Source organism: Benincasa hispida, chromosome 12 (assembly GCF_009727055.1).
Source record: "Benincasa hispida cultivar B227 chromosome 12, ASM972705v1, whole genome shotgun sequence".
NCBI lineage: Eukaryota > Viridiplantae > Streptophyta > Magnoliopsida > Cucurbitales > Cucurbitaceae > Benincasa > Benincasa hispida.
In genome coordinates this window covers 3,795,269-3,867,357 of record NC_052360.1, presented here as the reverse complement: position 1 = coordinate 3,867,357, position 72,089 = coordinate 3,795,269, and the positions used below count along the sequence as shown (strand labels likewise).

General features: G+C 34.5%; 4 protein-coding genes across 5 annotated transcripts; 1 reads left to right on the top strand and 3 right to left on the bottom strand.

Moving 5' to 3' along the window:
- The first annotated feature begins 3,539 nt into the window (after nucleotides 1-3,539).
- Nucleotides 3,540-7,784, top strand: LOC120093005 (DCD domain-containing protein NRP-B-like). Its single transcript, XM_039051297.1, has 4 exons — nucleotides 3,540-3,919; nucleotides 4,431-5,254; nucleotides 6,307-6,390; nucleotides 7,438-7,784. Exons 1-4 carry the CDS (start codon nucleotides 3,697-3,699, stop codon nucleotides 7,588-7,590), a joined length of 1,284 nt encoding a protein of 427 aa, XP_038907225.1. The 5' UTR covers nucleotides 3,540-3,696; the 3' UTR covers nucleotides 7,591-7,784.
- A 538-nt stretch (nucleotides 7,785-8,322) lies between these two features.
- On the bottom strand, nucleotides 8,323-10,674 carry LOC120093006. The gene is made up of 2 exons (XM_039051298.1): nucleotides 9,721-10,674; nucleotides 8,323-8,850 (listed from the first exon to the last, which is right to left on the bottom strand). Exons 1-2 carry the CDS (start codon nucleotides 10,551-10,553, stop codon nucleotides 8,610-8,612), a joined length of 1,074 nt encoding a protein of 357 aa, XP_038907226.1. The 5' UTR covers nucleotides 10,554-10,674; the 3' UTR covers nucleotides 8,323-8,609.
- A 3,144-nt stretch (nucleotides 10,675-13,818) lies between these two features.
- Nucleotides 13,819-17,615, bottom strand: LOC120068365 (SUN domain-containing protein 5). The gene is made up of 4 exons (XM_039020103.1): nucleotides 17,173-17,615; nucleotides 15,360-16,711; nucleotides 15,182-15,267; nucleotides 13,819-14,320 (listed from the first exon to the last, which is right to left on the bottom strand). The coding sequence occupies exons 1-4, from the start codon at nucleotides 17,384-17,386 to the stop codon at nucleotides 14,086-14,088; spliced, it is 1,887 nt and encodes a 628-aa protein (XP_038876031.1). The 5' UTR covers nucleotides 17,387-17,615; the 3' UTR covers nucleotides 13,819-14,085.
- Nucleotides 17,616-24,586: 6,971 nt separating this feature from the next.
- Nucleotides 24,587-54,979, bottom strand: LOC120067924 (uncharacterized protein At4g10930). 2 transcript variants are annotated; one of them, XM_039019565.1, is made up of 15 exons: nucleotides 54,482-54,979; nucleotides 54,203-54,285; nucleotides 53,912-53,981; nucleotides 49,518-49,608; nucleotides 49,264-49,313; nucleotides 36,359-36,425; nucleotides 34,560-34,669; nucleotides 32,668-32,733; nucleotides 31,586-32,172; nucleotides 31,416-31,496; nucleotides 31,193-31,268; nucleotides 27,393-28,593; nucleotides 27,224-27,298; nucleotides 25,293-26,342; nucleotides 24,587-25,177 (listed from the first exon to the last, which is right to left on the bottom strand). In XM_039019565.1, coding segments are annotated over exons 1-15 (3,825 nt in total). In that variant the 5' UTR covers nucleotides 54,484-54,979; the 3' UTR covers nucleotides 24,587-24,961. The 2 variants fall into 2 exon arrangements, with proteins under 2 accessions (XP_038875493.1, XP_038875492.1); XM_039019564.1 differs by lacking the exon at nucleotides 53,912-53,981.
- Nucleotides 54,980-72,089: the final 17,110 nt, after the last annotated feature.

Here is a 72,089-nt window from a genome sequence, read left to right as displayed (position 1 = left end):
TGATTTTTTTTTTTCAAAAAACGATTCATTTCACATTTTTTGTCTAATTTTTAGGTCATCCATCCAATGGATCCAAGATTCCACAACATGAGATTTTTATTTTCGGTTTTACTCCCAACCCGAAAAGAATTTTTCAAGTAGTTGAGATCTCCACTATGTTAGAGGGTGATGGAAATAACACATTCTGCACTTAATCTCTAAGGGGGCATTTGAGGCAAGGAGTTGATTATTATAGTCATGAGTTATTATAGTTAGGTTATAATAGTTTGTGTTTGGGGTATAGATTATTTTAGTTTGAGTTATAATAATATGTGTTTGAGGTGTAAACTGTTTTAGTTTGAGAATGAAATAGAAAATACTGTAGCAAGGAATAAAAAAATGAAAAATGAAAAATAGTTAATATCGTAGGAAATAGTTAATACTGTAGCAAATAAGAGTTTTGAAATAGTGTTTACTACAACTAATTGAGAACTACAAAATAGTATTTACTGTAGCACAGAGTGGTTATTATAGTGTTAGAATAGTCATTGTCCAAACGGCCCCCAAGTGATAGACACGCTTGACAACAAACATCTTTTTTTTTTTACTCGACACTCCAAAACACCTCATCATCAATGAACCTTTGGCCTAGACGGAAATAAAAAATGTTATTGGAATCTTGAGAGAAGAACAACTTATTGATCACAAGTGGATTTTTGGCTACATCAATAACTATTTATGAATAGAGTTGGCAACGGGGCCGGGGCGGGGCGTGGGAGGGTTCCCCGTTCCCGTCCTAAATGGGGGATTTTATCCCCATCCCCGCCATTTCAAGGCCGGGACGGGGACGGGGATTTCCCGTCGGGAAAACGGGTCTTCGTGGGGACCCATTCCCTGTTTTCCCTTTTATTTCTTTATGGGATTTTTTTTTTTGTGTAAAATTATCTTTGATTTGGGCTTGGACGCTTTAGTTGGGCTTAGATTAGACTAAATTAAAAATTAAGCTAAATGTAAAATGTTAAGTATCTAATAGAGAGAGAATATTTAAAAATCTAATTATATATATAGAAAAAATATTTAAAAACCTAGTCGGGTCGGGGCCAGGGTCAGGGACGGGGCGGGGACACCCTCCCCATCCCCGCCCCGTTCCCGATCTGGAGACCCCAAAGATGTCCCCAATTTGACCCCATACCCAGTCGAACCGAGGATTCCCCGCGGGGAATTTTGCCAATCCTATTTATGAACCATTTCTAAAATTTTAGAGTCCATTTAATAATTATTTGATTTTTCATTTTTAATTTTTAAAAATTAAGTTTATAAACATTAAATATTCATTTCATCTTTAAGGCTCTGTTTGATAACTATTTTCGTTTTTTATTTTTGATTTTTGAAACTTAAGCCTATTTCCTCCCTATTTCTTATAATGATTTCCATATTTTTTAAGTACAATACTTGAATTCTTAGTCAAGTTCTAATAACGAAACAAATTTTTAAAAGCTACTTGTTTTAGTTTTCAAAATTTGACTTGATTTTTTAAATCATCAGTAAAAATATAGATGACAAAAGAAGAAATTTGGACGTAGAAGTAATGTATCTATACACTTAATTTTAAAAAACAAATAGTTAACAAATAGGTTTTGTTTGTTATTTACATTCTACTAATATTTTCAAAAACTACTTCAAGATTTTAACAAATTAAAAGAATTAAATATATATATATTTTTTAAAATTTGATTAAGAAATCAATCCATTGACTTAAAAAAAGATGAAAACTATTACAATAAAAAGAAATAGAATTAATTTTAAAAAAATAAAATGATTACGAAACAAAATCTTAATTAAATCGTCTCAATCACATTCAAACTTAAAAAAATAAAATAAAATGAAGTTCAAAGTATTTGAACTGAACTAAAGCTTCGAAAACCACAATAGTTTAATTAAAATAAATTAATCAAACTATTACGATAATTTTTTCGTTAAAAAAATAGAAATTATTTTTAAATATAAGGTTGTGAATTAAAATATGAAAATACTTAAACTCTAACCGGAAAAAGCAAACAAACAAACAAACAAATTTCATTTAGAAAAGAATAATAACGACGTAAAAAAAATAGAGAGAAAAAAAAAGTGAAGGTGTCACAGCCCCCTAAAAAAACGCGTTTTTTTCTGCCGTCACTCACATCAGCATTGAAGTATTAGTTCAACGAACAACAATAATAACTTAAATTTCAAAGAATAAATAATCAACCAAATAAATTAATTGAACTAAAAACAAAAAAAGTCACAACTCTATTCTCTTAGGCTACATATTCAAATTTACCTATCTCTCGCCCGAAAAGAATCACAATTGAATTACAACTTTGTTTTTATTTTTTAGATTTTAAAAATTAAACTTATATTTTTCTATTTCTTATAATAATTTATATCTTTTTTTAGTATTATTGTTGAATCCTTAACTAAATTAAAAAAAAAAAAGTTGAAAACCATTTTTTTAGTTTTCAAAATTTAGATTGATTTTTTAAACTATTGATAGGAAGTAGATAAAAAGGGAGAAATTTAAAGATGCACATGAGTTTATAAGCTTGATTTTAAAAAAAAAAAAAAAAAAAAAAAAACAAATGTTTTGTATTTAATAGGTCATTAGTTATTGAACAAAAAAACATTAGTTATTGAACTTTCAATTTTGTATTAAATAGTTCTTTTAGACCTTCAATTTTGTGTCTAATAAATTTTTAAATTTAAACATTTGATTCTATATCTCATGAGAAACAAAATTTTCAATTTTGTGTTTAATAGGTCATTGACCTATTCAATATATATATTTTTTATTTTACGATGCTAGTAAACGCATTATAAAAAATTCAATGTCTTATTAGATACACAATCTAATTTCATGTCTTATAGGTTCATTAATCTTTTTTAAAAAAGTTGAAAATACTTGATATCTATTAAATACAAAATTGAAAATCTCATGACTTATTAGGCATATTGTGTAAAGTCCAATAATCTATTTAGATACAAGATGTAGAACTTATTTAATACAGTTTGAAATTACATAATTTTATGGTCAGATCGTGATTTTTCATATATAAATGTAACTAAGGTATCTCCTTCGTAAAGGATTTCGCCATAATGGCGAAGTATGAGAATAGTTGCAATTATACATTCAAACTTCAATTATAAAAATGAGTTCTCAAATTTATACGAATACTAAATTAAACCTTCAAACTTACAATAGTGGAAGAAATTAAACCCAAAATGAGAAAAAAAAAAAACAGTTCCATTTTTATCATTTATGAATATAATTTTAACAATTGTATGAATTTGAAAGCTCACTCTTAAAATTGAAAAGATACGATTGCAACTATTATCAAATTATAAGAGTAATTTTTTTTAAATTCTTTTTAAATTTCTAAATACTTTAAAAAATCAAATAGACACAAATCTAAAACTCGGACTAAATTTGTAGCTTAGCCTAATAATTAAAGAGGAAAAATTTTCCACTATATTGACAAATCTCTACGGCATCCTTCATTTCCTCGAAACTTCCCTTTTCCCCTCTCATCTTTTCCTTATTTATCACTCCATTTCTCCACCAACTTTCTCTTCATACACCAACTCTCTTTTTTAACTCTCAAACTCCCTTTTTTTTTGTTTAATTTTGCTTCTTTATTTGTTCTTCTTTTTCGACGATTCCGAGGTGAAAGAAATTCAATTATGGATCAAAATTACAACAATCAGCACTCGTTCTGGCAATTCAGCGACCAGCTTCGGCTTCAGACTGCTAATCTTGCCAATTTGTCCACCAATGATTCCATTTGGAGCAACTCCTTTGTCTCTAAGATGAACCACAACAACTTCGATGTTCGGGTCGGAGCCGAGCTTGGTTCTTCTAACTCTAACCCCAAACTTGCCTCCGACCTCAATACTTTTAATAACGGTACGTTTGCTTAAGTTTATAGATTACGATAAATATGATCTTTTATCCGTTATTTTAAACGATGCATTCAAGTATGTAATTATGAATTGATATAAGCATAACAATCTATATATTTATTTTTAAAATTGTCGATTTAGAATTTCCAATCTTTTATTATAGTCTATTAACATTCTTTTTTAAGGTTTTAATTTTAAGAATTTCTAAATTTTAAATTTTTAATTAGATATCTGATAATTTTCAAAATTATCGAATAAGTCAAAAAATTATCCAATTAAAATGTTGGAAATCTATTATTTTTTCTTTTAATTTCAGAACCCCATGATTTAATGACCGTATAGTTACTCTACTTCTTGTTTGGCCTAAAAAATTTATGATCCATTAAAAAACATCAATTTAATATTTTATTAATTCTTTACACAAAATTGATAGGACTAAACAACTAAGTTGTAATTTAATAGTAATAATTATTATTTGAATAAAGCTTTCTAGCTAATGTGGTGTCTTTTCACAGACGGTTGGAACAGTTTCAAAACGGACGGGTCGGATCTTCTAAATCTGAACCCGAAGCCAATTGGGTCGGGTTACAAAATCAAGGAGCCGGCGAACGATTACCAAATGTGGAAGAGTTTCAAGCCGGGATCCGGGTCCGATCTTATAGGCACCAGTCCGAACGCGAAACATATCGGGTCGGGTAACACTAACCTCAACGATCAAGCGAACGATTTCGGATCATGGAACAGTTTTAAGTCAGGAATCGGGTCAAATTTTATGACTCCGAAACCGAATCTCATCGGGTCAGGCACAACCCAAAAGGATCCAGTGAACGGATACGGATTATGGAACAATTTCAAGCCAAAAACCACCGCCGATTACAACGGATTCAACGACGGGTGGAAAATCAACAACGGAGGACCAACAATACCGGTGAAAAACCAAAACCCTAAGGAAATCGGAATTAACAACAAGGGATTGTCCTACAAATTGGGGGTTCCGGCGAACACTAACGGGAATTTCAATTGGAAGAACAGCAGAGGGAACGGCGGGGAGGAGGCGGAGCAGGGCGGAGGGAAAGGGGGGAAGAAGGGGAATAAGGGGAAAAACGAGGCGGAGAAGGAGAAGAGGTTCAAGACGTTGCCGGCGGCGGAGGCACTGCCGCGGAACGAGAGAATAGGCGGATATATATTTGTGTGCAATAACGATACGATGGCGGAGAATTTGAAACGGCAGCTTTTTGGGCTGCCGCCGCGATACAGGGATTCGGTTAGGGCAATAACTCCGGGGTTGCCGCTTTTTCTGTACAATTACTCTACACACCAACTTCATGGAGTTTTTGAGGTGAGGATTTTTTTTTTAATATTATCATTATTATTTAATATTTCAATTTCTAATAAAATTTTAATCGAGATTAAAATTTGTTTGTTATTCTTCAACTTTTATGGAGGTAACCATATCTCTTAATTTTAATTTATAACTTCAACTTTGTAATAACTTAGGCATAATCATTTCATTTTTGTTTTTGTTTTTTAAAAATTAAGTCTATAAACATCTTTTCTAATCTCTTGCTTTAAAATCTATCTTTTATCTATGTTTTAAAAAATAAAGTCAAAATTTGAAAAGAAATAAAAAGTAATTTTTAAAAATTTGTTTTTTGTCTTAGAATTTGATTTAGAATGCAACTCTTCTATAAATCATAGTAAAAAAAGTAAAGAAAATAGCCTTAATTTTTTTTAAAAAAACAAAAAATAAAATAGTTACAAAATGAGGCTTTAATTATTAAGTTTTGACACCTAAGCATAAATTTTAACATTAGTTCTATCTATAAATTTCTATGTTTTGTTATAGGGTTAGTGTTTTTAAAAACCTATATAAATTTTTTATAACTAGAAAAATATTAGTTAAAAAAATTTCGTTTTTATTTTTAGAATTCAGTTAGGAGTTTAAATTTTCTTTTTAGGAAATATGAAAAATATAATTGAAAAAATTGAGAGGAAACAAGTATAAAATTAAAAAATAAAATCATTTCTAAATGGGACATCAACTTCTATATTTTCGAATTTATAACAATTTAATTTCTATATTGAAAATACTTATTACACACAAAATATGAATATATTGCTAAAAATGTTTTGACATACTACTTACAAACTTTAATATAATGTTTTTGAAAATTCTGAGAACTAGTTGGGATAACATAACCTTTTCCTAAGAAATTAGTTTTGATATTTAAGAAGAAAAGAAATCAATAATTTGAGTTTATTTTGAACTTCTAAAACCCATTTAGAAGGTAACATGCATAGTATCTTCTTGACTATTGTTGAAATATTTTGTGATTATTAAATGAAAGTTTAATAGTGAATTAATAAAAGTAAAAAATAAAATAATGTCAGGCTGCAAGCTTTGGAGGGACAAATATTGATCCGACGGCTTGGGAGGACAAGAAATGCCCTGGAGAATCCCGTTTCCCTGCTCAGGTATAATTTTTTTAATTTTATTTAATTTAATTTTTTATCATCTTAATATAATGTTCAAAATTAAATATATTACCAAATTTATTTCTCAATCCAGATTAAAGTAAAAGATTAATAAATGATTTTATTAGATATAAAATTAAAATTTAAGTTTGATTTTATTTTAAAGACTCTAAATTTGAAGGACAAAGTATGGCCAAAATATGAAAGTTAAGAAGTTAAAGTTGCAATTTTGATCCTTATTAAATGGTCAAATTACAAATTTAGTCTCTAAATATTGAATTTTGTGTCTATCTAATCGTTGAAATTTTAAAAGAGTCTAATAAGTTCTTAAAGTCCCATTTAATAACAATTTGATTTTGAAAAATTAAGTTTATAAATTCTATTTCGATATATAATACTTTTGTTTTGTTATTCACTTTCCATTAATATTTGTAAAACCTAAATTAAATTTTGAATTTTTTTTTTTTGAAATCTTGTTTTAAAGGAAAATGAGCGAAGTTATTTATAATTATAGCAAAATATTCAGTGGAAGTCTATCATAGTCTATCGCGGTCTATCATTGATAGAAAATGACATTTTGCTATACTTGAAAATATTTTCAATAGTTTTACCATTTAAAACAATTATCAATATCACTATCCCTAAGTGATAAAACTCGATAGATATCTATTAGTATCAGTAATAGATATTTATCGTAATCTATTGTTGATAGATAGTAACATTTTGCTATACTTGAGAATATTTTAAGCAATTTTACCATTTTTAATAATTACTCTTTATTTATCCAAATTGTTATATAAAATCTCTCTCTATATGTATCTTTAAAGATTATACATTTTACTTTGCAATTCATAAAGTTATCAATCCAAACTTAAATTTTAAAAATAGAAATCTAAAAATAAATCATTACCAAACGAGACTTTAACTTTTACTTTGTATTTTAAAAAGTTTAGAAATTAAATTTATAATTTAACCTCGATAAAAAAGAAAAAAGAAAAAAAGAAAAAAAGAAAAAATGACTAAAGATATTTATGAAATATGGTATAGGTGAGAGTGATAAGAAGGCAAATATGTGAGCCATTGGAAGAGGACTCATTTAGGCCAATTCTTCACCACTATGATGGCCCTAAATTCCGCCTTGAGCTTAGCATTCCGGAGGCCATTTCTCTCCTTGATGTTCTTTCCAACCAAGATTCTTAACTTTTGAACACTTATTTAACTCTAGCTAGCTACAATATATCTTCATGTAAATACTTATAAGTCTTCTCTCTATCATATGATATCATATATGTAATATTGTTCAGGATGGGGAGCAAAAATTTTACTGTATACTACATATAAATAATGGTACGTGCAATTGAGATATTTTTATACTACCTTCAATTTTAAATTTTGGTCTAGTAGCAAAAATACATTTTAGATTCTTAAGTTTATCCATGATGTTAAATTTCTGTCGAGATGTTGACATTTTCATATTTCTATGGAATCGACTTTGACATGAAGGATAAATTGATATTTCCTATGAAACATAAAAAGATAAACAACAAAAAATCACTAATGTAAATATGATATAAATAATAATTATATTAACTTATTTAGAAAGCATGAAATGTTTATTTATCAATTTGAATTTTTTGATTTTATAATTTTTTTCATAAATATTCATCAATATAGCCGTTTTATCTGACCATTTTGAGACGTTAACATTTTAAACTTTGAGTTTATCTAGATGAATATGTTTAGCATAGCTTTAGTTGATGAAACACAGATTACCAAATTTTGATAGTAAATGGTTTGATTCCTCACCACGTGAACTTCAAATAATGATGATAATAATAATTTATATCAATTAAATCAAATACACTCGCACTCACTTATAACTAAAATCAACTCGCCCGATCAAATTGAAAATTTAAAATTGGGATATCTAGAGAAAGTGAATTCGAATTATAAACATATATTGAAGCCATATAAACAAGTGTAGAAATTTTTTACAATAATCTAACCAAAAGATCACATGATCCCATTACTTAAAATTGATCATTATATATCCCCTCCATCCTCTTATTTCACAACTTTCTCTTTCAATTTTCCCTTCATCCAAACACCCAAATTCCACAAGCATTTTTAAGTATAAATGACATTGAAGAAACACAAGTATAAAAATGCAGTTCATATTCATCATCTTCCTCCATTATTCTTTGCCATCAAGGATTGTTTTAATAACAGGCAGGGCAATGAGCCAAACCATTCTCATTACAAGCTCCACATCTCTCCTTTGTCTCCCCTTTTATCACTTTGCAGCTCCCTCCACACTCCAGACATGGCACAAATCTCGCTCCGCCGCACCCTTCGCACCCCTGACGACCTGCTCCCGTCTCCACCGCTGCTCGTCGTAGTATTCTCCGAAGCTTCCCCACTTCATTTAGTGCTACAACCTCTTCTGCCCCTCCGATATACCTGTTCAAAATAATTAAAGCGATCTTATTCTTCGGTTTAAACTTTCGAGTTTGGTTCGTGATGTAACATAGTATCAAAGCACTAGTTAAAATCATGCAATGTCGTTTCCTTTTCAACTAATATTGGTAATCACTTGTTAGAGCTTGTATTAATTTTGAAGCCCAAAAGTGAGTGAGGAACAAAATATATATATAAATAATAGAATATGTGAAACAATAGTAAGAATACAAATAAATAAATAAATGCTTGAATCTTTTCTCAGTTTAGTCTTGATCTTTAATAGGTTCGATTTAGGTTCGATTTAGTCTTTTACATTTCAAAGATTTTTCAATAATATCCTATTTAATAAAAACTACTAGAATCCATCAATAATCAAACTTACATAGCAAACTCGAAAAATGAAAACTTATAATTCTCAATTTTTTTTTTTTAAGAGATTCTTTTAGAATCAAATAACAAGTTCATCATTTGAATTTAGTTTTTAAAATTAAGCTTATAAGCACTAATTTCATTTTTTTTTTAAAAAAAAAATTGCTATTAACTTTCTACAAATATTTTTAGAAATCAAGTCAAATTATGAAAATTGGAAAAGATGGTTAAAAAAAGTTATTTTTATCTTCAGAATTAGGCTTATTTAAAAATCATATTTAAACCACTTAAAAAAACAAAAAAAAACAAAATTTTTACAAACCATACTTAAGATCGTAAGTAAACTTATCATCAACTAATTTCAATTTTAAAAGCCACTGATGAAAAAAATAACCATAATTAAACATGTAAGCAACGAAATTAAATATTTTTAACATAAAAAAATTAGTGACTAAAATATATATTTAGTTCAAAAGAGTTTAGTAGTTAGTTAATAACTACCTTCCCTTCACAAACATCCTCGGCACCGTCGCCTCGTCTCCGAGCAACTCCTTGAGCTCCTTCAAAAACTCGCCGTGCAACGCCACGTCACGCTCGTCGACGACCACCTGCTGCAACTCCAGTACCGACTTCACTCTGTTACAGTCCTCAAACGTCCGCCGTACGCCCCTCAACGACGTCGTATATAGAACCACCGTCTCCGCCCCTCCCGGCGGGCATCTCTCTGGAAACTCGCTCAGCGGGTCGAACCGGACCGGTTTCTGCCCCTCTCTTTCTCTCTCCTCTCTGTCCCTCACTAGAAATATGTTCTCCTTAACCGACTTGAACCGGTCTGGGTCTCCGGTTCTTGGCTCGGGTTTTTCCGGTCCGGGTCTAAGAGACGCCGCTTTCCTCAACCCAGAAGGTTTAGACTCGGCGGCCGGCTTGGCGGAGGGCGACAACTTAGCGTCGAGCTCCGCCACTGTGTGGAAACTCGAGCTCTTACGTGGAGGTTGTTTAGCGACGACGACGGCGGGGACGGCAGGGGGTTTCGTCGGCGGTGGTCCTGTAACAGGGCGGAGAGCAGGTTTGAGGTCTTCAAGGGCTTTACTAACCTCATCCCACGAATGAGGAGCTTCAGACTCGAAACTACTGAGCTTCTCCAGAATCGGAACCGGAACAATCGGCGGTTTCTCCTCCTTTACCGAGTCCGCCGCGGGCGATGGCGGCAGCTCATCCATGACTTTAACCCAAGGCTCCTCTATGGCGTTTATGTCAAAAACCGCAAAGCTCGCGGGCGCTGGACGGTATACATCGACGGTGGCCTCGATTCGCTTCGAAGAGGAGCACCCCATTGCCGTCGATGAACTTTCCGGCGTCTGGGTATGGGATTTTTTAAAGTTATTTTTTAACTAATTTTTTTCTGGGTGTTTGAGTTTATGGTTTATAGAAGGGTGGAATTGGAAATGTGGTGGGAAATTAGAAGGGGACAAATTGGGGATTTTTTGTGTGGTTGAAATGTGAAAGAAACGAGGCTTATCGGATTTTGAAGTTCTTGTGTAATTCTCTACAACGCCTCAGGATGAGAAGTGGTGGATGAGTGAACACGTGGATTAGGTGGTGTTTGCCACGTTGGCTTTTTGGGCGGGAAGATTGGGAATTAGTGTTTTATTTGGATTTTTGGTGGGTGGCTTGCAAAGTTGGCCCATCTCTCAATCACTATAGGTTTTGGAATGTTGGAGTTGAATTATTAAATCAAGAAAATTAATTAATTTGTAGAGTTACATATTTTGTGAGTCAAAATATCATTATTTAATACGAGTTTAGAAAATTTGCATGGAATGCTTATGGTTTTAAAATTTAGAGTTAAGAAGTATGTGTTTGGAATATAGAATTATTTAGTTGAAGCGAGAGAGAGAAATGATTGAATATGAAATTCCTGGATAAATGTATAAACTTCAACGGTAAGAAATATTAAAATTGATGAAGTTGAATTATTTAACACAAATTTGTAACGTTGGTGATTCAAACATCATCTTTATGTTTAGAAAATAAAGTTGTTTAACTTGAAGTTTTGAAGTTTGTAGGTTAATTTCTTTTGTGCTACTTTTTTATATCAATTAATATATTAACACTTTTTTATGTGACAATAAGATTAGGTTTACTATTTGGCTAATTGTATTGTTTTTCATATTTGATCTTAAGATTGAGTAAAGAATAGGTCATGTAAAAAATTTTCAAATCAAAGAAAATTTAGAGATAATTTGTAAGATTTTTATTTAAACGACATTTACTTAATTTAAATTAGTAATTTAACCATATGCTCCCATTGATTTTTCAGATTATTTGTCTCCTCATCCAAATTTTATTTAAAAGATAAGTATGTTTAGGAATTTAAGAATATAATTAAATTTTTTTAAATTTTAAAAAATTAATTAGACACAATGAAATTTAAATATATATCTCAACTAGTTGATTACATGTGAAATGTTTAAATTTTCACTTCACATTCTTTAACTAAAATAAATGTTTAAAGAATAAGAACTGATGTTATAATTTAACAAGAAAAATAAAATCTTTGATTGTATCATAACATTTTTATTAAACATGGAAAAAAAAAACATTGACAAAATATCACAATTATGGATATATAAAAACAAATTAATTGTAATCCCCCCCCCCAAAAAAAAAAAAAAAAAACAAAGAGAAAAGAAAAGATCTACCTCCTTAGCCACACATTCAAGTTGTATCTAACAAGACTTTAATGAAAATTATTTTATTTTATTTTTTTGGTGCTTCCACTAACAAAAGGATAGAAGTATACATTTTTAAGACAAGAATGTGAATCAAGCTGATTTTAGATTAATTCTACGATTTCCCCCCCTTTTCCCCCCTCTTTTTTGGGTTTTTTTCTTTTTGCTAAATTATTATTTTTTTTTAAAAAAAAACCCTAAACTTTGTATTTTGTATAAAAAAATGCCCTGAACGTTCAAAAGTTAAAAAAAAAAAAAAAACCCTTAAACTTTCAAAAAGAATTAAAAAATGCCCTTGCCACTAATTTTTTTGGATAGAAACAATTAAATTTTTGTTTCAAAAATACCCTTAAACTTTTAAAAGTTTAAAAAATATCCTTAATTTAAAGAAAGTTAAAAAAAAATACCTTCACTATTAATATATGAACAAAAACCATTGATACATTGTTGCAAAAATAACTTTAAAATTAAAAGAAAGGTTTAAAAGTGCTTGTATGTTTAAAAGTGCTTGTACTATTAATATGATGATCAATTTGTTTGAAGTTTTCTTAAGTTAAAAAAATCCAATTTTAAAACAAATTATACAAATATCCTTAATTTTTTTTTTCGTATAGATAGTTTATTGTTCTATTAATTTTCCAATTCTTAGCTTACACAAATTTTCCCAGCAACCCAAATTTTAAATTAAATAATAAAATCCCACAAAATCTTGTAAAATTTCAAAGTCTTATTCTCTCCTTAAAACATACAAAAATGATAAATAGTCAAACAAAAAAATATATTAGGCTATTAATAGACACTCAACAACTAATATACATATTTGTTAGAACATTTAAGTCCTAAAATCCCTTGCTGCTTCCCTTATTCTCTTGTTTCTTATTATACTCCATATATCTGAACTGAAGTGTATAATTTTATTTATTTGTTTTTTTAAATAAATAAATATTAACAAAAAGAGGAGTAAGAGAGTTTTGAAGAAGGGATGAGAGAGAAAAGATGAAAAATAAAGAAGTAAGACGATATTAATAGTTTTTGTTCATATAGTAGTAAAGGTATTTTTGAACATCTTTTAAAGTTTAAGAGTATTTTAAAATTTTTGAAAGTTTTGGGATATTTTTGACATAAAACACTAGCAATTTTCATCCAAAACTAAAGGTAAAGACATTTTGGAAGTTTAAGGGTATGTTTGAAACTTTAAAAAATTTAAGGATATTTTTAATAAAAAAATACAAAGTTTAGAGGCATTTTTATAATTTAATTTTTTTTCAAAAGCTAATGACCTGTTTGGATTAACTAGAGAGAAAAATATTTTTCAAAAAAATCATTTTTATTTAAAATCTTTTGATAAAAACTATTTAAAATACACTTTGAATGTGTTTCAAAAGCTATTTTGAAGAGTTGCTAAACACTTCAATTTTTTTAAATAACTTATTTTCGAAATTAAACAATTAAACCAAATACACCATTACTTGAGAAGTTCAAAAAAATATTATGACAAATCAAGACTGAAAATCTAAACATAGTTAATAGATAAGATATCAATTACCAGAGGTCCATCCTTCGACCCCCAACCCATGATGGTTGAACCAAATGAATGGAAAAAAAAAGAAAAAGAAAGAAGAAAGGCAATATCCTTTCCACAGCGAGGTAATCAGAAATTCAATTGAGATTCAAGCTTTTGGATGTGATGTAAAAAAGTCTTAACCATTTGTTTACTGGAGCAACAAATTGTAACCTCCACAACTTCATTGAGAGGGAAGTTAATAAATTAAACAACTGCAGCTTTAGAAAGTTGCTATTACAGCATTCTTCCAAGTCTAGAAGATTACATGTAATTGCTATATATATGCACATATTTGTATGTATAGACACAGTCAAATAGTAAAGCTCAGCCAAATATATTCATATGACCTAAAAAAATTAGCCGTTTGAAGAATACATCAGAGTGAAAAAATTGTATCGTTAAAGAGGAAGAGGTTTCAGTTTACCTCATTTTCCTCCATTTTCAGGGACCCCCCCTTTTTTTTATTTGTTTGTGGGGTCAATCCTTAGAAAATGTAGCTTCTCCTCTGTATTCTTCCATAAAGGGTGAAGGGTATCCAAACTAGAACTACAAAAAGGAAAAGAACAGTTGCTAACTATATATGAAGGCGAGAATTACTGTCATCATGCTGCTAACCAGTATCCATACCCAACCCCCGCTGGTCGAGCACGTCTTCTCCGATTGACAGTCTCCAAAAAACATGAGAATTTTAGCTGCTAGTAGCCTCAGAGTTGCAATGCACATGAAAAGAAAACTCACTGCTAGTACGGCGAGTTCTTTACTTTCCAGCTTCGCTTGGTTGCTTAAAATTTTTTCAATATCTAAGCTGTAATGAGGGTTGGGAGTCAAATAAAAAAAAACCATATATGCAACAAAGTTATGAAAAGAAAAGAAGATTTATATGCAAAACGAACATTCAGATAAATATGTAAACAACAAATTAATGAACTCATCCCAACTGTCCATCAAAATGCTACCATGTTGTATTATGCAAACGTAGTCCATTAGATTCTTCTTACACTTATTTGCTCTTTTGTTTTTGAGAGTGGGTTTGGAAAATAGAGGTTGGCCAATGGTTTATGGTCCTCAATCTGGACAACTCCCTTAAAGTTAAAAAAATTCATACAATAACTAACATTTTAAGCCTTTTAATAAAATGTATAAATTCAATGATTCATCCAATCCTAGTAGAGATGTCACTTTTCTCCTGGTAACCCACCCCCTAATGGTCAGGGTTGGGAGGGGGTATTTTTCCCCATCACCTAAACGGGAATGGAGACAGAGAATATGTTCCCCATCCTCATCTCTGTGTCCCTTGTTGAAGAAGAGTTTAGCCATTTAAATGGGATACCGCGTGGAGAATTAACCATTAAATTAAAAATTTATTTTAAAAGTCATTTATATGAGGAGGATAATTACCTACAAGGAATCCATCCCCAGTCCCCACAAAATCTAACTGGAATTTCAAAGGGAAGGGGTAGGGGCAACAAAGCCATCCCCGTTGCTGCCCTGATAACACTCGTAATTCCGAGTGAAAAATGAAATAACTGATTCTACTGACATCATGACAGAAAACTAGTTTTGGCGAATATAAGACATACCATTAACTAAACAGACACAGCTAGTTAATTGCGAAAGAAAAATAAGTACATAAATCTTATGTATTAGGAGAATTTTTTTATCTAACCTGAGCATATTATTCTCTCTGACCAATTCATTCATTTGCGACGTAGCAGCAATCTTCCATGACTTGAAGTGAGCTATTTCCTTCTCCTAAAAAACAGTGAAGGTACACGTATTATTAGAACGATGGAAGCTGTTTATTGTAGTAACTAATCAGTAAAAGCAAGAAAGTAGTAACTCACAATCGTTTCCTTCCCAACCATGAGATCCTTGATAACTAACTTAGTATTCTCCAGAAGCAATGATATTCTAACTATCTCCTTTTCAAGATCCGGTAAAAGTTTTCCTTGGCGTCGGTTCAATTCTTTGATGTACTCCTCTAGCACAGACAAATTAGTCTCAAGTGACTTCACCTTTTGCATCAAGATCTTCAGGACAGTGTCACCAGGTATTCTACCGTTCAGCTGTTGTCTAGCTTCAATTACAGGGTCAGGAAATTTGTTAACATTCCCAGGATTTTTTGCAACCTCTAGAGCAAGACTTGTCGGATCATCCGTGCTTTCTGCCCCTGCACCAGCATTTGACAAGTTATTTTCATCATTTTCTATCTCATTAACTGAACCAACATCTGATTTTAAAGAAGGCGACGCAGTTGAATTAGGCTCTTCTAGTGAAATTTTCTTGGGAGCAGTTTCTGAAGAGGTGACAATGAGATCTTCAAGCATCCTCTCCATGACATCAACACCATAGACTTCTACTATACTCAATGTGCAGTAAAACTCTGATCCATAATGACTAAGCAGATCCAGCTTTAAGTACCTAGCCCATTTTGGTTCAGGCAGCTTGAAGACTTGAGCATGTTTTACATTAGCAGCAACAAAGTTTCCCAAGTTGGACCATATCTCAGTTGGATAGCTCAAACTGCCAGACAAATTGAATTCCTTGAAATTAGAAGAATAATGTTCAAAATTTGCAATTTTCACAGTATCAACTAAGGTCTCTTCTGAGAGCTCAATCACAACGTATTTCCCTCCCACAGAACAAGGATTCCTCAGGTACTTATCATGGTCTTTCTCCAATATATTAGATGCTCCTTTTGCTTCCTTGTTATGAGCAACCACCTTTGCACCCTTCGAAGCAGATGCATAGTTGTAATCCGACCCATCTGGTTCAAGCCGATGAGTGATGTTAACTAACTGATTAGGCACTTTTCCTTCTTTATCTTTCATGGTAATGTTGCGAAATTCATCCAAATTAAGATATGTGGGGCGAGAACTTCTGCCACTAGGACCTTCCTGATGTTCTGTTGAGCTTGGTTTCTTCTCTGGCTGTTGTACTTTACACATCAAAGATGAATACCCAAGTGCACTCAATATTGCTTCTTCAAATGCCTTTGTTTCTGGAAGTGAGTAATTGGAATTTGCATGGTTGTGATGAACATAGGATTCATTACAGTTCATTGATACATTAAGTTCAAAAGAGGATCCGGATGTCACACTATTGCTTCCATTTGCTATGGATGAACAATCGTGACCAAGCTTCTGATTTCCATGAGTGTGGCAAGAAGTGCTTCTGTTTACAGAAGAAGAATCTCCTAGAAAACATAACTGCAGTCATTCTAACCTAATTTAAGGTATAAGTAAAATGAAAAACCTTTCAAAAACATTACAGGGAGCCAAACTACTGCCATCCTCATCAAACAGAGAAAAGAAAATAAGGCACTCACATAAACCAATTCAAACCAATATAATAGATGCAGAATCAATTACTTTCTCCCCAATATACACAGATTTGCGTAATAATTGTGAAAAAAGTGACATTAATGATTAAACAGTGCCAATTAAACAGTATGCTATATTCTATTCCACATAATCTTAACACGCAATAGGAATCAGAACACAACCCAAATGAAGAAATGGGGAGTTGAGATAACCCAAAATTAGTTATAAATGATTAGGAACAAAATAAGAAGAAACCAAAAGAAAAAACCAGGAGACAAAAGACATTAAAATGGAAAGAAAATAAAAAAGGGGAAATGGGGTTGGAGGATTGTACCAGAGTCGCCATAGCCAAGGACGAGCTCGGAGTATAATAAGCAGACAAGACAAGAGAGGGAAAAGAGCAAAGACCAAAAGAAGTCATAGAAACTGGTTCTTTTGTTAATGCAGTTGTTTTGGTTTTGGTTGGTGTGATCTTTCTTGCCATTGTTTCTGGTCCTCTTCTTGCTCCGATATCTGATGCACAACAGATCATCTCGAGGATTCTGCATCTTCTTCAACTACAAAAAATGGCGGGAGAGGAAGAGAAAAGGGAAGAAGAAGAAGAAGGGGAAATTCAGTGAAAGGGAAGTCTGAAAATGGGAAATGGTAAATGGAAACGCCATGGAATTTTGGGTTTGTAAGTTTGTGGCTGATCCATTGCTCTCAACTCCACAGGTAGCGGAAACTACTTTCAGCCATTTGAAGAAGAGCGTTTAATTCGGGGGTTTCTTTCTTTCTTGTATTAATCAATGCCAAATGATTTGTTCTTAAATTTTTTTTTCGCTAATTTGTTTGCCTTTGCTGACGTGTAAAAAAATAGGATGAAAACAAATAAATTTTAAGATAAAAAAGGAAAAGTGTTTTTTTTTTTTTTTACAATTTGTAGGATAGAAGATAAATCTATGAGATCAAATTTTAAGATAAAATTGTTTTTTTAAAACCATACGTGGATAGAGGATCAAACTTCTAAAATTAAGATAAATAGTACATGGTTAAGACCACTCGAACTATTAAGTCATATATTTAGTAACAAAAAATTCCAGGTTTGTGCCTAGTTGGACACTTAAATTGTGTGTCTTATGGAACTTTAAATTTTTTTGGACAAATATCAATTTATACCCTTAAATTTTGGGATTGTATCAATTTAAAACAGGTTATTTAGATTGGTGGCTATTTTGAAAGTTAATTAGGAAAAGGGGGTTTTCAACTTATTTAGGGGAAAGAGGTAGTTTTTTTTGTCTCCATCCGAATGCGTCTCTTGAGTATTTTATTATTTTCCCTTGTATGCCGCATTAAAAAAAAAATTAAACCGATCAGAATGTATCTGTTGAACACGATCGTTTAGTAATCGTTTAGTAAATTACTATGCGATCGTTTAGTAATTTATACATGATCGCTTAGTAATTTGTACACGATCGCTTCGATTTTTCTGTACAACATCAATTATATTTTGTACAACACCAATTATTCTGTACAATTTACACTATACAATATATAATTTTAGCACCAATTATATTCTGTACAACACCAATTGTACTGTACAATATGTAATCTTAGCACAAATTTATTTAAATGATCGCTTAGTTATTTATTTGCTTAGTTAAATGTACAATACCAATTGTATTCTACAAATTTAGCACAAATTTATCTAAACGAAAACTAAACAATCGGGTAACAGTTAGCTAAACGATCGCTTAACAAAACCTAAACGATCGCTTAGTATTATCTAAACGACCGCATAACAAAACCTAAGCAATCACTTAGTATTAGCCAAACGATCGCTTTATAAATTAGTACTCGATCACGTAATGCATATTTAAACGATCGCGTAACAGTTAACTAAGCGGTCACTTAGTTTTAGATAAACAATCGCTTAGTATTATCTAAACTATCGCTTAGTATTCTCCAAACGATCATTTAATAAAAACTATAGTGGATAGTTAAACGGTCGTTTAGTATTCTCTACACGATCGCTTAATAAAAACTATAGTGGATAGTAAACGATCGCTTAGTAATATCTAAATGCTCGCTTAGTGAACTTTTCCAAATAAAATAATAAAATATTTTTGCTATTATTTTTTTCATTCTTTTAACAACCCGAAACCAACTCTTTCATTACTTATGTTTACTTACAGTTAATAATATTTTATTTGTTTAACTCTAAATCATTCTTACCTAAAATCAACTATCTCACTAATCTCGTTTTTTATTTTGATAGTAATATTACTAGTTTTTTAACATTATAAACAATAATGTCATTTTGAGATTATGAAATTGTTATTATTGATTTGATATACTTAATATTAATTTTAATTTTTAATTTTTTTTTGTTTAAATTTGTTAGAAACTTATGCAAAAATATAGATATTAACTTTCGACTATTGTAAATAATAGTCAAGGTTCTTTAAGATGTGATGTAGACTGCAAGTGCATTTTCGTAATTGAATCTCATTAATAAATTTAATCATATGTACAATGTTCTTTATTCACAACTGGAAAAAGATCCTCTATTACGCCTAGATCGATCATGTTGAGTGACATAGTGTCCATGATCGCCACACCCTCTTATACTTGGTGGTTGACTTTCCTCTAGAAAGTGTATACCCTCACTACGTTGTCCATATGTAACATACTGGTCATGGATATTTGGATGGACATGTGAAGTTTGTCCTTCTTCCATGCTTAGTGTACTAAGGGTTGTTAGAAAAAAAATCAAATATTGAGGGAGAGGACATCATGGACGTGTACTGATCGAGTGGCGTTGTTGGATATTCATTCCGAACATTAGGTTGAATAGGAACATCTTCATGTCTTGCTGGATCACTTTGTTCTTCTATTGGAATGTCACCATCAAAATATCGCACTCGATATATCGAGGTGAGTCTACGCAAGGCTCTTTGAGCAGATATTGACAAATTTGGAAGCTCGACCTGAAAAGAATTGAATAACAAGTTGATGACTTTAAAATTTATTTTGGTGTGCAATAAAGAAATAAAATCAAACAATCATAGTAAACAATAAACTCATACCAACAAGTGATAGGATGCTCCTACTTTAGTTATTTACCGCCTACTCACAGTGGAATACCATTCAATATATCCAAGCTTGGTACCTACACCGTTGTTAATAGGAGGTCCATTGACAACCAAACTGTGTCGATTTTTCCAGATTGTAATTTAGGAGCCAGATATGCAATCCAGTCTTGCTCATGCCTACCCCTTAGATCGTGTGAATGAAGTCGGACGTCCGTATTGCAAGATTGAGGAATTTATTGCAACATCTCAAATTGACGCATCACACAGTCTGGATGATGCCACTCCACAACGAAGAAGCATATGAGTCGACATCTGGATGTCCATATCTCATTGTCATTGAGACAGTATGACGGCAATAGTTGGATCAGATGATTATATGGCTCCCAAATAATCTGTATGCATATGTGTCAAAAAATGAATTAACCAGAAGATCGAAACATTATGAATATATGATATGTGAATGAATAAAATATTATCTGGTTAGGCATATGTGAATCGAATATGTGCCTATACTGTACTAGAACATGCATAGGTGCTCTAATTACAGAATAATTGTCATTCCATCTACAATAATCAGAAGTTAAATTTTAGCTATTTGTATTTTCATAATGAAAACAACAATAATGAGGTAAATATGCTTACCTTACTTTAAGTGGCTATTGCCTAAGTTATTCTCGTATCTATGGAGTTGTCGAGGCGCTAGAAGAGGAAATCGATCTCATGCCCAAATTTGTAGCAATAAAAGTGGGTCTGCAATGTCTTTTCCATCTATAACTGCACCCTTGCATAGTTGCCTATACAACCATGCAAGACATCCAACGTCCCAACTGTAAGTCCCGAAAACATCAAAATCCACCAAGAGAGGAGGATACATCAGGTGCACTCTACTGTTGGATTTGTCAGGAAATACCAATCTTTTAAACAACGTGAGAATATATGCTCGAGCATATTGTTGCAGGTCCTCTTCATCTACATGGTCTGGTAGATGGGCGAAGTTGTTAAGTTGATCAGCTAACCATGGCAGACTTAGATGGCCTCCCTTAAAAACAACGTCATTCGTGGTTACGCCTAAAAGAAGGGCACAAAGTTGTTCCCAGTCATAATTTAGAGACCCGATAAATGGTCTTCCATTAATCGGGAGTCCAAATTGGATGGCTACATCTTGAAGTGTAATTGTACACTTTGCATGCAATATGTGGAAAGTGTGTGTCTCTTGGCCCCCATCGTTCCACTAATACCGTTATCAGATGCTAGTCTAGTTGTATAAATTTTATACAAGAGACTCCGTAGAATCCGACAACTCATAGATAGTTCAATATGTGAGGGTCCGGGTTCTCGTGCCTGCGAATAACAACTTCTCTTAGCCGACAATACTTTGCATCAATATGTACCTCTTCCCAAACAGCCTCGAATCTATGGTTGCGTTGTAAGTACAAAATCGAGTCGTTGTATGGCCCTGTGGTAACATCCCGTCCATCTGATCCATTAAAAAAAATATTAAATTTAGTAAAATCAATGTGATTACAATCAACAAATATAATGTTAGTTAATAAAGAATACACCCTTCATTATAAATACAATCAATAAATACAATTAATAAAGAATACACTCTTCAGTCTATAAATACAATCAATTAAATATAGTGACAATTGTGTTAGATTATTTTTATTAAAAGTATGAAAAAAAAAACATTATTTTTACTATGTAATATTTTTTTTATTAATGACTTTTTTATGTGTTTAAACATAAATAATTGAACGTTTTAGTTTAAATCTAATACCGCTATTAACTTTAAATTCTTTCTTTAATTCGTTTTGGTTTTTTTTCTCGTCTCCACAAAATAAAGTAATCCACATATTCTTAATTTTACATTAAAAACTACTAATAAATTTTAAAATTTTAACAAAATGGAAAAAGATTTAAATATAAATTTTACATTTAAAAAAATTTATTTTTTTACATCGAGAACATATTTAAATACCTATTTTTAGGATTCGTTAAAATTTTCTTTCAACCTATTTTTAGATTTTTTTTCCATTAAGAACGTTAAATTTTTTTATTAATGATTTTTTATATATTTAAACATAAATAATTTGAGATTATGATGTAATATTTTAAAAATCATAGTTGAACATTCTAAACTATATTTTAAAAATAATTATCATAATTTGATATGCATAATAAGAAGACATACATTTTTTAAATAATTATCATAATTTGGTAATGAAGGGGAAGATGAAATGAAGGAGAAGATGAAATCGGTTGAGGAGGATGAAATCTGTGAAGGAGAAGATGAAATTGGTGAAGGAAATGAAATTTGTGAAAGGAGAAGATGAAAACGGTGAAATGAAGGAAAAAAGTGGGATTTTTTATGCTAAAACGCGAGGGATAACGCCAAATTTGATCAGAATGCGTCGGTTAATAGACACATTCTGATAGGTTTATTTTATTTAAATGTGGCGTATGGAAAAAAAAAAAAAAAATTCTCGAATGCGTTAGAGACGTCTCCACCCCCCCAAAAAAAAAATTTCAAAACAACCCCCTCCCCCAGTCTAAATAACTCAATTTAAACTCTAAATTTTGGGAGTTGTATTAATTTAAACACTGGACTTTCGTAAGTGTATCCAAATTAAACATAATAGAAGGTTTAAGTTATACAATTATGAAAGTTTAGTGTTTAAATTGATTCACCTATAAAAATTTAGGGTTTAAAATGATACAATTATTTGTTCGGGGTTAAATTGATACAACCTCCAAAGTTCAGGGTTTAAATCGATATAATTATTAGTTTAGAGTTTAAATTGATACAACCACCAAAATTCGAGGATATAAATTGATATTTGTCCAACTTTTTTTTAATTCAACCATTGTGAAAATAGAGGATGGATTTGTAAAGTGTCCATTTTTGTAAATGTTAATTGATGTTGTTATTGGTAAACTTGGATCTACAAAATAAGTGAAAAATTAGCAAAATACCCAAGAAACGGTCACTCTAGATTTAATACTAACTTAATTATATAAGGAAAAACTAACAAAAACTTCTAAATTCTTCTCGTTCTACCGTTCTCCATCTTTATCTTTGACACTTATAAAAAAAAATTATTTATTTTATAGGTCATTTCTTCATCAAATTACAAATTTACTATTGAATCATGGAAAAATTGGATGAGATATCCCTTTACTATATCTTTTGAATTAATAGATATTTTATCCAATGAACTGTAATTAGTGAGCAATAAAAATTCAAACTTGTAAGTTGTAACCGATAATGTGAAGCACTTGAACTACGAATAAATTAATTTTGATGGAAGTTTGTTTTTATTTTTAATTAAAATGCAACTTATGAAATGCATGATTCATCATGTTATATCCACAAAAGTTAATAGATATTTCATAAGACGAAAACGTTTTAACATAATTTTCTTTGAAGTTGGGGAAATGAGAGAACAACTTGTATGCAATGAAAGAAACACACCGTTGTTCTTAACAAACATTTTTTTTACAAGATTTTATTTTTTGAAGGAGAAATTTGCACTAAGAGTCACAAGAAAAATACAGCAAGTCCTATAGTGAGATCTTTGCTTCAATGATAAAATAAAGTTTTTATATACAAATCTTAATTTGACATGTGATATCCTAACTATTAAATTCAACCATTTATTTATTTTATAAAATGGCCAGTTGAATAAATGGAATTTTTTTGTACAATTGGGGTTGATAAATAAACTTATTTTTATGCTATTTTTTATTAGTTCCAAACTATATTTAGTTAGGTGCATTTAAACTGTACTTATCTTTATGTATTATATAGTAATCAAACACAAAAAATAAAATAATGATAATTATTAAATAATTAAATAATTTAAAAGAGCTATAAGAAAAATTAAAAGAATTTACACTGTGATAATTATTATTAGACAATCGAGTGGGATAAAAAATGATTTTTTTTAAATAGTTCAAAAAATAGACCATTTAAAAGACAATAGTGCATTAGTGAGTTTATCTTTTGATTTAAATATTAAAAATTAAAATACAAACTCGAACTCAGAATAGCTAAAAACATATATCTTTCACCAAAAAAGTCAAATCCCAGTCAATATGTTAAACACAAATAAATAAATTACAGATTTAAATCCTCAACTCAAACTTTTTGACGTGCTAAATTTTAGAAGGTTAAAAACTATTTTAGTGTAATATACATTGGTACATTTTAATCTATATACTCCCAAATATCCAATAAATCTTAAAATGAGTTTCTATAACTAATTTATGGCTGATTTTTATCCATCGAAATTGATTTTTAACTAATAATAATAGCAATAATAACTCTATTAGTAGTTCCTCTATTAATTGTGAAATTTAATCATATAATATATTTTCCAATATGAAAATAATTGTCATTACTTAACCAAGTATGATAAATTTTAAACTTTGAAATACAAAATTAAAATTTATTGAATGGACAGGTAAAATTGGAGAATCGAAAGAATAAAAATTAAAATAGAATAGAACTCAAAATACAAAAACTAGAAACTATAATAATAATTTAAGACGAATTCTAAATGTACAATATAACCATTAACACAATAATTCTTTTTTTTTTTTTTTAAGAAACATCATCTAAAAGATTGCCTTTGAGAAAATTATGTACTAGGGCGGATATTATATCTGCTCTCGTTTTAAAATAGCCAACAATCGCAATTGAAAAACAATGAAAAACAAAAATGCTTTTAGAAAATGTAGTCAACAATCATGGGAGATCAAATCAACCCTAATAAAGAGGCTACTCCCAGAAGTTTCTTGTTTGTGTTCAGATAGAAATTTACACTTTTTATTATATAGCTTTTGGGAAATTGGATTCTTGTGTCCAACTTACATGGTGCTTCAATTTGCAATGGTGAGGACAGAAATTATGCTCAATTAGAAACATAGTTGCTTACCAAATATGTAACTCCTATTCGTTGCAAGGATCGACCTACCTGTACCATACCATAGATCCTAATGAACACCCCTTCACTGACATATGCAGAGCTGAAATGTCGATCGATATTAATCAATGCCCTTCCGCTGTGCTGCCTCTACATACTGTTCTGCAAGCTTCTTCACCTTCTCCCCCTCTTTGATAAGAAAATTTGCATTCTTATCTTTGGAGTGGTACTTCATAACCTTCTCAGTGGTTTTCTGAACTGCCCATCTGTATTGTTCGGCTGTTATGACCCCGCTCTTGCACAGTGGTCTGACGTGCTCCTTGATGTATGTTTCGACCTACATTGAGTTATTCTCCAAAGATTATCATGTGTTTGTAGACTAATTCAAGCGGTTCAAGTTTAGGGCGAGAGAGCATTGGGGGTCGAGGATAAAATGATGAGAAAAATTCTACCTTCTTAGCTACAGAATTGTTGCTATCAGACTGCTTATTGTCATCGGTATTAGATTTCTCCTTCCTGTGGGGAGAACACTCTCCAGCAGGGGGATTTGCTCCTTTTACCACCTCACATTTTAAGTTCGATTCTTTTCCACCTTGAATTGGCATAGACGTTACATCAGTACAAGAATCTTTCTGCTCGGAACCAGATTCTGAAGTAAGTAAACAAGGCTTATCTGTTAATGCTTCCCCTGGAAGATTCTTTATTTGTGGATCTGTGTCTGGCCCATATAGTTCTTCATATTCTGCTAAGGAAGGTTCTTCAACTTCGTTACTATTCAGAGGAACAGCAGTAGACCCTTCCTTCTCACCCTCAGAAGGGGCGGTTCCAACCTCCAAATCAATTTTGTTTTTCGATGAACAAGAAGCATCCTTTGGAAGTTCAACACTATCCAACCTCTCAGACTTTTCAACATCTGATGCATGAATTGAACTTTCAGTGTTTGGAGTGGATAGAACAACTTTCAATTTGGATTCGCCTTCATCTAGTGGTTTCATAACCTTCGTAGCTTTGGTGGTGAAGCAGTTTTCTTCTTCTAGATCATACTCAAAATCACCATAGATATCCAAATCTGGATGGTCATCCATTTCTATTACGTTTTCAGGTTCCAACTCTTCCGGCGGTTCATCATCATCATCATTGACATCAGTTCTATGTGGCGGGCTATTCACAGGCGAATCAGATAAAAGACCAGCATTTCTAAGTGCTTCTTCAACTACAGGATCTGTTTCTGGATCAGTTGCCAGTTCGGATTCAGCAATTGGCTCATTTGCGCAGGATGGAGAATCCAAATCTGCTGCTGTATTTGATCTGCCAGTGTCTGTGCGATGCAATATCTCCTGGGAACATAGATTAAGATAAACGACTTTGGTATTTGACCTATCAGCAACCTCCTTTTCTATGTTAACGGCATCTGCAATTGCCAACTCTGTCTCTGCAGTTCTGCGCATCTCTATCAAATTTGTTTTTTTCAAAAACTGCTCTGTCAGATGATAAAGCTGTGCCTGTGCAAACGTTTCAATACAAGGAATGAAAATAAACGACTAACTTGAGGCATTCAATCAACTTTAAAACATGTACAACTGCTCGCTACCATCAGATGTATCAAATGGATAGACTATAAGATCAACGAGGAGAAGGTTCTTGAACCAAAGTGGTCACAGAAATTGCCGCAGAAATTTAATTTTAGACAATATTCAAGGACTATTAGCAATATAGCATGCGGAGATGTAGATTTATAATTAATGGCTTCAATACAAGGATCCAATCCAGTAACCACACACCGTAATCAAAATTAAAATCTTGGAAAGTTCTTTCACAGTTTTTGGAGCCTATCTTGAATGAAACAAGAACATAAAGGGAAGCTTTTTGACTGGAAACGGTTCCAGTGACTGCTTTATCATGGTGAAAATATTACTCTCCCACTAACAACTTTAGTTTCAATGACATTTTGGCCAATTAAATGAACTTTTTGTAATCTCCGTTGGCTTTGGTCAGCTTTCCTCCCCTTTTTGTAATAATAATAATAATAATAATTAAAAACAAACAAACAAACAAACAGAAACTAGCATGTTTGTTATATAACAGAGAATGTAGCATCCGTAGCAATGGTCAATATTCTCTCCCTCCTGATGTGACAAAGAAGATCTGTATGTATAAAAAATGAGCTTCCCCCTCCCTCTTTCCAGATATACACAAAGAGGGAGGAGGAAGCTCATTTTTAAACTTGCAAACGAAAACAATTGTTGAAGAGGATTTGAAATAAGAAAATTGTATTGTCAAAGCATTAAATCCAGCATACCTGCCTAACTTGCAAACGAAAACAATTGTTGAAGAGGATTTAAAATAAGAAAATTGTATTGTCAAAGCATTAAATCCAGCATACCTGCCTTACTGATATGGGAATTTTATTATGGCGACTGGGTGCCAATTTGGGTCTCATGTCTATTGGTAGCTGAGCCTGTTTACAGAAACAGAACAAGATCATAAGTTTCAAATTCAGACATACAAAATATAATATAAAATTCTGCACAAAAAACGGAAATATTACATACAAGCAAAGGATAATTTCCTTTAAGCACAGCCATGTCTTCCTCCTTTTTATTTGCTGCACTGCAGCCATCACCAGTTTTCCTAGCAAGAACTTCTAGCGCCCATTTTCTTTTATCAATTGCATTATTAAATGTAGAAGCCACTGTTTTCTGTGGTTTAGGTTTAGAACCAACTGATGCTTCTGAGTTCATGCTATGATTTCCTTTTCCAGAACCTACTGCACTTTTCAAGGCAGATACAGAACAATTATTCCCCACATTTCCTGCCAAAGGAATACCAACCTTTGATGAAACCTTGCTAATCCCTATGAGTGGATCTTTCTTCTGCTCCAAAGAAGAGGAAGATTTGAGAGCCGAGAGAGGCTTGATGTCATTATTCCTTGGGAAAACAGATGTATCTGCTACATATAATCGAGAAAGAATTGGATTTGCAGGCTGACCTTCAGAACCTTGTTTTGTATCTGGGCTCCGTGGGCCATTTCTTAAGAGGTCAAGGACAGATTTCAAAGTTGCAATCTTTTCAGGTTTTCTTACTCTTATGCACCGATGCTTCCAGAATTCAATTTCACAATCTCTGTCCCATGCACGCTTTCTTCTTCCATTGGTAGCCCCATATATTTTCTTTGTTAGACTCTCACGTATTTTCCCCTTTTGCAATAATGATTTTTTTGCCTTAACAGCCAAAGCTGTTAATCTTTTCTGGGATTCGGTTTTAGGGCCTGATACTGCAGCTCTAAAGGCATCAAGAAGCTTAGAATCCAGAAGGCTTTCCCCAAACTCTCTTGAACATTTGTTGCGGACTGCTTCTCTTATTTCATTTCTCAGTTTCTGAACTAGCATGGATGATTCCTGATCCTCACCGGCTCTTCTCATGATCTTTTTGACTCTCAAACCAGTCAAATTTTCTTGCTGATCTGACTCTTCGTTATTAGAATTTGAGCTTGCCTGGTTTTTGGGAGGAGGCCTGCGGTTTCGGCCCCTAACTATACTCATTATATCAGCACTGGCATCTTTCTTTCTTGGTATTCGTTTCAAGCTGGCTTCTGTAGGAACTAATGGCATAGCCAAACTCTTTGTAGTATCATCTTGCTTAGTGCGCTCCAAGTCGTTTTGAGAAGGAACTGGTTGGTTCTTCCCCTTGACAAGTTTTGTATCAGAATTGCCTTTATCATCTCGATTATCAGCCGTCTTCTGAATGTGGTCACTGAGGAATTTCAGGAACCAGTATGACAACAATTATAAGATTTTAATTCAATCTTAATGGAATTGTTAGGAAATGAGTCAAAGACGAATGTACATCCAAGTGATTTCAATTTAATCACCCAAAATAAGCATTGGTCAAAAACTGCAGTTGAACCACAATTCATCAACGATTGAGCTTCTGGAGTAAAACAAGAATACTCTGGAGATCAAATGCTTATTAAGACTGAGGTTCTCAATAGGCTGTAGAAACTTAATTTTTTTTTGGAAGGGTGGGCTTTTTAGTCATCCGGAGATGGAATGTTAAGAATGAAAAGTGAAATTCAACTCCTAGTGCAAAGGAAGCTAGACATAAAAAGTCAAAACTTTAGTGAGTATTTGAGTTTGTTCCATAGGACACCCAGTGACTGTAGAAGCAGTAAACTTCTCACATCTTTGTACATGGAGGATGGGAGGCTTGTTCAGACTTGGAGAATGAGAAAATAAAAAAGGAGATTGTTCATTCATTTTTTTCCCTCCTTGTATGCTCTGGCTAAGGAGCAGAAACCATTTCCAAAGGATCTCCACAAGTAGCTCAAAACGGGTAGGAATAGGGAAGATTTTTTTTTAGACGTTCAACGGTAATACAGTGGTGCGCACAGTGGTTTTTTTTATGATCCTCTATCAAAGCAACGGGAAGGTCCTGAAAGGAGATTTACTTGTTGTTTTCAAAGAATTCCCTGGCTTCTTTACATGTTTCTTTTTTATCTTTTTTTTCTTCCTCCTTTCCCTTTTTTTCGTATATTTTATTTATTGATTAAATTTCTTTTAGATTAAAAAAAGATGGTTCATTTTTAAAGAATTTTTTAACGAGAGTCCAAAGTGAGCTTAGCTCATGGTTATTGGCATGACCTTCCATTCTAGAGGTCGGAGGTTCAATTCCCACCCCCGCAATTGTTGTACTTAAGAAAAAAAACAAAGTTTCAAAAAAGAATTTTTGACAAGAGATAACTAATGCTAACATAATTGAGACATTCTTTTAACTACTCCCTAGGAAGTCTACCTTGGGCCATGAATATACGAAGAGTGTTAAAATAGAGCGGTAATCTACTCAACTCAAAATTACCGAGTTGAGTCTATGACCTGATACTACCAAACCATTATTGAATATAGGAGGCTCAAAGTACTCAACATTTCAGTGTCTCCCATGTGCATCAATGTTTTAAAGAATTTCTTGCTTTTTCACTTGCTTCTAGAAGCTAGAAAATGTACTTATAAATACCCTACCCTCGTGTTTGGTTGTCTTTCGGTACGCTTCTCCCCCACCTTTTTTTAAAAGTATTCTGCATATGGCTTCACCATGTTTTAGCTTCATTTGTCCCAGGCTGATCATCAGTTCAATTCCTTCAGTTTTGGCCCAACCGAGAATCGAACCAACCAATCGATTCCGTAAAAATAGGAATTGAACCGATGTCCAATAAGGGGCAGAACCAATCAGTTCGGTTCAGATCACGATTTTGCTAACTTGAGCTACCTATGAATGGCGTAGAGGTTAGTTGCAAGAAGGTATTCACTTATTGTTGATGCAATGAAGTCACAGCAAGGTGCAGCAACTTGTGAGTGCAGCTAGAAGTGCAAGGCTAGGAGTGCAATGACAACATGAGAGTGCAAGTGCCTAACGGTAAATGCTGAGAGTGCAACCTGTGACCTACAGGTGCAATTGACTAACGAAGAGTAAAGAATGCATAGAGCTGAGATGGGAGTAAGAAACAAAGGAGGGGAATGAGAATTAAAGCAGACGCCTGAAAATTGAAAGGGACCTAGGGCTTTCTTTAAGGATATAGTATATATATACCCTTGGTTTGGTTTGGTTTTGACTAGTTCCTTTAATCACAAATCAAACCGAACAAAAAACATTTGGTTTCCTCAAAATGCATTTGAGATGTCCAATCCTATAAAAGAAACCAAACCAAGTCATTGGATGCAAACAGTTCGGTTTTTCAGTTTGCTTGTGCAATCCTAAATTCCTAATTTATCCTAATAAAACCGTGGTTCCAACAAAATTAAAAATAAAGTAAAGCCTTATCCACAGTTTTAAGATACAACTCTACAAGTACAAAATGAACTATTTCTTCATGAGAAAGTATAGAGCAAATGAAAGGATATACAAGCAGACAATTTTTTAAAAAAGAAAAAAAAAAAAACAAAATAAAACAAAAAACATAGGCAAAAGTCAAAAGAACAAAGTCACAACTAAAAAGAGTTTCAAGTATCAAGCACAACAAACAAATGATAAATGTAAAACCTTAACGGAGCCACCAGTACTCTTGTGATTCATAGTTTTTATAGGTATATTTATAGTTCTACCCATGCCTAACAGATTTTCTGAATAAGATTAATAGCAAAATAGTTCACCTGTCTGAAAATATAGCAGTGCCACGGCAATGGAGAAATTTATCATGAAGACAGGAAAGAGAACAAAACAGAATTTAAGAGAAAGGAAAGATAACTTTTATTAGACCATAACACTGAATGACTGAAACAAGCTGATAGCACATTGCTACGAGAGCCAATTGCTGGAAACTGTTTTATAAATTTGTATTGGATAGTTGAGAAGAATTAACCTGCAATCTGTGCGTTTCCTCTTTGTGCCTATAATTACAGAGGCTTCCTGGATGGTTTGTGATGCGACATCATCAGCTGAAAATATCCAGCAAGAAGTGAGTATAGAAATGCATATGAACTCCTTCCTAATTTTCAACAACTACATGGTGGGTGTGGGCGAAGGTGAGCCTTTCTCTGGACTTGAAATAATTCGCAAAAGCAATAGAGGAAATACTTCCGCACCTTGTAACAAGTGTTCTTCTGAAGGAAACTGTGGTTTAACATCAACACTTTGATCACCACTTTCGTCATTCGAGTAATCAACTAAAAATGCAATAAAGATTATAGTAATTAGCTGAGCCTAAACAAAGAAATAAGTTCCGGTTCACATCAATCTTTAGATGGAAAAATACCAGACAAGAATGTGCCCACAGGTAAACCAAGATGAAGACCCATGCCGAATTCATCTTTGGACACTTTGTTTACAGGATGGGATGCATTTGAAAAACTTCTGATGCTTTCAAGGCTATTTGATTCAGTCTTGATTTCATCAGCACAACTTGTTTTCAACCCGACATGCCTAAGGGAATCATGAGGCAAACTGATGGAAAAATCATGTGACAAAGAAAGTTCCAATTCTTTGTCCCCAAGTGCTGGCACAACAGAAGTATTCTCCATTGATGGGGTTGGCAGAACGGGAGCATTCTCCAATGGTGATGCAGATACATTTGGCCTACCAGCTTCTGAAGCCAACATGAAATCTTCAATTTTTCTATTATTTTCAATTTCATCAGTTGATGGGCTGTAATCAATTTGTTCTTCTTTAACATGATTTCCTCCAATCATGGAGACAACCAATGCTGTCTCTCCAGTATCAGCAACAGAAACAGACACCTTTCTGGAAAAACTTTGTGCAGCCGAAGCATTCATTGAATCAAAGTCGCTGTTAAACTTTGGAACAGAATCATTGATGGAACTTTCTTGATCATTAACCCCACATCTGCAGCAAAACCATAATACCAATGTTACAAACAAATAACGAAGAGACAAACCCAGGACTCAGAAAAGGGTAAATCTATGTTCTAGTTTGAAGAACGTAATTTGAACTTGTAAGAACTACACTAAGTCGGTTCATTTTAGAGGACTATTCAACGAGCTTCCTACTTTTTTCTGAAGGACCTAAATAAATGCTATGTCAGATCTTGCTTCAATCACATCAAATATTTAAAAACAAAGCTGAAAAAATCGTGTACTGCACAATAAAACTTCAGAAGCCAGAGGATTAACAAACCTATCAGACAGAACCTGAAAACAGCTTTTCCTGTTTAATCAGCATTGTTATTACATTATCGCTATTTCTGGCTTTTAGCATGAGAACCAGTTTGAATTATACTGATAGTTACAAAGCATAAAGAAATAGATCAATTACTCTGCATTCAATACTGGAAACTGCAACATCTAGCAAAACAACAAAATAACAATTTCTCTTACTAACCTTGGGCATAACCATGTACTTTCAGATGTATCGTCAGGATCAAAATCAACACAGAATGCATGATACCTGTCTCCATACAATTAAAACAAGAACTTAAGGGATAAAAATCAATACCATTCAGTTTCGGACTTGGTCAAACGAAACATATCAGTAAATCAAGCTACAGTATAATTTCCTATCCGATACAAATAGAAATGATGTAGTGAGAAAAATGAACCTACAAAAAGTTATTATATTGGGTTGAAGGGGAAACTAACCCAGAGAAAATAAGAGCCAACTAAATAATCAGTAATATACAAACAGGAAAATAAATAAAGAAATATATAACAAAAGGGTAGATTTCTTTGGCTTGCCGGGGCGTGTGCTATTTTGTAGGTGGTGTGAGCTGAGCAGAACAATAGAATTTTTAGAGGTGTGGTGAGGGACCCTTGTGAGATTTGTCCCTACTGTGAGCTTCGAATTTGAAGGATTTTTGTAACTATTCTATAGATGTTATTTTGCATAGTTGGAGCCCTTTTTTATAGTGTGTTTTCCTCCTTTTTGTGGGCTGGTTTTTTGTTGCCCTTGTATTTTTTTCCCCTCTATGAAAGTGGTCCTTTCTTATAAAAATAAATAAATGATAACAAGGCTAACTTAGATATTGAATCTAGGTAGGCGACCACCATGGCTTGAATCTATTCCATTCCCATAAGGCTCCTTTTTATTTACATGGCCTTTGTTGATCACAAGGCCAATTCATGGTGGTTTGTTGATATAAAATACAACAAAAGGAGAAACTCTGTACTCACAATAATAGCTACAGTTAGCTTTTGAGACTATAATTAGTGAAGGGGAAAACTCTGTACCTGATGTCTTTTTTTTTTCGTTGTTTTTTGTTTCTTGTACCTTGAGCATTAGACTCATTTCATTATATCAATGAAAAGATCTTGTTTCCTTTTCAAAAAAACAAAAAGAAAAAGAGTGAAGGGGAAAACATTTACACCAAGAATGAGTCAGCCAGTGTCATGAATTGAGTCCATAAGTCTATAAAAAGTTGTATAAGAGTGATTGGAGATGCAACTGTTTCCTTTCTAATCAGATCAAACAAAAGAAGTCCCCAAACAACCCAGAGCCATAATGTTTCATTTCCTTCTTGAATGGGTGGCTGGTTAAACAGGTCTCCCGTAAGGACTTCAAATGAACTGGGTGAGCCATTGTCCAGTAGAAAGCCTTAAGGATGATGCACCAAAACTGGTGAGAAAAGTTACATGTAACAAAGAGGTGGTCTTGAACTTCATTACAACTTCTACCTGGGACACCATCCAGGCGATAAAGAGCAGTTCAACTATCTCATTGGGATCACCTCATATGTATTGATGCCTTGAAGACTAAGCTCCCATAAGAAAGGTTGATCTTCTTTAGGCATTTGAGGAATTAACAAGCTTGGTTAAGAAAGAGGTGCTTGTTATTGAAAATAGCATAATTCTAGGAAGGAGTTTTGAGAAAGGATAGTTGCCTTTCATTAATCCAAACATCAAGTTTTGAGAATATTTCCCACTAGAATATTGACTTTAGCACAAGTTATCTTTTGATTTGAGATTGTTTCTACATGGTCTTCTAGATTCCTCAGTTTCAAACTACACCATAAATTTTGACTTTATTTGTTCATCTTCTTTAAGAAAAAGCAGCTATAAGAATTTCATTTTGTACCTTATTATTAGGAAGCCCTAAACTGAGATAATCTCTACATATATCATATATTAACGTACATATTCATAAAATACATGCTTATATATGTATGATTACATGTATATATGTGCATAAGTACGTGCCTATATGTATGTAAGCATCCATGCATGCATATAATGCATTCTACAAATGCGAGGAAAGGGGGCCAAATGCCCCAACTTTACCATGTATCACAAGAATCGCAAGCAATTGAGGTATCAAGATCAGATTCTCCTTCAATAAATCCAGATCCATTTCTAATCTTACAGCCGTCACCATCCAAGCAGATAACTGCCTACAAAATGAAGCAGTACATTAGTAATTATGTAATGGACTTCAAACTCATTTATACTATATGTAAAACAGTGATAGTGGGTAAACATTTTCTAGGGCGATAATGTCTTCATACTTTACTTCTAGTATATTTGAAACTTTTTAAAAGGTGCACCTCAAATTTGAAAGTACTAAAACATTACTTAACATAAATATTGATCTAGGCATTACTTGTGAGTTGTAATAAATATGATTAATTTGAACTAAATCTTCATTTAAATAATAAAAATCATCCTTATTTCACATCTCTCAAATTTGAGTAGTAGATACAGTAAATAATATGGGAAAACTTAGTAGTCAGGTATACTTTCAATTGAGATATTTATTTTATCCTTAAATTATAAATTTAGTCTCTAAACTCTTAAAGATTCGATCCACTTAGTCCCTGAAGTTTAAAAGGTATCCATAGGTTCCTAAACTTCCAAATTTGTGTCTAATAGGTCCCAAAACTTTACAAAATGTCTAACGTGTCCCTCAAATTTCAATTCTATGGCCAATAGGTCCCTGAAATATTCGAATCATTAAAAATTAACGTATCAATTAAATACAACATTGGACTCTAAACTTTCAATTTTAAGCTAGAGTACTCTGGAAGAATGTTGCTAGGGATAGCCTTTGGAAGGAAAGAAAGGCAAAGGTATTCCTCAATAAGTTTGTCTTCCTTTTCTTCTTTTTGTGACTGGCATGCTCAACCCAAGTTGTTTTGTAACTACAATTTAGATACTCTTCTCCTTGATTGGAAGGTATTTGGATCCTTCCTTCTAACGGGGATATGACCCCTTGTTCTCTTAGGTCGTTTTGATGAGGCTTTTGGCCATTTGAATAATACCCTTTGTTGCTCATAAAAAAAATTATATCTATTAAATTCGTGAATTTTAAAAAATGTAGATCGACGATTAATTAAACACTATCTCAGAAAAAAAAAAAAGACTTATTAAACACAAAAATGAAAATTCAAAGACCCGTAGGCCATAGGATACAAATTTGAAAATTTAATTAGATAAGAATCTATTAGATACAAAATTGAAAGTTCAAGGCCCTGTTAGACACTTTTTGAAATTTAGAGAACAAATACACAATCTTGAAAGTTTATGGACTAAACCTATAATTTAACCTTATTTTGTAACTATTATTTTCGTCCATATCATTTTTATTTGAAACCTCGCAACTCAGTCTCTTTTGCAACTTGCCATTGTGTACCCAAGGTTCCAAGGCAAAAATCATCTTCGACTTGACATATGGCCTTTTCTTGCACAATCTCCAAGAGTAGACAGTCTTATTTGATAAAGCATTCCTGTCCTATATATATATATATATAGTTTGAGTATTTGCACTAATTTGAAACCTAGACCACCAAGCTATCTTCCACCACCAGTTCTCAATGAATGTTCTAAAACTACGGATTATGATGATTCAGCGAGAACCTTTCAAAATTGAATGTTAGTTCCTTTTTATTTGAAATGGAAAGATTATTAAGAAAGAAGAAGACGGAAAGAAAGAAAAGAGACGAGCGACTAATCTAATTCAGGACTCCCTTCAAAGTTTAAAATTAACTCTTGTGTCTTGATCGTCGGTTACTATAATGGGAACCAAATTGTGATAAAAATAGACCAAAAAGCACTAGAAGGATTAGAAAAGAAAGACAGGTTACATTCTCATCAATATAGTATGACGGAAAGGAGATGTTACTCTTCCCCTCAAAGCACCAATCATCATTTCTGCAGAGAAGTTGGCATGAGATATTAGTTTAATAGATTTTGAGAAATGAATCAGAGTGAAAGCTTGAGTTGAATCAAACTGACTATTTACATGCAATTCCACGTGAAAATTTAGGGAAATTCTTATAAATAGAAAGATCCAAAAAATATTTACACTTTATAGCAAAAAGTTCCAGAAGTACAAAAGTACTTTTGGAACTTTTTGCTATAAAATGTGAGTATTTTCAAATATTTTTTTTATATTTAAAAGGGCCCCAAAAATTTAACAAGTGTAGCAATTATTACCATAAAGTAAAAATATCTGAATATCAGCATGTAAATTGTATGCTTTACTTCTCTTCAAGGTAAATAATTGTTTTCATGAAATCAGCAACTTACGTTGAAAAAAAATAATAAATTGTAACAAGGCCTGGACAGCCGAGAAATAAACAATTAGCAAGAGATGGCTAAGAGGGCTATTACGATCTGTGTCCATTAAAGGGACATTAAACTGGAAAGAGCACACACTTTAGGTTTTTTATTCTTTTGGAGTTATTTTTTTTATACATCCATGAGTGTTTGGGCCATCTTGGGCACCCCTTAACAATTCTCACTTTAATATCATGAAATCAAATGGCAAAAAAAACAATGGGAAATAGAGCATGGTGCCATCGAATACGGCATGTAGATTACATTCTCTACTCTTTATTAGAATAGGAGTCCGTAAGAGAGTGTTTAGGTCAAGGAGTTGAGAAGTAGGGAGTTGTGAACTCCCCCTTCTTCGGCCCAAGGAGTTGGTGGGTCCCACTACTAAAAAAACATCAATTTTATACCTTATTAATTCCTTACACCATGGGCCAAGAGTTCACAATTCCCCAGACTTCATACCTCCATGTAGTTCACAACTCCAGCCTTGCCCCAAATGCCTCCTAAGAAACTTCTTCCAAGCATCTCTAAAAACCAACAATAATACCCAAATACACAAACAGAGCAGTGATATAGAGCTTGATCGATAACTTCAACACCAAATGTTGACCATGTGAACGGTAAAACAGCTAATACTACCCAAATGCAATAAGAAACAAGAAGAGAAGGATGGGACACTCCCCAGCTACCACAAGAGAGCTACCACCTCCCCTCACCCAAGCTCCCTGATAATTCTTGCATAGTAAGTCACCAACGCTCCAACCCCTCATAAAACATTCCCCTGCCATCCATACCCTTGCCTTCACACTCCTTCCCACTAACTGTCAGCCAACTCCCACAACTCTCCTTTGTACCCCTCCTACTCTATGTCTTCACGATTTGGGACCATACAAACCCCCATTACATACATATGTATGTACGTATATGACATACATGTATGACTTTGTAGTGAATGCGACATAAGAGGGTATTCTCTTCTTTGTCGATCCTGTGGCATGAAAAAAGTGCTTAAGGATTTTTTTTTCCTAGCAAATTGTGAGGGTTTGTTCCTCTTCCATCTAGTAAGACCTACAGTTTGAGGCCTAACCACTTTGGAGAGGCTATTTTTCATAATTGTCCATCCTTGGAAATTGCCACGGGCTGATTTGATAACTTGTCCACCCAAATTGCTCCAACCACATTACCAACTATCTTAATGAAATTTTGAGTCAATGAACATAGCAGAAGCTCCACTTAAGTACTTTCCAACAGAAGAAAAAGCTCTTATGCAATATTGATAGCACCTAAAATGTGCTATTTCACTCTGCTTAATTCGAGATCGTTATGTTATTTAATGTGTTTAATTGATTATTTTATAGGTATCAAACAATTCAGAGGAAGAATCAAGCATTAGGAAGAGAATGAAGCTAAAATGGACCAGTTCAGAGCCATAATAAAGCAACTAGGCCAAATGGAAGTCAAAAAGACCAAAACACCCCTAGAGGACTGTAAGGATATTTCCTCTTGATTTGATATTCAAAATGGTAATAAGCAAAATACAGGGGAATAGAGTTCGATTACACTGGAATAAGAAACAACGAACTACAGCCACACAAGCACTATTGAACTATTGTTCATACACAAAACACAAGATAACTAACCCTAGCCAAAACAATAGCTTAAATGCCAACATTCCCCTGCAACACGTACCATCAGGGACCACAACCAGCTACCCCACTGTCTGAGGTGTAAAACACCTTCTACCCCTCCTCTTATATACTTTCTTAATGGGGGGCCTAGCAAGGACCTCATCACGACATTAAAAAAATGGATTCTGCAATTTCAGTGGCACCTCGGCACTCCACGGTGACATCACCCAACTATAAAATAGCACTTTCGTAATTAGGTCATAACTTTTGAACGATCGTAGCCCTCTTAAGTTTTTCATATAACATTTCTCTTTAATTGAGTTGAAAGATCGTGGGTTTTAGCTTCCTCATCTCAATGAGAAGGTAAAGATCCCCAATTCCTAGTTTTTGAGGTTTTTTCTCATTGTAACCTTGTGAGACTTGTGCTAAACTTTAAACCTTGACTATTTCTATTTTGTCTATGAATTTTCATCTTGGAATTATATTTTTGATTGTGCTTCTTTGAGATTTTTTGACAAACTAGTCAAAGTTGCATGATTGATTGCTATAGGTTTAAACTTAATCTGTAATTGTCCTCCTCTCTCCCCTCCTAACCTCCTTCTCCATCAATCCTAACCTCCTCCTCCACCGCATCTGCTGAAACTTCTCCGGCCAGTCAGATTAGTCCTTTCCTCCCCAACTCCTCAATAACTCCGGTGCCCATTCCAGCCACTCCTTGTCTCTGAACTCATGGATGTGAAAAGTTGCAACATTGGAGATCACTTCTTCTGTATGTGGAAAGCGTGCAATGGCTTTTACATAGAAGATATGGGAAAAGGGCAAAAGACTCTATTCTCAACATCAATGGCACAATGGCTAGATGGAAGTTTGAAAAAGCTACTAAATGGTCCGACGTTTGAATTTTTCCTTCTAAAGGAAAGAGTAAATCAATGTGTCATCCACCTTTCAAAATTCCGTGCTAACAAAGGTTGGTTTGTGGAATGCGCGGTCTGCCCCCGACGGGAGGAAGAAAAAACATCCATATCCCTTATGGTGATGGAATGTCCGGTTGGCAAGAATTCAATGATATGATCAGTGTTTGCATCAAGGATTCCTTGTCCCCCGTGCTTGTTTCAGAAGCTTCCCAGCCTCCAACAGAAAAAGACAGGCCTTTCTTGGGCGAATTACCTTCAGTCACCCCTTCCCTAAAATAGACAAGGAGAATCTCAAAGGTTACCAGATCCCCTGCCTCAGATTTCAAAAAACAGAGTATACAACACCAATGGGTTATCAAGAATTCCAAAGTGCTCCAACCAGACTTTAATAACTTATGGGTTGTCTCACGCCTCTTTGAGTTTGACAATTGGCTAGATATTAGTAACACGCTCAAAGTTCACTTTCAATCTAATGTTATTATCAACCCTTTATTTGCAGAAAATGCACTAGTGACTCTGAACCGAGATTCAATGGATGAGTTGATTGAAAGCCAAGCAAATGGCAGAAGTTCGGCTCCTTCCACTTGAAATTAGAAAAATGGAACAAATCCATCCACGGCAGACCTTTGTATGCAAAAGGTTATGGAGGTTGGCTCTCAATAAAGAATCTGCCCCTGGACTACTAGAGCAAGCAAACTTTCGAAGCAATCGGGGCCTATTTCAGAGGTTTAGTGAACATTACAAATGATACTTTAAATTTGATTAATGTTTCAGAAGCCAAAATCCAAGTCAAAGAAAATCTTTATGGATTCATCCCAGCAACTCTAGAAATCTCAGATGAAAGAAGGGGCACCATATTTTTGAATTTTGGTGACATCTTGTCAATCAGCCCTCCAAACAAGGTCAGAGGAGAGCTTTTTATGTTCGATTTTACAAATCCTATTGACATTATTCGTCTAAGTGAAGTTATGAAAGATGAAGACATTTTATGTGATCTAGTAAACCCCAAGTTCGATTTCGTCCTCCCCTCAAACTGCAAAGCAAAATACTCCAGAAGTCCAGGCTTTTCTGTTGAAGGCAAGGAGGCTAAGAAGAAAGAGGATCAGATTAGGGCCAAAAAGTCAAGGCTCCGCTCAAATTCTGAACCGCCCCCTCGAATTCTTCACGCATCTCAGCCGGTTGAGGTTCCCTTGGTTCCTCTCTCAGATGCGCTTTTATTGAAGAGAGATAATATTAATGAAAGGAAGCTCAAGGGTCACGGCCACTCAACATCTCCTCAAAAAGGCGCCAAAGAATTTTTTCAAAAGAATTGAACAGTCGACCCTGCATACTCTCACCAGGAAGTCGAATCGGCCCCAAGCATTAATGAGCTGACTGGCTCCGGTATTCAAGGCGACCTTTCCAAACCAAATCCCTCTTCGCTTTTGGAAGCCTCCAACCAACCCTTCAGTGAAGATTTCTTTCCAGATCATCTCACTAAAGATATCGCGGATTTGGGTTCCAAAAAAATACCCGTAGTCACTACTATTCAAACTTTTTTCCCACAGCATCAGAATTATACTCCCCTCCGACACCAACAGCAAAAAGGAAGCAAACCTCTCAAGACTCTCAAGGTAAAAGAAAACCTTTTGGGATTAGGCCCTTTCCCAGGCACTTTGCCAGAAAGCAAACTTCCTTTATTAACCTTTGGTCTGCCATCACTAATCCTGATCTTCTTGAAGTTAGCTGTGCAAATCTTCAAGCCTCGAGTCTAGTTAAAGAGAGATCATTTCTCCTACCTTCCCCCAATAGCTTATTATCTCATCAGCACTGCGTCCCAAATGAGTGTTGCTCCCCGACTGAACAAGGATCCAACCGCAATTCTTTTTTATCGCCAGCTTAGGACTCTCAAGACTCAGAAGACGATTCACTGGCTAGTGTAAGCAGTGAGGAGCCTGACTAAATAGAAGTCGATGACATCAAAGATTTTGAAGATTGCCTAGAGGGCTTGGGTCATTCTCTGAATCAACTTTTTCTTCATCCAGAAGATCCTCCACAAGTTAGGAAAGAAGCTTTCCCATTCCCCTCTCTAAAATTGTCAGATATCCCCCAATCCTTGCATTCCATCCTGAAAGAGTGTGATATCGTCCTAGCCTGATTAAAGGGGCAAGAAGAGATTAGCTGAGGCTCTTAATTTTCGGTGTGTCTTAATGATGATAGTTACTTGGAACACAAAAGGGCTAGGGGATTCTTCAAAAAGATCGATTCTTAAAAGATTTTTGAAAAATCAATCCGGATTCTGTCCTATTTCAAGAATTTAAAAAAAAAAAAAAAAAAAAAAGGTCAATTTCGAAGTCTCATTTATCAAAGGCCTATGGAGTTCATAAGATATAGGGTGATCCTTAGTAGAAGCTAAAGGAAGGTCAGTAGGACTACTCATAATGAGGTGATCCTTTTCGATTGCGTTTATGCTCAAATCTACTGGGTATCACTCTTCAAGTTCTTCAACTTAAGTTGGGTTTTTGAGACTGCATTCAGAGATAACGTCCAGCAGCTGATAGTAGGTCCAAGCCTTAAGAAATCTCATCAAATTTTGTGGACCAACGTTGTTATGGCAGTGTTATCTGAGTTGTGGTTTGAACGGAACCAAAGAATCTTCCAAGACAAGGAAACTCCATGGTTTACAAGGGTTGAAGCAGCCAAGCTTTAAAGCTTATCTTTGGAGCTCTCCCACAAGCTCCTTCACAAACTACTCTAGTCAGGAATTGAGCTTGATTGGCTTGCCTTTCTTTCTCTGGCATTTTGAAGCCTCCCAGCCAAAGGATTTTTAGCTACCATTCTTTTATTTTGTTCTTAGGTCATCTAGTTCTTATTTGATCCCTCTTTTTCAATTTGTCTCTCACTGTAATGTTATGAATCCTTGTATTTTCATTTGCTACTAGTATTTGGAAGTGATGAGGGCGCTAAGGGGATGTCAACCTAGTTGAGATTCCTGGTGCACCTACTGGTTTTTTTGGTATCCTTGTATTTTGAGTATTAGTCTTTTCATTTCATTTTCTTAATGAATAAAGAGACTTGTTTCCTTTTAAAAAAAAAACTTAATCTGTAATTGTTAAGTCCTTTAATTGCCAAGTAGCAAAGGTTACAAGTTAAACTTGTGGACTGTATGACACCATTTGATTAGCATTGTTTAATTACCTAGATGAAAACTGTATTGAGTGGCTAATGAGGCATTACCTGTTCGTCATTCATCTTAGCTTATTCCTCAAATCTTAATGTGGTTAACTAGTATGCTTGGCATGCATTACATCTACACATGTTGGCTAATTAGGTGTTTAGGACTTCCATTTAGCATTACTAAATGAGTTGGCTATGCTTAGGCAAGAGATAGAAATTAAATTATATGAATGCAATGATGAAGCAAGAAATGGGGATATCTCTAAAACCTAGGATAGGCTACTTTTACCTTATTTGCAATTCATTACCTATTCGTCATTCATCTTAGCTTATTCCTCAAATCTTAATGTGGTTAGCTAGTATGCCTGGCATGCATTACATCTATACATGTTGGCTAATTAGGTGTTTCGGACTTCCATTTAGCATTACTAAATGAGTTGGCTAAGCTTAGGCAAGAGATAGAAATTAAATTATATGAATGCAATGATGAAGCAAGCAATGGGGATATCTCTAAAACCTAAGATAGGCTGCTTTTACCTTATTTGCAATTTACATTCCATGCTTGCTTCTCAACCCCCCCACCCCCTCCCCCTTTATCGCTTTGCATTGGCAGACACTCACCTGGATCATTAAGACTTTCTCCTCTTTATTGACTGCACCACTAATCCAGACGTTCTTTAAGGAGTTTCGTTTCGATGAACAGAGTGTATGGATTGAGAAATCAAGCAACAAGAGGGGTATACTGGCTGAAGTTGCCAAACTCGATAACAATGGAGGGTTAAACAAGATTCTTGTCCCATTGGTGAAGGAAGAAAGGGTTGGAAAGCCTTTTATACCTTGATTCTATCCTTCTTAGACAAAAAGAAATGTGACCCACAACCATCCCCCCTAAATGCACCAACAAATTCCTTCAAGGAAACCTTTCCTCTATCTTCCAAAGAGGCATTAAAGACAAAAACCCCATTAACACAATCCAAAGGGACAGCACTTACAAACATTCCACGAAGTTAGCTCATGCCACTATTCACTTCAACACGGCCGTCATTGTCACAAGACACTGTTTCCACGATGATTGGTACAATATTATGAGGGCCCTCCAAGTACACTATGTGTCCATTGTGCAATTAATCCTATAGAAGCTGACCGGGCTCTCCTTAGATGCGAGGATGAAGAACAAACTAAAACCCTTGGGTCGATCAAAAATTGGTACAAGGTTGGTCCGTTCTCTCTCAAATCCACCACATGGAGTAATAGCGCGGCCAAAGTGAATCTTGTTGTTCCCTTCTATGGTGGATGGATCAAAATCAGAAACCTCCCTTTAGACAGTTGGGATGACCATACCTTCAAGCTTATTGGGGACACCCATGACGATTTTGTTGAAGTTGCAAGGAAAACGTTATCTCGCTTGGATCTTTTAGAAGCGACGATTAGAGTTAAGAAAAATTCCATGGGATTCATTTCGACTGTTGTTGGGATCCCCTCTCCATCTGCATCTCCGATAGTGGTGCAAATCGATCCCTTCTTTAACAGCAACCAGTTTCTGGGTTTTGTTGTCGGAATCCATGGCTCTCAGCCACCGAACGAACGCCTTTCCCCGGGCGACGCAGAACACGAGGCACGATTTGACTTACAGAAGGGTATCCACGGACCGTACCCTGTGTCAGCGTCTGCACATGCTCCACAGGTACCTTCCTTTGACCCCTCACCTACCCGTTCTATCTCACCCCCCATCCCTCAACCTATACCTATCAAATCGTCTCCTTTACAAACCTAACAGGCCGATTTTCCTTCAACCAACCCATCTACCCTCTCTAAAAAGCCTACATCACCCCAGCCTACCATTTCTCAATCACAACCCACTCCACCCCAGCCCAACCTTCCCCTTGCTCCCTCCTCCACTTCACTCCCACAATCTGCTTCACCCCAGTCCAACTTTTGTCCCAATAAGCCCTTTGACCTTCCTATAGCCATCGAAATCACCCTCCACCACACTCAGCCCATCCAAGCCCTTTCACTAATCTTGAAATGAACCCTTCCTTGCTTCTTCACCTGCCAATCTCTAACGTAAACCTTTCTCTCTCTCTGCCTCCACCTTCCAACCTTCATAACTCCCCACACAAACTATCCATCACCATTCAAAACAAAAGGTCTTATCTTGAACCCGGCAATAAATTCAACTCTTCGGCATCTTGCCAAACTTCTCTAACCATGATGACTTAGACTATCCTTTACAAACTAACAGGCCGATTTTCCTTCAACCAACCCATCTACCCTCTCTAAAAACCTACATCACCCCAGCCTACCATTTCTCAATCACAACCCACCCCACCCAGCCCAACCTTCCTTGCTCCTCCTCCACTTCACTCCACAATCTGCTTCACCCAGTCCAACTTTTGTCCCAATAAGCCCTTTGACCTTCCTATAGCCATCGAAATCAACCCTCCACCACACTCAGCCCATCCAAGCCTTTCACTAATCTTGAAATGAACCCTTCTGCTTCTTCACCTGCCAATCTCTAACGTAAACCTTTCTCTCTCTCTGCCTCCACTTCCAACCTTCATAACTCCCCACACAAACTATCCATACCCATTCAAAACAAAAGGTCTTATCTTGAACCCGGCAATAAATTCAACTCTTCGGCATCTTGCCCAAACTTCTCTAACCATGATGACTTAGACTATAGTCCTCTTTCCCTCTCCATTGCTCCTCCTTCCCCTTTCACTCATCCCACCTCTCCTCCCCCCGAATTTTTCCTACAAAACACGTTGGTTGGCGCCTCTTTATTGGCCAAGAGCGACCTTGAACCGGAGGCTGATCTTGTTTCAAGCTCTTCTGACCCTACATCCCACCTTCGAATTGTGGTTCCCTGGCTTCTTGAACATAAATCTGCATATTGTTGCTATTCCATCCACCTCAAAAAGGCCAAACGATCCCAGAAGCAAACCAGAGGCATTAACAAACTAAAGAGGCTTTACACCTCTATCAATTATGACAAGGAGCTTTCTAAGTCTTATCTCAGTGGGTGGACCTCCTCTACATGATCATTCTATCCTGGAACGTCCAAGGCATCAATGCTTGGGAGAAGCGTGCGATTGTGATAAATTTTATCTTAAAACACAATCCTACAATGATTATCCTTCAAGAAACAAAGCTCAAAGATGTAGATCGTTTTATCATTAAGTCTCTTTAGAGCTCTAGGCATATCAGTTAGATTGTTTTAGAGCCATCGAGAACCTCTAGGGGTATCATCATCATCATGTGGAGCGACCCATCTTGGAAAGGTATTTAAAGGTCTTTTCTTACTTGCCATTTAGTTTTCCTTGGCTGATGGCTTTCCCTTTTGGCTCTCTAGGATTTATGGCCCTTCTCGGGCAAAAGATAGACCTCTCTTTTGGCAGGAGCTTTACGATCTACAAGGCTTTCGCACGCAAAACTAGATTTTGGGAGGTGATTTCAATGTGTCCAGATTGTCCTATGAAAAATCAAATGACAAGCCCCAAAAGGCAAGTATGAAAACTTTCAATACTTTCATTGATGGGGCCGATCTCCTGGACATTCCACTGCAAAATGGATCTTACACTTGGTCCGCTTATAAACACTACTCAATCTTCACACTCATAGATCGTTTTTTTATAATTGAAAGCATCCAACAGAAATTTGCCTACACTACATCTCTGGAGAGACTAACATCCGACCACTACCCTATCTTGCTATCCATTGGTGTTGACAAATGGGGTCCCACCCCCTTTCGCTTCGAAAATATATGGTTGTTGCACAAAGATTTCGACGACCTGGTTGATTATTGATGGAAGAACACTTCTTTGCTTGGGCGACTGAGACATGGCTTTATTGTTAAGTTGAAGGGCCTTAAAGAAATTCTCAAAGCTTGGAACAAAGATACCTTTGGTTGTGTTCACACGCAAAAGAAATAGCTTATAGCGGAAATCACTCTTCTTGATGGTATGGAGTCATCTAATCGTCCTACCATCTATAGAGTACAAAAGAATAGTCTAAAACCACAGCTCCCCTCAATGGTGGCCAAGGAGGAGACTCTTTAGAGACAAAAGTGCAAAGCCATTTGGCTTAGCGAAGGAGATCTAAACACCCATTTTTTCCACCGTGTTGTGGCCACAAAGAGAAGGTAAAACACAATTTTTGAAATTATCTCCATAGCTGGTGTGAGCCTTCTTACCGAACCCGATATCGATGAGGAATTTCTGGCTTCTTCTCTAGATTGTACACCAAGAAAAACAACCTCACGATAATACCTATCTGTAGTTACCCTTCTCTCACAATGCAACAGTCTTCACAGCTTTAATGAACAAGAAATTTGGGGGGTTGTCTCTGCTCTTGTACTAATAAATTCCCGAGCCCCGATGGATACACTATTGAATTCTCTAAAAAAATCTTGGCACGTACTTAAGCCCGACATATTGAGGGTGTATCAAGATTTTTTTAAGAAAGGTATCATCAATGCCAATCTTAACAAGACTTACATTTGTCTCATCCCCAAGCATGTTGATGCTAAAAGAGTTCGTGATTTCAAGCCTATTAGTCTGACTACTGGTATTTATAAGATTTTGGCTAGAGTGCTCTCTGATAGACTAAAGAAGGTCCTCCCTACACTTATTTCAGAACACCAATCGGCCTTTGTTGAGGGGCGTCAAATCTTGGATGCCTCGCTTATTGCCAATGAGCTTATTGATGAGTGGACCAGAAAGGGAAAGAAGGGCATTGTGATTAAACTAGATATTGAAAAGGCTTTTGATACGGTCGATTGGGGCTTCCTTGACACCATTTTACAAGCTAGAGGTTTCGGATGCCTTTGGAGAAAATGGATTTTGGGTTGTATATCATCCGCAAATTATTCCATCATTATCAATGGTCGTCCTAGGGGAAAAATTCATGCTTCTAGGGGTATTAGGCAAAGGGAACCCCTATCTCCTTTCCTCTTTAATATCATCATTGATACCCTTAGTCATTTGTTATCTCAAGTTGAATTGGATAGAAAGATTCGAGGTTTTGATCTCGAAAATATTGGGCTATCCATCTCCCATCTTCAATTTGCAGACAACACCATCTTATTCCCATCAAGAATTTGTTTGATGTAATTGATACTTTCCCGTCCTGCTTTGGCCTATCCATCAATCACCAAAAGTCTGAAATTCTTGGCATCAATCTTACTCCCACTCGGCTTCAGGACATTGCAAGTATATATGGTTGCAAGGTCGGATCATGGCCTAACACCTACCTCGGGCTACCTCTGCATGGCAAGCCCAGAACTCTCTCATTTTGGGCCCCAGTGATTGAGAAAATTGAGAAAGAATTAAAGCGTGGTTTTCATCATATATTTCCAAGGGAGGGACGTTAACCTCTTATTCAAGCCTCATTGAGCAACCTTCCCACTTATTACCTAACCCTTTTCAACCTCCCTTGCAAAGTGGCAAACATTATTGAAAAGACATATCGAGACTTCTTATGGAAAGGGAAGGAAGATGAATCGAATTTACATCTTGTTGGTTGGAAGAAAGTTACATCCCCTCAATCCATGGGTGGCTTAGGGTTCACCAACCTCAAGCTGAGAAATGAGGGTCCCCTAGCAAAATGGATTTGGCGCTTTAGGATGGAAAGATTTGCTCTATGGCGGAGAGTGATCATGGCTAAACTCGAAACTTCCTTGTGTGGTAACAAAACTGATAATAGATCCATGTCCACTACCAAAGGATCTGGGAAAGCACTGCACTATCTCCAACCTCTTGTGGATCAACATGTTACTGCCATTTTAGGCCGTGGGAACTCCATCTGATTCTGGTATGGTGCCTGGGTTAACAATAACCCGTTGCACACATCTTTTCCAAATCTATACGCTCTGTCTCTTGCAAAAGAAGGTATGGTCATTGATTTGTGGAACGAGACGAATGGTGGATGGAATCTCCATCTTCGAAGACACCTTAATGATTTGGAAACTGAGGAATGGGCAGCTCCCTCCTAAACACTCTCCACCTATCAACCCCTCCAAATAAAAGATAAATGGCTATGGAAGCTAGAGCCGACTGGCATCTTTTCTACTAAGTCTTAGATTGATTCTCAGTACGTCAATAATGGGTTATCTTCTACAGACTCAATTAACGGTATTTGGTCCAACCACTACCCCAAAAAGATAAAATTCTTTCTCTGAGAGCTTTCACATAGGGTTGTCCTCACACATGAAAAGCTCCAACGCCGTAACCCCTCTCTTACGATGTCTCCCAACTAGTGCTCTCTTTGCAAAAAAGACAATGAATCTCAAAGCCATGTATTTATGTTCTAGGACCTTTTGAAACCACATTCTTCTTGCTTTTAATTGGCATGTGGTCTTTCCCTCGAATGTCAACCTATTCCTCTCCCTTGTTATTGATGATCATCCTTTCAAGGGGAGAAAAAGTCTCCTATGGAAACATATTGCTAGAGCTTTCCTCGGGTCGGTCTGGCTTGAACAAAACAATCGCCTCTTCAACAACAAAACCCAACATTTCGACCTCTTTTTTTATCATGTGATTAGCATTGCTATCTCTTGGTGTAAATCATCTAAGCAATTCAAAATGTTATAGTTTTAATACTCTTTTGACCAATTGGAGATGTCTTTTGTAACTCCTTTGGTTTTGGGGCTTCTTTCTCCCCTCTTCTGTAATTCCATACATCAATGAAATTTGTCTCTTATCAAAAAAACTATTAGTCAAATGAAAATAAGCAAACCTGCTAAATGATTCTTCGTCTACTTTGTTGCTGCCAATAGTATCATACACCTACAAACCAGATCAAGATCTCTTAGACGTTCCTCAGTTATCTTCTTACAGAAAATCAAACTTTCATTGAGAAAATGAAATAATACAGATGGGCTGACACAAAACAAGAAGAAGAACTAATAGGTATGTATGCCAAGACTCAAAAGAACTGCTACAAAATATGAAAGCAAATGTATAGCTTGGAACAAAGAAATGTAAACTTACTGGAACACATGTGATGAGTTGAAATTCTTTCTGGCAAAGTGGACAAAGGTTTGTAATAGTAGCCCAGTTGTCAATGCATACAAAACAGAACCTGAAATAAGATGGACAAATGGTAATAATTGTAAACCCTTTGCAAATGTATTTAAAATGGTTCACTAAGCATTATGAAAATCAAAAAGACTCAACCGTATAATTTCTTATTTGATCATGCTTAATGGCACATTAAATTGTTTCGAGGTTTCACAGCAGAAGCTCCTCTTGCATTCCCTTTCTCCATCAGCTTGTGCACTCAATCTCTCTAATGAGGATTCATTGCAACATATTTTCTTTGAATGCTTTTATTCTCAGCAATGATGGGATAAGTTGCTTTTAGATTTTAATTATTGATTGATTTCCAACTCATTCAAGGAAAATATTTTTCAATCGTTGTTTGGTGGTCCTCCTTTGGTCCCTAAATCCAATATTATAAAGTCTAGTGTTGTTAAAGCTCTTATGTCTGAAATTTGGCTTGCAAGCAATTACCAGATTTTCAACAACTATTTTCCTTGGTCAGATCGGTTTGATTTGGTTCGCCAGAAGGCCTCTCCTGGGTGTGCTCTCTCCCAACTCTTTGTTGAAGATTCTATTCAAGATTTATGTCTCAATTGGCATACTTTTATTTTTTTTTTTCCATTGTAATCTTTTCATTTTATTTTCATTCACTCCATTGTGTGGAGTTTATCTTTTAAGTATTAGTCTCATGAAAAGGTTTGTTTTAAGTTTTAGAAGGGAGGGAAGGGAAGAAAAACAAAAAAAAAAAAAAAAAAAAAGAAAAAAAGAGAAAATAGGATTGACAAACGTACTTTAAAAAAAAATGAGCAGCAACACTTCCAAAAACATGAAAGAATACAAAAAATCATACGAAAAGACCATCCCAACTAATGAGTCATAAGAACTACTTTTAATGAAATAGGCTTCAATTCAAGAAAGGCCCATGGAAGAATTAAAAGAACTTTTGGGTAAACAAAGCCTTGAGAAAAACGTCAAACCTAACTAGACCATATAGTTCACACCTCAACGCTTGATCTTTCTGCTCCCATAAAAATTGTTTCCTCTCAATCCAAGTGCACCACAAAATTGTAAGAGAAACCAACCCTCCTAAGGAGCCGTTCCTTGTCTCAGAAAGGATGGATACCAAAGAAGCTTATAATCTTAGACTCTACTAGAGGCTAAAGAAATCCCAAACCACTCCAAAAAGTCATCTCTGATGCTAGAGGCAAATGGGCATCTCCAAAGGAAGCGATTGAGATCCTTGAGTGGCCCCAATAAAAAGGAAAAATGGATCTAAGCATGGTCCAACATGTTCGTCTTCCCTTGTAAAGCCTACTAAGCAAAAATAAAAAAAATAAAAAAATAAAAAAATAAAAATAAAAGACCTTCTTAGGAATTTTGACATTCCAAAACAAGGAATCAAAAGGAGTCCAAGGAAATGCGGTCACACAAAAGAAGAAAAAAGAATGAAATACATGAAAACCCCTAAGAGCAAAATCCCTCCTCCCCGGTCTAGCTAGAAAACCCCCAAACAAAGAAATAAATTTCACTACATTGGACGTCTCTCAATTTGGCAGAGGATGCACAAAACCAAGAGAAGGTTTATATTTGTAACCCAATACCCAATGCATAAAAAAATATAACCTGAAAATAAGATTGTAATTCTCCTCCCTCCCTTTCGCCGATGAATGCTTTGTCTTGAACTATAGAAAAGACTGCAACTTCAATTTATTCTACAATAGACGACCTTCCCAAATATCTCCCCTAGTAAGTACAATCACAGATCATCATTCTCCTTGATGAAGTTATGTTAAAAGTGCAAGGTGACAAGGGGTAAGCATATGTGTGACCTCTTTTTTTTCTTTAAATAAAGGGTCAAGCTTCCATCCAGAAAAATATGATGAAACAATACCAGGGGATCCAAAAAAAATGGCTCCAGTAAAGAAAAAGACTCCAATCATGAACAATAGGGCCTTACATATAATTAAAAAAGTTGTCATTGACACCTACAGTAGAAACATACAAATTAACGACAGTCAGACATCCCAAGAATTCCTCTCAATGCCTTGAAATGTTCTATCATTTCTTTCCTCCCACAATACCCACAAGATCGCACAAGCCCCCACTCGTCAGAGAAACTTCCCTTTATTGCGAAACAGAGGGTGGTGAGGAACTCCTCTTTGTGCCTGCCTAGCATCTATGTGGTACGTTTCAACAAATCTTACTAACACTAAACTAAAGCGAAACAAAGACATAAGATCTGTCAAACACAATAAATATTAATGACCAGCACATGACTAATTGTGGACAACTGAAGTAGACAGAGTAGTGTCATCTACACTAGCAAAACTAGGGAAGCCTACCAACTGGTAAAAACAGTCGAGCCATTTTGGAGCTCAAAGAAGCCCTGCTCTTAGTTCAAAAGCAAATTTATGGCTTCATCACCAGGAGAACGTAGTAAAGCATATTGTTGCCAAAATGGGCCACACCAAAACAATCAGCTTGCTAAGGATCTCCATTTCACTACAGCTTCATAACCTATGAGGAGGAAGTAAAGAAACATGAAAGACCAAATGATTGTCTTCTGTTTACATATCTTCTACGAGTATGTGGGAAGCCAAAAGGCCCCAAAGTAAATGTAGCATAGAACAATTATCAAGGACAAGGTGATGAGGGTTACTAGACAATTAAGGACAAGGATGCTTAACACTATAGAAATACAAATCAGAGCGAAGAAGGGTTGAATCTCAATGGATTGAGGTAGCAAGGCCACTTTGCCACTTACAATACCCTGTCGCATACACTAAAATCTAAGTCCTCGTGAGTACCAACAATCCTAGCTCATAACTAAATGGAACATGGTAGTTAGTTGTATGTTGACATCTAAGATCAAATAAGATTACAATAATGTGTTATTTTCCAATCCATCGCTTGACTGAACTTTTAGATTATTCGTATGCTGACAAGTTGTTTTCTAAGATAGGAATGCAAAGCAACTCCCAATGAAATTGAAATCCAACTAGGATGCAGATAAAAGACAACATTCAAAACACAAGTACACTTAGAGGGTTGGAATAGCTACTAATAAAGCCATTTGAGCTTTGTAAGGCACCTGCCACCTTTATATGCTTGATGAATCAAGTTCTTCAATCCTTTGTTGATGAGGTCACATAAAGAGAGTGAATGAATCACATCACTTGCATCACTTAAAGGGAGGTTATCCAAGCACTACACCTAAAAACAAATATTGACATTGACATTCTTTCGCTTCGTTCGCCACTGCTCGTGCGCTTCCTTCAAAGGTGGAAGGCTCCTATACCAATGCATTTTGACATCCCACAGTTTCAGTTGATCCTTAGCCTCATTCATATTCATCTTCGGCGCAAGATCACTCGATCAGTGAGCTATTAGACACCTTGTAGGCAAACTTCTTGGTTGTCTCTGCTGCTAGAGCTTGATTTTGAAGAAAAAATTGCAAGACTAGCTAAAAAAATTATTAAGAAAGTAACACCTTTTGTTAAATTACTGATCAACCCAAAAGTTTAAGCTGATAGGTTATGATAAATTTAATATTATATCCACACTCAAAAACTCTTCCTCACTTGTGGGCTTGAAAATTTGTTGAAGGCCCAACCAGTATAATTCAATATTAATTGGAGAGGAAATGACTTTCCAAAGGATCAAACTCAGGACCTTTTGCTCTAATAGTATGTTGAATCACTCATCAACCCAAAACCTTAACTTGATAGGTTATGGTAAATTCAATATTATATCAATGCTCTACATCTTGACTAATCAAATGATAAGCAATGAAGCACAAATTATGACTAATTAGAAAGGATGACAAAAAGAATTTCAAGAAGGGGATTTGGTTGGCCACTTGAACCAATAGTAATGAAAGCAACTCTTAGACAAAATTATGATGATATACCAATTCACAAACTTCCACTTTCTCCTCATTAACATTCTTTCCAAGCATGGTTAAGTTTATGCTAGTTTTCCAACCTGGGTGGGGGCTTACCTTTTGACCACCTCTGCAAAAGATCTTACATCTAAGCTAACAGACACCTTCTAAGAACTAGTCACCACACACCTGGGAAACTCCAAATTGAAGAAAAAGCCTTCCAACAATCTACGTTTCTATTCCTAGGAACTTCAAACTTATTTTTGCCGCTACTAATTTCAAACTTAAGAAATTCTAAGTAACATCCACTCTGATTTGAGAGCTATTCTACCCAGAAAATGTGGGAAGAGCTTCTGGGTTCCCTGAAAATCATGAGAAAGGGAAGTTCTTAAGCACATCCCTACATATGGTTGGAATCCATACCAAGATTTCCAAGTCGAGAGATAAAGAAAGGCCAGACCTCTGACGGCCTAACTCTTGCACGCCGGTAAGTTTCACCGAGCTCCAGAGACAAGAGTTTCTCTCCTTCTCTGCAGAGCATGAAGACATTAGGTAATTCCAGTCTTCCATCTATACTAGTATTAACAGACATGGCTAAAACTACATCAAGGTGAGAGGATGCTGAAACTTAAGAGAGGAGAGAGGAGAGAGGAGAACGACAATCTATCTTTCCAGAAGTTAACAAGCATACAAGAACATTAAACTGGGAAATATAGAATTCCAAGGAACTAAAACTGATTTAGCCATGTACCAGTGCTGGCAGCAGTCCAGAACACCCCTGTCAACAATGACATCCATGCATATCCCACATCTTTCCACCTCCTCAGTAATCTCCTGAAACACAAGAGAACCAACTATATCAATAAACATGATGAAAATCGTAAGATGGAGTAAGATATCAACATAGTCACGCATTTTTTTCAAGTCAGAGAGCCTGCTACCACATTCAATTTGATCAAACTAAAGATAAAATATTAGCTCGTGCCAACAAAAACAAATAGAAAAACGAAGCAACTGACTAGAAACTTACATAATTGATTTCGTAAGCCTCTGCGGTTTCTTCCTCCGGTATCCCACTTGGAACCAAACCCACCTCCATCATATCACTCGTAGATTGCTAGAGGTCAAATAACGGAAGCAAATGTTCAGGTAATTACGGTGGAGAAAAGTGTAGATTAATCACCCGTTGCATAGAGTACACCGCGAACTCCAGTTTCAGATGACGATGAAGCGGATTAACGACAGGGAGAATTCCGATGAGGTAAAAGTAAAACCCCATTTAGAGGACCCCATTGGAGATTCAAAGGCGTTGTCAGGATGCAAATTGTTCGTTCAGAATCACGTTGTGTGGAGGTATGGTGGCTATGGTGGTCAAATCATCACTGAAAATGGGAAATTGCAGAAGAGGGTAGGTAAATTTGAGATAAAATTGCAGAACTGATGAACTCTCTTCCGGAATTTCTCTCTCTCTCTCTCTTCGGCTTTTTCGGCTTTCCCGGAGAGAAGGTCTTGTGATGTTAGGCTCCTGTCAATCGGTTTGAATTGGGCTACAGAACGGCGGGCCCGCCCATGCCCAATTATCTGGGCTTCTCTGTTGGCCTTGAGCGATCAACATCTCTTTCCACGTGTAAATTTTTTAATGGACGACTACAAATATAAAATTCATAAATTGTGTCAAATGAGTTTTTTTTTAAATCTTGTCAACAACTTCAAACTTCGAGATTGATATTACAAATTCATATCAGTTGTGTTATACTTGTGTTGACAACTTTTTTAAATAACGATTTGATGGCATATGTGAAATCGAATAACTAATTTCGATGAGGATACATCCCTCTTGTATATGTGAACATATCTAAGCTTTTTTTCCTTTTGAGTACAACACAACTACGAAGATGGAGGATTAAACATCCGACTAGAGACAAAGCACATATTAATACTACTGAGTTGTTCACTTTGACATTAACATCTCTAGTTTTAACTTTACAAAATTTGTCATATTTTTTCAGTGCCATATTTTTCTTTACATTATTACCTTTGTAGGTCTTACACTATATTTTATGATTTTACTAAATTTTTAATTTTCCATAATTTAAATACTTTATTAAGTAAATATTTTATTATTAATTACATATCTAATATTGCCTCCTCTAGGATAAATTCACCTATTTGATTGGCAATCCAAATTGTTTTATGTTTTCATACTGAATACGACAAATATATATTTGGATGACAATATGGATTATGATCTTGAAAATTATGTGATATAAATAGAACAAATTTTGAAAACAATATTTTCCTGTATTTTTAGTGTATCCAAATTTTGAATTTTAAATTTTAAAATGCATGCTTATGTTAAATAAAGATAAAATAAATATCTAGAAATACAGTATTTCATATAATAATCTCACATTTTTAATCTAAAATATGTATTATGTAAGGTTTTATAAGTTATATAAAATTAATTAGTAATAGTTTATAGTCAACATAATATTTAGTGGGTAATAAATAATTTTATGATTATAAATTAATTTAAAACATTTGTTTAATTTAAAATCTAGTTCCTAAGTTCGTCGTTCAAATGCCTTGAATCCGTTATCTGGTGCTTCAAACGACCAAGTATGTGGGTCGGGGACATGCCCCCCAAACCTAAGTTCATTTCGTATTTAGCATATTATATTATTTATCGTTATTTAGGATTATGATCCTAGGGCTTTGAAAAGTGCACTATATAAACTCTTTAACTCAAGAGGATAAGCCCTTATTCTGTAATTATGCTCTATGATAAAATGTTTTTCCCACGTTTGGGGGCATGTAATTAGGGTTTGAAGGCTTGGGATATGCTCTATGATAAATGCAATTAGGGCTTGAAAGCTTGGGATATTTCTCTTTCCCACGTTCACTCTCATAATGTTTTATGGTTTATGTTTTATGTTTATGGTTTTACTGAGTAACAACTAGTTTCATGGCTTATAATTGTAGTATTAAACACGTTTAAAACATTTATTTAATTCAGAATCTAATTTCTAAATTTGCTATAATATATATATATATATATGAAAACATTAAATATAACCTTACTTTTGTTGAATTTGTTGTTTCCAAATTTCTCAATTTCATATTCCCTACTAAATAGGCCCCAAATCTCTTATTCTATCTCTGTTTCGATTTATTTTTGCTATTAATTTTTTTAAAACATGTTTGAATAATTTTTTCTTATGAAATTAATATTTAAAATAGTACAAAGATATTAAATTACCTATACTCCACCGGTCCCTATAATGATAAGCATATGCATGAGCATATGGAATATGTAGATGGCATAGTTATGGGGGGCCCAACTTCTTGTTGGGTTGTATGTCCTAAAACTCGCAGTTTGTAAAATTAAACATATTCTATTTGCAATAAAGATGTTATTGAGGTTTATTTAATAAATTTTTTATTGAATATGTAAATTGCACTTGTAAAAAATTAAATCCAATAAACTAACATATCCATGGCTATTACATGAGTACTTGAACTATATGTGGAGACATAAGAGAGGATCAAGTTCGAGTTGATGGCCAAAACGTTCTATAGTATACGGATAAGGCTGGGTACCTTATTCTGGAAACACTATCGGATGCGACCTACTTTGTATTTAGTACAAACGATGTGATCCTAAATCGTTCATATGGAGATATAAGAGTGGAGCGTCCTATGCAAAGAGTTTGTATAAGACCGGACCAAGAAATAAGTCACTCTTACTTTATAACGTTGTTTATTATTTAAGACTTACTATTTCAAAGTGATGACCTAGGTAACTTGACCTTAATCCTGAGCTAACTATGAACTCCTGTTTATTCGAGATTATTCTTAGATTTGCATGGGTGAGAGTTGGTCCAACATCGCTGGCTCAATAAACCCCCCATTTCAGGAGTAAGACCGATAGATAACTGGGACATAAGATGTAAGTTATAATTTACTCCTACCCGCTTTTAGGGATAGTAGAAAGGTTGTCCTTTAAGTGCTAATTCCAGGTATTGAACAAGGGGCCCCACCCCTTTCATTAGCCCGAGAGGGACTCAGTTTAGTGATTGGATCACAAACCCATTGTTCATTAGAGGATCAGTAGGACTTAAGAAGCAAGATGTAATCTTGAAGGTAAAACCAACTTTTGACCCAACGTTATTACGAACAACTTGTGAAGGGTTGACTTATTGATTATGGTTATATTAAGTGGACAAAAATATATCTATAGTGAGGATAGTGCAGCTACGGGCTTTAATGGGGTGACTCGGTAGTTAATGAATGTTGATTAATTCGGTTTAAAGAGTTTAGCAATTAAATCTCGGATCGTTGGAGCTCGTGGTCTTTAGGTCCATTAGGTTCCTCTACTAGCTCACAAACAGATTAAACTTTAACTAGCGTGATGAGAGAATTTGAAACGTTCAAATTCAAATTAAGGGAATTAACAAATATATACAATATAATTATACGCTTAATTATTGAATTAAACGAAACTAGAGAATTGGATACTATTTAAATATGATTTAAATATTAATTACATGAATGGAGATTCATGTTTAAGAAATTGGTGTTTAATTAAATTTATATTTAATATTAAATTAATATGATTAATTAAATTATTTAATTAATTATTAATAATTAAATTNAATTTATACAAAACTAATTATGGAATTAATTTTGTTTAAAAATTAATGAATTTTATATAATATTAATTATTGAATTAATATTTTATATAAAATTAAAATTTCATTTTTTTAATTTTGAAATTTTGATTTCAAAATTTAGAAAATTGAATTTTGAATTCAATTTAAAATTGGAAATTAGTTTTTAAGTGGATTTGTCCCATATAAAACACTAAAAATCCCACTCAAATTAGCATGTTTTGGTGTCACGCTAATAGTTTTCCGATTGCGTGTTTAATTGTTTAAAAAACAAATAAATTGCCTGAATTCAGGGGTTAGGAATCAGAAAATTCTAAAAAAAGAAATGTTATTCTTCATGCAAACATAAAAAACCAGAAAATTCTCCTCCAATCCTCCTTAGTTCATTCTTATTACGGGTTTCACCACCCAATCTAAGTCCTAAAGGATAGTAGTGAAGATCAAGTGGTGGTCTATAAGGTGTTACAGAGGAAATTCGAGTTGGAATTGAAGATTTGAAAAGTTCTTCAAAGGTAAGTTTTTTAAACCCTATTTCCTTTATATGAACATGCTTGCTTGATTGTTAAAATTAATGGAATTGGAGTACTTAAGATCCAAATTGCTTCCACTTGTTGATTGTCAACACCAATAGAGCATGATTTAAGCACTTAATTAATGTTAATTGTAGCTTGGTGGGTGTTTTTCATAAGTTGTATGAAAATGGGTGCTGATATGGATAATTTTAGTTTTTGGCATTAGATTTCTTTTTAATTCTGTAATAATTATTGTAATTGGCTCTTTGTTTATGGGTCTTATTGTGTGATTAAGCATCTATAAATTTGTTAGAGTCAATAGAGTTGCAATTAGGTTGTAATTGAAGAAGATTCGAAGCAAGCTTAGCAGTTGGTTGCAACAAAAGAAGCCTCTGCCTTGTAGTGTTGCAACACTGCCCTTAGAGTGTTGTAACATTGTTCTTCAGACAGCCCAGCAAAATAAAGAGATACCTCGAAGCGTTGCAACGCTACTTTGGAACATTGCAATGTTGTGTTTCAGCCAACCCAGAACACGCGCGCGAACGGACCAACAGTTCAACTGGACCAGGTCAGTCGGTTCTTGAGCATTGTTAACCTGGTTTAATGAGCATGCGTGAGCGATGTGAGATTTTAAAATTGGTTTATCACCTAAACATCATAGATTAAATCCAAATATAAAAGTTATACTTTGATAAATACCTAGACTTAGGTTGTTTTATTAGCCGAAATATACCTAAGTAAATATTTACCCAAACCAAATAGAACATTTCAGTGGGAGATTAATAACATATACGATATGTTGTTCTTAGCTCTCATATCCCTAAAAGTTCACATTGTGAGATTCATGCTCAGCTTTGTGTCACCCTAGGAGTGACCTCCATTCAGAAAGTGTTTGTATGGGTCAATGGCAAGGTGAATAGAGGAAATAGTTCATAGTAAGTGGATGAAGAATGTGTGTCAACATATCCTGTGGTCTCTTCCATTAGTTCGGACCATGAGATTCCAATGTTGCGCCTACTTGTTGTTATTAGGCAACATAAGCTAGTCATTTTTCAGCAGCTATCCCCTCGGAGGATTGTAACATGAGATTTGAAGCAACTCAAACTCCAGAAATAGGTAGGATCTCTTAGGTCCATTCCCGACCTTGACTCTCCAATTTGGAAGCATTGTTGGGACCGACCTCTGAAGTATGAAAATGGAGGGTTACACTTACAAGAGCTACTGAGTGTTAGTAAGTTCTTGACAAAAAACGGTAACTAAATAACTATAGGAATAAGAGTTATTATGGAGTTAGCATTTAGTCAACGATGTCTTACTTTAGTGAAAGAGTATTTGGTTGCCTCTCGATAGCATCTATTATGACTCACTAAAGTATCGTTGCAAATAAATAATATTTGGGTGCATTATTACTTTTGCTAAAATTTGATTGATTTTAAAAGCAATTTACTGATTATAATTTATTTATATTTTCAGCATGTCAAATTCTTCTAAATTACTCGCTTCCGGTAAGTTTAACGGTCTTAATTTTTCGACATCGAATATAAACGCAATAGTAGTATATGATGATTTAAAGTTTGTTTTAACAGAGGAATGTCCTCCATCTCCCGGCTCATCTGCAAACCAAAGAGTTCAGAATGTATATGACAAAGGATTAAGGCAAATGAAAAGGCCCGAATCCATATCTTAACAAATGTATTCAATATACTAGCTAAGAAGTTCGAGAACATGGTTTCTGCTAAAGAAATCATGGATTTGTTACAGATATTATTTGGACAATTTGTCAGGAACGATATTCTAGAAGATGTTTTATAACAATGACATAAAGGGTAGAACCTATGTTAATGAACATGTTATGGATATGTTCAAAGTAATAAACACAAATGTTATAGATGATGAAACTAAGAAAATAAAACAAAGTAAATGTGATTTACTTGTCACTGAGACATGTTTAGTGGAAATTGATAAATTAACCTGGATATTAGATTCAAGTGTCGATAATCATAATTGCGCTTTCGCTCAGGAAACTAGTTCCTGGAAACAACTTCTAGAAGGGGAAACAACCTTTAAGGTAGGGACCAGAGAGGTTGTCTTAGCTAAAGCAGTAGGAAACATAAAGTTATTTTTTGAAGATAGATTCATTTTACTTGAAAATGTTTATTACATTCCAACCATGAAGAGAATTTTAATATTTATCTCATATTTTCTAGAACAAAAGTATAAGGTCTTATTTGAAGTTAATAAAGTGTTCATTATTTCAAAAGGTATTAAAATATGTTATGCAAAGTTGGAAAATAACTTATATGTGTTAAAATCAACTGAGGTAAAAAGGTGTTTTGAATATAGAGATGTTTAAAACAACTAAAATTCAAAATAAGAGACAAAAGATATCTTCTAATGTCTATCTTTGGCACTTAAGACGGCCGCATTAATCTCAATTGGATAAAGAGAATGGTTAAGAGTGGGCTCCTATATCAGTAAGAAGACAACTCTCTACCACCATGTGAATCTTGTCTTGAGGGTAAAATGACCAAAATATCTTTTATGGGAAAAAGTCTTAGAGCCAAAGAACCCTTAGAACTTATACATTCAGACCTCTGTGGTCCGATGAATGTTAAAACACGAGGAAGGTATGAATATTTCATAAGTTTTATTGATGATTATTCTAAATATGGCTATATTTACTTAATGCATCATAAGTCTGAAACCCTTGAAAAGTTAAAGAAATATAAGACAGAAGTTGAGAACCAATTAGGTAAAAAGATTAAAACACTTTGATCAGATCGAGGTGGTAAGTATATGGTTTAAAATTCTAGGACTATTTGATAGAATACGAAATTCAATCCCAACTCACAACATTCCGTACACCTCAACGTAATGGGTAGCAGAAAGGAGAAATAAAATCCTGTTGGATATGGTTCGTTCGAGATGAGTTATGCTCAATTGCCTTTTTTTTTTTGGGACATGTAGTAGAGACTGTTATGTATATTTTGAACATGGTTCCTTCGAAAAATGTTTTAGAAACATCATAGCGAGTTATGGAGAGGATGTAAAGATAGTTTACATTACTTTAGGATTTGGGGATGTCCAACACATGTGTTGGTGCAAAACCGAAAAAATTGGAACGACGTTCAAAAGTATGCCTTTTTGTAGGATACCCTAAAGAGACAAAAGATGGTCTATTCTATGATCCTTAGGAAGATAAAGTATTTGTATAAAAAAATGCAACCTTTTTAGAGGAAGATCACATAAAGAATCATCAACCTCGTAGTAAGCTAGTATTAAGTGAAATGTCCACAGAAGCTACAGACAAATCAACAGAGGTTGTTGATCAAACTGGTCATTCAACAAGAGTTGTTCATAAAACTGGTACTTCACATCCTTCTCAAGAGTTAAGAGTGCCTCGACATAGTGGGAGGGTTGTTCAACAACCTGGTCGTTACATGGGTTTAACAGAAACTCATGTTATCATACCTGATGATGGCTTAGAGGATCCACTGACATTTAAACAGGCAATGGAAGATGTGGATTGAGACCAATAGATAAAAGTCATGGACCTCGAAATAGAATTTATACACTTCAATTCAGTCTGGGAACTGGTAGATCAACCAGAAAGGGTAAAACCAATTGATTGCAAATGGACCTACAAGAGAAAACGAGATCAAGTTGGTAAAGTATAGACCTATAAAGCTAGACTCGTGGCAAAAGGGTTTACCCAAAGAGAGAGGGTGGACTGTGAAGAAACCTTCTCTCTGGTTGCTATGATCAAGTCTATTAGAATACTCTTATCTATTGTTGCTTTTTATGATTATGAAATATGACAAATAGATGTCAAGATAACTTTTTTTTAATGACTATCTTGAAAAGAATATCTATATTTCTCAACCAGAAGGGTTTATAGAACAGGGTCAAGAGCAAAAGGTTTGCAAGGTTAAAAGATCCATTTATGGGTTGAAACAAGCATCTTGGTCCTAGAATATAAGATTTGACACTGCGATCAAATCTTATGGCTTTGAACATAATGTTGACGAAGCCTGTATTTACAAGAAAATTTGTCAAGAAGACTGTCGCTTTTTTGGTTTTATATGTTGATGATATTCTACTCAAAGGTAGAATTTATGGCTGGCGTTAAGAGATGGTTGACATCGAAATTCCAAATGAAATATTTGGGAGATGCACAATATATTCTTGGAATCCAAATAGTTCGGAATCGCAAGAACAGAACACTAACATTATCTCAGACATCTTATATAGATAAGATGTTGTCTAGATATAAAAATATAAAATTCCAAGAGAGGTATGTTACTTTGTAGGCATAGAATTCATTTGTCTAAGGAACAATGTCCTAAGACACCTCAAGAAGTTGAGGTTATGAAACAAATTCTCTATGCATCATCAGTTGGAAGTTTGATGTATGTCATATTGTGTACACGTCTCGATATATACTATGTAGTTGGAATAGTCAGCAGATATCAATCCAATCTTGGATATGATCATTGGATTGTCGTTAAGAACATCATCAAGTATCTTCGAAGAATGAGGTGCTCGTGTATGGTGCTAAGGATTTGATCCTTACAAGATATACTAATTATGATTTTCTGACTGGTGTGGATTCTAGGAAATCAACTTTGGGATCAATATTCATCTGAATGGAGGAGCTATAGTATGAAGGAATATAAAGCAAAGTTGTATTGCTGACTTCACCATGGACGCCTGTATGTCACTGCATGTGAAGCAGCCAAGGAGGCAGTATGGCTTAGAAAGTTCTTGACCGAATTGGAAGTGGTTCCAAATATGCATCTGTCAATCACTATCTATTGCGATAACAGTGGAGCAGTTGCAAATTCCAAAAAACCAATAAGCCATAAGCGCAAGAAACACATCGAATGCAAGTACCATGGCCTCAAAAGCCAATTTAACTGATCCATTTACAAAGGCCTTCACGGCTAAAGAGTTTGAGGGTCACCTAATCAGACTAGAACTACAAGATAAATAATTCTAGAGCAAGTGGGAGAATTAATGGGTATCTGATGGCCTAATTTATTATATTTATTCTGTCATACTCAACATTGTATATATTTGTATATATATAAACCCACTGGAGTTTTAGTCCAAGTGGGAGTTTGTTAGGTTGTATGTCCTAAAACTTGCAGTTTGTAAAATCAAACATTTTCTATTTACAATAAAGATGTTATTGAGGTTTATTTAATAAAACTGTTATTAAATATGTAAATTGTACTTGTAAAAAATCAAATCCAATAAACTAACAGATTCACGGCTATTAGATGAGTACTTGGACTTTATGTGGAGACATAAGAGTGGATCAAGTTCGAGTAGATAGCCAAAGCAATCTATAGTATACGGATAAGGCTGGGTACCTTGTTTTGGAAACTATCGGATGCAACCCACTTTGTATTTAGTACAAACGATGTGATCCTAAACCGTTTATGTGGAGACATGCGAGTGGAGGCGTCCTATGCAAAGAATTTGTATAAGACTGGACCAAGAAATAAGTCACTCTTACTTTATAAAGTTGTTTACTATTTAAAACTGACCGCGATGACCTAGGTAACTTGACTTTAATCCTAAGCTAACTATGAACTCTTGTTTATTTGGGATTATACCTAGATTTTCATGGGTGAGGGTTGGCTAAAAAAACCCCCCATTTTAGGGTAAGACCGGGTGGGAACATAGGGTGCAAGATGAAATTCACTCCTACCCGCTTTTAAGGATAGTGAAGAGGTTGTTCCCTTAAGTGTTGATTTTAGGTCTTAAACAAGGGGCCCTACTGTCTCATTGGTCTGAGAGGGACTCAATTTGGTGATTGAATCACAAACCAATTGTTCATTAGAGGATCAGTGGGATTTAAGGAGCAAGATGTAATCTTGGAGGTAAAACAGCTTTTGACCAAGCCATTATTACAAACAATCTTTAAAAGGTTAACTTACTTATCATGGTTATATCGAGTGGACAGAAATATATCTACAGTGACGAGAGTACTGCTATGAGCTTTAGTGGAGTGACCCGGTAGTTAACAAATGTTGGTTAATTCGATTTAAAGAGTTTAACTAATTAAATCTCAGATCGTTGAAGCTTATGATCTATAGGTCCATTAAGTCCTCTTACTAGCTCACACATGGACTAAACCTTAGAATAACATGATGGGAGAATTTGAAACGTTCAAATTCAAATTAAGGGAATCAACAATTATATACGATATGATTATACATTTAGTTATTGAATTAAACAAAATTGGAGAATTGGATAACATTTAAATATTAATTACATGAATAGGGATTCATGTTTAAGGAATTGGTGTTTAATTATTTTTATATTTGATATTAAATTAATATGATTAATTAAATTATTTAATTAATTGTTATGAATTAAATTTATACGAAATTAATTATGGAGTTAATTTTGTTTATATTATATAATATTATTTATTGAATTAATATATTATATAAAATTATAATTTCCTTTTTTAATTTTGAAATTTTGATTCCAAAATTTAGAAAATTGAATTTTGAATTCAATTTAAAATTGGAAATTAGTTTTAAGTGGGTTTTGTCCACATAAGACACCAAAAATCCTACTCAAATCCTACTCAAATTAGCTTGTCTTGGTGTCATGCTGATAGTTTTTTTGTTTGTATGTTTAATTGTTTTAAAAACAAAATGAATTGCTTGAATTCAGGAGTTGAGAATCATAAAATTCTAAAGAAGAAAATGTTCTTCTTCATGCAAACACAAAAAACCCGAAAATTCTCCTTCATTCCTCCTTAATTCATTATCATTTTGGGTTCCACTATCCCTCCTCTTATATACTTTCTTTATTAGGGGAGGGGGGCTAACAAGGACCTCATCACGACATTAAAAAAACGGACTCTGCAATTTTAGCGACACCGCAACGCTCCATGGTGACATCGCCCAACTATAAAATCGCACTCCCGTAATTAGGTCAGAACTTTTGAACGATCATAGTCCTCTTAAGTTTCATATAACATTTCTCTTTAATTGAGTTGAAAGATCGTGGGTTTTTAGCTTCCTCATCTCAATGGGAAGGTAAGGATATCCAATTCCTAGTTTTTTAGGGTTTTTTCCAATGGTAACCTTGTGAGACTTGTGCTAAACTCTAAACCTTGACTATTTCTATTTTGTCTATGGATTTTCATCTTGGAATTATATCTGTGATTGTGTTTCTTTGAGATTTTTTGACAAACTAGTCAAAGTTACAGGATTAATTGCCATAGGTTTAAACTTAATCTGTAATTGTTAAGTCCCTTAATCGCCAAGTAGCAAAGGTTAAGTTAAACTTGTGGACTGTATGACACCCATTCATTTAGCATTGTTTAATTGTCTAGATGAAAATTGTATTGAGTGGCCAATGAGGCATTATCTATTCGTCATTCATCTTAGCTAATTCCCCAAATCTTAATGCAGTTAACTAGTATGTTTAACATACATTACATCTATACATGTTGGCTAATTAGGTGTTTAGGACTTCCATTTAGTATTACTAAATGAGTTGACTAAGCTTAGGCAAGAGATAAAAATTAAATTATATGAATGCAATGATCAAGCAAGTAATGGGGATATCTTTAAAACCTAGGATAGGTTGCTTTTACCTTTTTTGCAATTTACATTCCGCATTTTATTTTTCCATGGTTGCTTCTCAAACAACACACAACCACCCTCTCCCCCCAATTTATAGCTTAGTTAAAGAATTAACTTTGTGAAACTAATCTTTGTGCTTTCCCACGAATCGATCCAGTCTTACTACTTAGACTATCCTGTAGTTGATGTTTATGATTGGCAATATAAATTTTATCTGGTTGGTGGGGAAAGACCTCGAACAAGTCCCCTTCCCCATCCATCAAATTGAAAAGAACTTTTTTTTTCTTGTTTTCTTCCCTTTTTTTTTGTAAATGTCCTAATTTTACTCTTTATTAGAATGAAATCTGATGTGTATGCATTCATGAATGTGCCAGTTCTCCTTCACTACTTGTTTTGTACACCATGTAGACCACATAAATGCATTGGAGATCAGCATAAGAAATCAAATAGATATATTAGTCAAATGAAATTTATACCCTTTACAAGAAAACTCACAACAAGTGGAAAGATGGTCTCCCTCTTCTCTCTCTCCCAAATACTTACCCCACGCCTCACCACTTTTCTGTCGACTATTTTCTGGCAACGATGACCCCTTCTCTCCACCTTCGATCTTTACCCCCTCTGTCTCAACTTTCTAGCCATTATGACTCTACCTAAACCCGACTCCATAACCATCGATTGGAAGGTTTTTTCCATAAATGTGATGACCATTATAGAGCCTCACTTATTCGACTGACTGAAACTACCAAAGATCGAACCTACTTTCTCGTTTTGTATTGGCAGTCACTCACTTGGATCATTCAGACTTTCTCCTCTTTATTGACTGCACCGCTAAACCAAAAGTTCTTTAAGGAGTTTCTGTTTTTCTGTTTTTCTGTTTTTTTGTTTAATTGTTTTAAAAACAAAATGAATTGCCTGAATTCAGGGGTTGGGAATCAGAAAATTCTAAAGAATAAATGTTCTTCTTCATGCAAACACAAAAAATCAGAAAATTCTCCTCCAATCTTTCGCCTTAATTCATTCCCATTTTGGGTTCTACCACCCAGTTTATGGTCCTAGAGGATAGTAGGGAAAATCAAGTGGTGGTCCACAAGATATTGTAGAGGAAATTCGAGCTGGAATTGAAGATTTGAAGAGTTCTTCAAAGGTAAGTTTTTTAAACCTTATTTTCTTTATATCAACATGCTTGCTTGATTGCACAATTTAATGGAATTAGAGTGCTTAAGATCCAAATTGCTTCCGCTTATTGATTGTTAATACCAACACTTCTAACCCTTTAAATGGACCCGACGAGTGGTTTCCTCCTTTGCGCAACACTTGGAAGCTGAACTCAAATGCTGCATGAACCCCTCTACTCATTATGGGGGTTGGGGTTGGGTGATTCCGGATTATCTTGGATGTATTCATCTTGCTGATTTAAGATATATATCAAGTTATCAATAGGTCAAATTTCTTGAGGAGCAGGCTCGTTATGAGAGGCTTGTCGAGGCCCTTGCTATTAATTTAAACCCTATTTAGGTCGAATCTGATTGTCTGGAGGTTATCAATCTTCTAACGGATATAAGATGGATATTACTAAAGAATCTTTTATTATTATTATTATTAAAGTGGTTAAAGCCATGTTGAAGGCTTCAGAAGATATTTCTTTTTCCTATGTTCAAAGGTCTCATAATATTTTGGCTCATAACTCGGCAACCAAGGCCTTGAATGAGTAATATCTGAAAGGATAAAATTTCAATACGGAAGCGTTTCATCACTTTTTGTCTTTGAATTGCAATAAGAAAATTTCACAGAATTAAAACAATATAGTGAAGGCTAAGCATGGTTTTTAAGAAGAGAAAGAGGGAAAAGAAAATGCTAACCCTTGAAGACTTTTTTTTTTCCACGCATCTCTTCTCTACAAAATGATCTCCTCAAATTCACGAACAACAACACCTTCCCACATTACAGGAAAAGAGACCTACAATAGCTTTAGCGTTTTTTTGCAAAGTCGTGACAGCTCATGCTATTAAAAGTATGAGGGTTTTTATAGCATTTTTAAAATGTTATAAAAAGTCCATCCTTTTTGTAGCATTTAGTAAAACACTATGAAATACATAACTTTTTATAGCATTTTGCGAATCACGTTTGAACTTTGCAATATGTAAGATAGTATTTTGAAAAATCTATAAAAATATTTTCATAGCCAAAATTTGAGGTTATTGTTTGTCCATTATAGCATTTATTTACAGCTATAACTATTTGTTTAATGAAAGTTATAATAAGCCTTCATTAAAAAAAACTCTCTTCCTATGGCTTTTAAAAAAATTTTATAGCTTTTTTAAGAACTTTTTATAGCTTCTCAATTATGTTCATGTTGCTATTATTGTGTGTTATACCTTGCTACACAATAAAAGTGAAAAAGATATTTACAAGATTCATATGGTAAAAAAAACAGAGGTATATTAATTAGTATCATACATTTAGAGGTGAACAAAATATAAACTTTACAAATTACAAATTATTGATATAAAAAATCTGATTAGCTCCAAGTTAGTTATGTTTGTTGTCTAGACATTGCATGATAGTTCTTCAACAACCTACAAAAAGTGATCAAGTAATAAAAAGTTAAGTAAAATTATTGAAATAAAGAACAAAAATAATAAATAGATATATATACAAATATGAAAATTTTGTACTTCTAATTGCATCTTGGATGCATATGTTAGGAGGACAGAAAAAGATAAAAGTGTTAGATTATCTAGATGACATTAAAAATTAAGAGAATGTGAGGTCTTTGTGAGCCAGAGCCTATTGGGTTTTTCGTTCACGTGGGAATCACCATTTGGTAAGCCATCTTCTTGGATCCAGGTTCTTTCTGTAGAAGCTTGAAGAGTAGGCCTAAATCTTCAACAACAAACTTATCATTCAATCATTGCCTTGTATTGTATTCTAATGGCTTGCCCTCTTGAAGTAAATAGTGATTATGAGGGTCCCCTAATGTTTTAAATAATTATGTTTTTGTTCAATACTTCACAAAATAAGCCTAATTGTACAATCCCATGAACGCAATCTTTTTTCTGTTAAATTTTGCAGAGTCACTATTTCCTTCTTAATAACTTCTATTTACTAGCATACATAAAAGAAGTTATTGTATATACATCAAAGGGAGAAAATTTATAGGAGAGAGACTAATATACCATCAATTTCTCTCCCTAGCTTATACTTTCCTTTCAAGAAACTAGATATTTGATAGGTTAACAATCAAAGTGAATTATCATGTTCAAGGAAAACTGAAAGAAAATGAACAAGAAAGGAAAAAAAAGAGTTAAAACTCATGGTTAACATGCAATGCCATTGGATTCAAATGAAGAGAAATAGTTAAGAACCTGCATTCACAAAGATTTGTACCAACCCAATTCAAAATATAGCAATGACTAACTAAAGGACTTAACATTCACAAGAAGCTAAATATTTTGGTATTGTTAGCTACTTGGCTCAAAGCACTTACTAAAGCCAAAACAACCCAAAAAAGTGAAGTTTATAATTTTCAACACAAACTCATATAATAAATAAAGTTCTATGATTTAATGGCCAAGTGGTCACTAAAATATAGAGCTGGAAATATAAAAGAAATTAGATCCTTACTTCCAACATACTTATAGCTTATAAACCTTTGCTGGTGTATAGTGTCATAGTGATAGAAACTCAAGCTGTATAATTTGGCAATTGAAAGATGGATACTGAAAAACTTAACGAAGTCCCTCTCCATTTCCACAATTCTCAGTTCTAAGTAGCTACCCATCGTTTAATGATATTAACATATTTCTAAGTAAAGACTCAACGAGATATGAGACTACATAATAAATACACATATAGAGTGTAAAAATTAACATCATCATAAAAACAACAATAATAACAGAGAAAAGGCAACTTAAAAACCTGCAAAAGAGAAAATCCAATAAAAAAAAAGAACTCTTTTTCAAACACCTGCAGAAGAGATGATGGTAGTTGCATAATGGTTATATAGGAGATAAAAAGGAAGATATGCACCTGAAGCCATTCAAATACTTAGTCTTAAACGTGTTGTTTCTGATGCAATACCAAAAGACTAATTTATAAATGAAATGCAAAACCTTGATACGTTATTTTATGAGGTGAAATTATGGATGAAATGCGGTGATGAAATGCGTTGAGCAATCAAGCTTTCTGAGTGGAATCTAAGTATAAACCCCACTGAGTTTCCTGGTAAATCCAGAGTCGAACTTAGGGACTTGAGAAAATAGTTTGCGGTGGTAATTCTCAAGAAAACTTTGCGATAACCAAATAAATCAAGTAGTTGTTGGGAATGTTGTTTGTGGTAATGAAAATAAACAAATGTGGCGGAGTTTCGAAAAGGGTTGATAAAACGGAAGATTGAGTATGCGGTGAACGAGTTGAGAAGGGTTCGGCTAACACTTCCTAGGATGCGTTCATGCTATGCGACCATGCAACACACATACAATAGTAAACCATCTCTCGATGCGAATGCTACGGCTTCTAAGGCTAGAACGCATGCGATATATGCGATGAGTTTATAGGACCTAGACATAAGCCTCTATTCTTATTTATGCGATGACAAAATGACACACACACAAATAAGGCGACCACATAATATCATAACCTATCTCTAGGGTGCATGCGATGCGTGTTTGCAAATAGAGTTTATCTCTAAGTCCCTTCTCTCGAGTCTAGATTCTAACTTAGCGCTCTCAAGTCTTAGGTTCTTTCTTTAGACTCTCTCTCGAGTAGCTCTAAAGGGATGTTGGGCACAACATAAAACAAGATAATCGCAAGCAATGAAAATCCTAGGTCATGTTAGCTTAGTTCTTCTCAACCCATTCGACAAGTTTAGCTACTCATGCGTGCTAAGAGAGTGAACAAATGTAGAATAAGAACTTCCATTGTATAAATATAAAGTTGAAGTACAAAATAACAATGCAAGAAGAAAATAAAGAGCCTGGTTGCAATCTCTTGCTTCCCAGGCGTTTATACTGTCTTTTTTACTCTTGTTCAAAAGATAATCTCGCTCTCGCGAGAGTCGGCCCGCTCTCTGCTTTCTACGCCTCCAGGTTCTCTCTCGAGTTACCCTGAGTGATCTTTCGGCGTCTCTACTCTTCTCTCGCTCCGCCTTAAAAATAAAAGAAAACTATGAACACGGCTAAAGCTATGAATTGCTGAACTGGCTGAACCGAACCCCATTTCTGAAGGATGCCTTCGGTATTTATAGAGCTTTGGGGGTGAAAGGCAACTTTTCTCTTATGATTGCACAAATGGGATGACTTTAATTCTCTGAATGATGCGCTGAATATTTGTCACCGAAAAGCTGAGTGTACTTGTTATCGTTAGCGGCTTGTCAACTTAATTCGGATTCAACCGTCATCAGCTTTCTGTCCTATCGTGATTAATTATGCTTTTCACCCAGATGCGCCCACCAAGTTGCGCCGGATCTATGTGGCAATCCTTCTTGGGCAGATGTTTGCAAACACAAATCATCGCAAAGTCTTGCGGTAATGCTACGCTCGACCATTGATTTCTTGTGATCGCGCTTTTCGCCCTACGTTAACGTATATTCTGCATAAAAATACCAAAGTTAATTATTTTAATGCGATGAACACATGCTTCCGCAATATTATGAACTTAATGCTTTTTGGACGCAATCTAACATATTTTATCAACGCAAACCTTCATTGTTTAATAACTTAGTACTGTAATAACGTGCATTTCTACCCGTTATCAATTCTCTCTCAAAATGGGAGAGAATAATCTTATTCATATAATAAATTAGTTACAAGATGTCTAACTAACTATTACAACAACTAACA

What these genes read in the sequence shown, in the direction of transcription:
- LOC120068365 (XM_039020103.1), bottom strand. Translation starts at nt 17,386, where the DNA reads ATGCAGAATCCTCGAGATGATCTGTTGTGCATCAGATATCGGAGCAAG. An exon ending in TGGTTGGGAAGGAAACGATT is followed by an intron (nt 15,268 to 15,359) that starts GTGAGTTACTAC and finishes ACTGTTTTTTAG; the next exon opens with GAGAAGGAAATAGCTCACTT. An exon ending in AGAGAGAATAATATGCTCAG is followed by an intron (nt 14,321 to 15,181) that starts GTTAGATAAAAA and finishes CCCTCATTACAG; the next exon opens with CTTAGATATTGAAAAAATTT.
- LOC120093006 (XM_039051298.1), bottom strand. Translation starts at nt 10,553, where the DNA reads ATGGGGTGCTCCTCTTCGAAGCGAATCGAGGCCACCGTCGATGTATAC. An exon ending in AGGATGTTTGTGAAGGGAAG is followed by an intron (nt 8,851 to 9,720) that starts GTAGTTATTAAC and finishes TATTTTGAACAG; the next exon opens with GTATATCGGAGGGGCAGAAG.
- LOC120093005 (XM_039051297.1), top strand. Translation starts at nt 3,697, where the DNA reads ATGGATCAAAATTACAACAATCAGCACTCGTTCTGGCAATTCAGCGAC. An exon ending in CCTCAATACTTTTAATAACG is followed by an intron (nt 3,920 to 4,430) that starts GTACGTTTGCTT and finishes GTCTTTTCACAG; the next exon opens with ACGGTTGGAACAGTTTCAAA. An exon ending in AACTTCATGGAGTTTTTGAG is followed by an intron (nt 5,255 to 6,306) that starts GTGAGGATTTTT and finishes AAATAATGTCAG; the next exon opens with GCTGCAAGCTTTGGAGGGAC.
- LOC120067924 (XM_039019565.1), bottom strand. An exon ending in AGAAGAACACTTGTTACAAG is followed by an intron (nt 31,269 to 31,415) that starts GTGCGGAAGTAT and finishes GGATATTTTCAG; the next exon opens with CTGATGATGTCGCATCACAA. An exon ending in ACAATTCTGTAGCTAAGAAG is followed by an intron (nt 25,178 to 25,292) that starts GTAGAATTTTTC and finishes AACTCAATGTAG; the next exon opens with GTCGAAACATACATCAAGGA.